Source organism: Gorilla gorilla, chromosome 8 (assembly GCF_029281585.2).
Source record: "Gorilla gorilla gorilla isolate KB3781 chromosome 8, NHGRI_mGorGor1-v2.1_pri, whole genome shotgun sequence".
Taxonomy (NCBI): Eukaryota; Metazoa; Chordata; class Mammalia; order Primates; family Hominidae; genus Gorilla; species Gorilla gorilla.
This window is the reverse complement of record NC_073232.2, coordinates 14370531-14442619: the sequence shown is the minus strand read 5'-3', so window position 1 is coordinate 14442619 and position 72089 is coordinate 14370531. Positions and strand designations below refer to the sequence as shown.

Genomic DNA, 72089 nt, shown 5'->3' with positions numbered 1-72089 from the left:
AGGCTGCAGTTGTGTAATTTTGACATTTCTTTCTCAGTGTCCACTCCTTCTCTGCTCAACCTAGCACCATGTGCATCCCACCCTCGTTCCTTCAAGACCTTTCCTGTGCCCTGATTGATTGTGCCAAGGGCCCAGTCTGGGCTGGACAGGAAGACAACAGAAGGGAGTGAGGTCAGAGGGGACCGTTGGATGGAGGGTTGGAATGTGAAAAGGGGTCACCAGCAGATTTCAACACAGGCACTTTTTGCCTGGAGCATTTAGGACCTGATGCATTCCAAATAAACAATAGGTTTTTGCTTTTGTTTTTGTTTTTTTGAGATACGGTCTCTCTCTGTTGCCCATGCTGGAGTGCAGTGGCACATTCCTAGCTCTCTGCAGCCTCAAACTCCTGGGCTCAGGCAATCCTCCCACCTAGGGCTCTTGAGTACACAGGACTGCAGGTGCACACCACCAAGCCCAGCTAGTTGTTTCTTTTTTTCTTTCTTTTTTTTTGTTTTTGAGATGGAGTCTCATTCTGTCACTCAGTCTAGAGTGCAGTGGCACAGTCTTGGCTCACTGCAACCTCCTCCTCCCAGATTCAAGTGACTCTTGTACCTCAGCCTCCTGTGCTGCTGGGATTACAGGCTGGTTAATTTTTGTATTTTTAGTAGAGATGGGGTTTTGCCATGTTGGCCAGGCTGGTCTTGAACTCCTGACCTCAGGTGATCCACCTGCCTCAGCCTCCCAAAGTTTAAAGATTACAGGTGTGAGCCACTGCACCCAGCCTTGTTTCTTTTGTTTTTTTTTTTGTAGAGATAGAGTCTTGCTATGTTTCCTTTGCTGGTCTTAAACTTCTAGGCTCAAGGGATCCTCCTGCTTTGGCCTCCCAGAATGCTGGGATTATGGACCTAAGCCACCCTGCCAGGTCCAAATTTGATGTCCAAATGCAAACAATCCCAGTGACTGAAAATAAACAAACAATGTATTTGGAAAAATTGGTATGATACACAATTTAGGATAAAATGTTTGGGAAGAAATAAGCAAAAGTTGAGGATATGTTGCTGTCATTTGTGATGTTGGCATGAATATCAAGGTGGGTCTCATTTTGAGTCCCTTTAAAAGCCACTTTGTTATTTTTATGCTTCTGATACTTAGATTCCCAGAGAAATAATCATCTACTGTATTTTAGAAAGTAGAGTGGAAATTTCTCTTAACCTACAGAGGAGAAAAAGGTCAAACTTCAGTATTTTGAGTTAAATGTACACATTCATTCAGTAAATGTGTTTGAATAACTTGCGAAAGCTCTGATGATGTGATATGAACAGGGCAGAAATGGTCTCTGTCCATGCAGAACTTACCGTTCACTGGTGAGGGGGCCGTGGGGTGAAGGGGGCCTCCAAAAGGGTATGTCGACGCTCTAACACCCAGTCATGTGAATGGGCCCTTATTTAGAAATAGGGTCTTTTCCTGGCTAGCACAGTGAAACCCCGTCTCTACTAAAAAATACAAAAAATTAGCCGGGCGTGGTGGCGGGCGCCTGCAGTCCCAGCTACGCGGGAGGCTGAGGCAGGAGAATGGCGTGAACCCGGGAGGCGGAGCTTGCAGTGAGCCGAGATCGCGCCACTGCACTCCAGCCTGGGCGACAGAGCGAGACTCCGTCTCAAAAAAAAAAAAAAAAAAAAGAAATAGGGTCTTTGCAGATGTAATTAAGGATCTCGAGGGGAGATCACCTGGATTTAGGGTGGGCCGGAAATCCACTGACTGTTGTCCTAAGAGAAGGGGACACAAACACAGAGACCCAGAGACCGCGGTCATGTGAAGACGGAGGCAGAGACTGCACGGAGGGGTCCTGGCTGCCCTGGATGATCAGAGAGATGTGGAGGGATTCTCCCTCAGGGCCCTGCCCGTTGCAGGTGGTTAATCAGGCACCAGCCGGGCAGCAGAGGGCTCCCCTGCCACCCACCAGGAATGTCAGGGGATCATTGGATGAGAGTTCAGCAGTTATCCCACCTCCTATCTAAAAACAATCATTGATCACAGGCTCCAGGGAGAGGTGATTCCCCAAACAGATAAAAAGTCTCGAGATGTGTAATCGGCTTCCAACGAAGTCTCAGAAATGGGGCGAGTAGGCTCGGGGATGGGCATTAAGAGACAAAACGGAGGAGTACGGCCTTTGAGGGCACTCCACTGGAAAAAGGAAGAAAGTCTCAGGGAGGGACACCCACCACTTCCTAAACTCAGGGCCCGGTGTTCGCCTCCCGGGGCTGAGGAGGGCACCGCGTGTGCAGGCGGCCCACCCTGAGGGAAAAAGCATGGAAGAGGGACCGGACCCCGGAAGGATGCCAATGTTTCCAGCCCCAAATCCAAAGGTCAAAGGCTGCACTCGTCCTTCCAGGGGTCCGCTTGGGTCTCTTCCAGTTGTTCTTCCCTTTCTTTCCTGCTCCAAAGCTTTTTAATAAACTTCCACCCCTGCTCTGAAATTTGCCTTGGTCTCTTTTTCTGCTGTGTGCCCCTCTGTTGAATCCTTTCTTCTGACGAGGCAAGAATTGAGGTTTTTGCAGACTTGCCAGTAACTCAGATATTTGCCACCCCTAACATTCCCACACCTGTGTCTCAGACTTCTGGCCCCCAGAACTGAGAAACGATACATTTCTGCTGTTTTACGCCACCCAGTCTTGGTACCTTGCTACATAGTTGTAGGAAACCAGCACAAGGGGGTAAAAAAGGGCCAAACATGTTACAAGTGCATGTCCTGAGGAGAAGCACCCTGGTGCCTGTGGTGTCCTCCCCGCAGAGCGACCCGCAATGAGTCCGCCCCGCTGCCCAGGTCTCCTCCCATGTCCTGGATCAACACAAATTAGGAAAATGAAATGAGTGGTTACACAGCAACTGTGTTTGGTAGAAAGACATTTGAGGAACACGGGATCCTTGGCCGGAAGAGAGTTGGGAGCCGTGCACCAGATCTTCTGAGAGCCCCTCCAGCCATGAGGACGGAGCCCGCCAGGTGTTCTGAGAGCCCCTCCAGCCGTGAGGACGGAGGCCACCAGATGTTCTGAGAGCCCCTCCAGCCGTGAGGACAGAGGCCACCAGATGTTCTGAGAGCCCCTCCAGCAGTGAGGATGGAGCCCCCAGGCCTCAGGGAGCGAAACGTGAGGCCCTGAAGCAAGAGCTGGGGAGTGGGGCCGGCCACGGGTTCATCTTGAGCCCAGCCCTGCTGACAGCTTCTGAGTAAGAACGGGAGATGGGGCCTCCTGTTCTGCGTGGCCTCTGAGGAAGTCCGAGAAGGATCTCAGCACAGGAGAAGCTGCATCCCTTGGTGTCCTTGGGGCTGTCACTCAAGACCTGCCACCCCAGGGTTGGATAGGGTGGGTGGAGATGGGAGGGGATGACCTCGGGGCCCTCCAGAGAGGGGAAGGCAGGAGGGGGCAGCCCAACCACTGCCAGGAGGGGAAGCCTCAGGACCACCCTGTGAGGCAGGAGGGCCTTCACCAGACTGACTCTGCCCTTCCCACTGAGGGGCTCAGATCGGCTTCATGAGTGGCGGTGGACAGCTGAGCCACTGAGTTCTAGAAGGCACAGGGCATTGGTGTGGCAGAGCCTCACGTGGACCCACGTGGGGAAAGAAGCAGAGGCTCTGTCACGGGGAGTTGTCGTGACCTTGAACTTGGCATCATCTTTGAAGAAGCTGAAGGGAAAGAAGGAATGACAGGTACGAGAAGGGATCAAAGTGTTTTGTGCGTGTTTGAATTGGAAACACGTGCCTGGGTTCCATGTTGGGCAGAGCCTCCTGGACATGGTTTTCTCATTTGCAAAATGGAGACAGGGACACTTCTTCCTCTGCTTTATCACGCAGTTGTGAGTCAGGGCCACTCTGGGCCTGGTGGAGTGTGGTGCAGGCGCCGTGGCAGGGGACAGCTGTGGTTGGTGGAGTGTGGTGCAGGTGCCGTGGCAGGAGACAGCTGTGGTTGGGGTAGCGCTGTGCACACGCCGTGGCAGGGGACAGCTGTGGTTGGTGGAGTGTGGTGCAGACACAGTGGCAGGGGACAGCCGTGGCTGCACCTGTGTCTTCGCAGGACAGGTCCCTGTGCGTGGGGCACTCACCTCCCGCCCATCAGGGCCCTGGGCTTCGGGGCCTGGGGCCCCAAGAAGATGGGCTCTTTTTATTTCTGTAGCTTCGGGTGGAGGCTGCCTAGTCTACCCAGGCCACTCGGCTTCCTTCTCTGGGTTTTCCATGAGGCAGAGGGGATTTCCTATCAGGAACCACCGTGGTATCTGTCAGGGCCTGTGGGGAGGGATGTTGGAAACAGAGCCCCTTATCTCTCCCAAAACACAACCCTGGTGCCTTGCTGTGGGCGGGCGCTGGAAAATAAAAAGTCTTTTTAAGCAGGTACTTTTAGACCAGAGGATTGTATTTGTGGGTGTGTTGTAATTATCACGGGGAAGTAGCTAAGGCATCTGGGGAGGAGAGGGGAGAAAGAAACAGAAGTATAGTGAAAATAGTAGCTTTGAAATGGACCACAGAGATCTCCAAGGGTTTGCCAGAATTGTGCTATGTGCCACTGATGGTGTCTGCGGGATTTCAGGGCTTGTGAGGGCAAACAGAAAAGGAGACAGCAGACCCTTCTCAGAGCCAGAGAGGCCCAGGCAGCGCTTACTGACATTATTTTGTTTTCCGTGTATACTTATTGTTATCATTTCCTTCTATATAAAGCAAAGGAAGCTGGTTTTCCATTTAGAATAATCACATAAAGTGTTCATTTAAATCACGTTCACTAAAGACAGAAACTGTAGATTTGAAACTGTTGAGTAGATAATGAATGAAAAAGTGCAAAACTGTGGCAGTGGCACAAAATGAGTGGGCCTGTGGAAACGCGATGTAATCCCAGCCTCTCATGTTCCTGGAGAAGAGGCCAAGGCCACGGCGGGGGGCTCAGCCAGGGGCCTCCAGGAGAGAAGGAGGCAGTGCAGCCAGGGTGTGAGGGGGTTGGAGGAGACGGACAGAGACATAGGCCTCAGAGGAGAATCGCCAGGGTACAGAAAGGGACCTTAACCGACCCAGACGCTCTCATGGATGGCTCTTGCCCAGCTCCAGGGGAGCCGAGGCCACAGACAGTTGCAGGTGGAGGGAGAGAGGCCCTCGGCGGCCTAGCTCTGGTCCTACAGGCCAGGCGGCCCCCCTGCGCTGGCTCCTCAACACCTCCTGGTGAGGAGGCTCCCCTGGGAGAGGACACAGCACCGCTTACCTCCCACCCCTTGATCAAGTCCTGGGGACAGCCCCCAACCCATGCCAGAGGCAAAAACCTGGCCCCAGCCACAAAACGGACTTTCTGAAGATACAGCTTCCAAATCTTGTGATTCATTTTGCTAGAGGTTTTCAAAAATTCTTTGAGGCCTCAAAACTGCTTTTGCTTATCAAGAAAAGAGCGGGGGCCATGTTTTGTCCATGACCCATAGATTTTCAGCCTACCCAAAGGGAGGCAGAGGAGCAGGGAGACTAGAAGAGGTGGGTGCCGTCTGTCCTGAGGTAAGGAAAGAAGAGAGAGCACTCAGTGGCCTTGTGGTCTAGGACAGCTGGAGAACTGAGATAAACTTAAACAAGTCCAGGAGGAATTCAGGGTAGAAGCCCAGGAAGGTCATGTGGTAAACCTGCGTGGGCTCTGCAGGGGCTTGGACTAAGTCACTTCTGGAAGCCCTTTTATGCCCTAGAAGTCTCTCTAGACAGAAGTCTCGTGTGGGGGTGCAGGAAGGCGAGTGATTTTCCCAAGGCTGGTCCTTTCTCTCTGCATCTTACTGCCCGGGTATGCTTCCTGCATACAGAGGCCAGGAGCGTAGCGGCTGAGAGGTGACTCTGGCTCTGGTGGAGCCCTCTCTGCAGAGACTGCAGCAAGGACTGGCCCCCAGGGCGGGGTGGCGGAGGCCCTGCCCAGGCCCAGGGCAGGGGGTAGCTGAGTTTAGGGGTCCCCTGGGGACCACCAGGTGATACCTGCAGAAGATCACAGAGCCTCACAGGTTGGGACTTGAACCTGGGACTTTGGTGAGGTGCACGAGCTCCCCAGAGGGGTCCAAAGGACAGATGGACAAGGGAGCAATGACTGTCCTTAGAGACTAAGGATCCTCAGATGGCAGGACTCGCTCACTGGACAGTTTTCCAGGCCTGTGCTTAGCTGAGTAAATTAACACGTCTAAGGACAGAGCATCTCTTTGTCAATGGGGCACGTGGATGAGGGGGCTACCTGAGATACGGACGTGGGACAGGGAGAGCCTGCAGGCAGCCGCGCACGCCAGTGTGCAGGGAGGTGGCATCTTGGCTTAAATATTTCAGTCCCAGCAGCTGATACCTTCTCTCATGGTGTTAGCTGAGCAGCTGAGAAACTTTTCGTAAATCCGTGTAAATTCCTTTCATTTTGGTTATGCTATTTACCATTTCCATGGACTTCAAACATTTCAGCAGTGAAACACTTAAAAAAAAATCAGGTCACATGAGAAGGACCCAGAGAGAAGTGGTTATGGGTTAGTAAAAATTCATTTTGCTAGAGGCTTTCAAAAATTCTGAGTATAAATTTATTCCTAAATTCAGATCTGGAACACGGACTTAAGATGAGCAGCCTCCCGGCCTTTCCTGGGAGAACTGCTCAGCACAGTTAAGTCAGTTAATCCCCATGACTTCACCCCATGGGTGTCGGAGCTGGATCACAGCCACTCTGAGCAGAGCACTGGGGTTGCAGCTTCTGACTGGGGGCTGATATTTGAAGCCCCCATTTGCTATCTCTGTCCACGGCACCTTGACATGTAATCCTCATGTCTCCATCCCAGTCACTTGGTAAGGGACTGGGGTGCTCAGCTGCGGAGGGTCACGGCCCATCTCTTTGAGATGTCTGCTAATGCCCTCCAAGCTTCCCAGAGTAGATTTCAAAAATACCCAGCCAGCGAGTTCAGGTCAGACCATTCCAGCCTGACCCTGAAACTCAGGGAAAACATCTCTCTGGCCATTTTTTTGTGATGCAGAAACGGAGAACAGGAGCTTATTTATTTCATGCGCGTCCGTGTAAAGAGACCACCAAACAGGCTTTGTGTGAGCAACAAGGCTGTTTATTTCACCTGGGTGCAGGCGGGCTGAGTCCTAAAAGAGAGTCAGCAAAGGGAGATGGGGTGGGGCCGTTTTATAGGATTTGGGCAGGTAAAGGAAAATTACAGTCAAAAGGGGGTTGTTCTCTGGCGGGCAGGAGTGGGGGTCACAAGGTGCTCAGTAGGGGAGCTTTTGAGCCAGTATGAGCCAGGAGAAGGAGTTTCACAAGACAATGTCATCAGTTAAAGCAGGAACAGGCCATTTTCACTTCTTTTGTGGTGGAATGTCATCAGTTAAGGCAGGAACCGGCCATCTGGATTGTACGTGCAGGTCACAGGGGATATGATGGCTTAGCTTGGGCTCAGAGGCCTGATATTCCTGTCTTCTTATAGTAATAAGAAAAATAAAATGAAATAGTGGTAAAGTGTTGGGACGACGAAAATTTTGGGGGATGGTATGGAGAGATTATGGACGATGTTACTCAGGGCTGCTTCAAGCGGGATTAGGGGCGGCGTGGGAAACTAGAGTAGCAAAGATTAAGCTGAAGGAAGATTTTGTGGTAAGGGGTGATACTGTAGGGTTGTTAGAAGAAACATTTGTCATTTAGAATGATTGGTGATGGCCTGGATACGGTTTTGGATGAATTGAAAAATGGAATAACAGAAGGAGAAAAACAGGTATAAAAGGTCTAAGAATTGGGATGACTCAGGATATCTGATTAGAGAGTGCCTAAGGAGATTCAGCATAGTCCTGCCAGCAAAGATTATTTATTTACTTTAAGAGTTAAGAGTGGCAGTTTGGGGATAGCACCAGGAGATATCAGCTGTGATGGCTTGGAGAAGCAGTGTAAACCGGCAGTGTAAACAAGAGCAGGGCATGTATGAGTAGTTGAGAATGGTGAATAGGAGTATGACTAGACAGAAGATAGTAGGGATGACAAGTATTCTGGGGCACAGTCCAAGTTGGTCTGGTGTCTGGAATGAGACTGGGGCCTAATAAAAAGGAACCTCCATACAGGAGCTCAAATGGGCTGTGCCCTGTAGCATTCTGAGGACAGGCCTGAATTCTGAGAAGGGAAAGTGGTAAAAGTATTGTCCAGTCCTTTTTAAGTTGGTGGCTGAGCTTGGTGAGGTGTGTTTTTAAAAGACTATTAGTCTGTTCTACCTTTCCTGAAGACTGAGGACCGTAAGGGATATAAAGGTTTCACTGGATACTAAGCCTGAAAAAATGCTTGGCTGATTTGACTAATAAAGGCTGGTCTGTTATCAGACTGTATAGAGGTGGGAAGGCTAAACCCAGAATTATGTCTGACAGAAGGGAAGAAATGATGGTGGCAGCCTTCTCAGACCCTGTAGGAAAGGCCTGTACCTATCCAGTGAAAGTGTCTACCTAGACCAAGAGATATGTTAGTTTTCTGACTCAGGGCATGTTGAGTAAAGCCAATTTGCCAGTCCTGGGCGGGGGCAAATCCCCCAGCTTGATGTGTAGGGAAGGGAGGGGGCCTGAATAATCCCTGAGGAGTAGTAGAATAGCAGATGGAACACTGAGAAGTTATTTCCTTGAGGATAGATTTCTACGATGGAAAGGAAATGAGAGGTTCTAAGAGGCGGGCTAGTGGCTTGTACTATAGCATAGCCTGCCTTTGCTGGTGTGTGGCGATTAGGTCTGGTGAAACTGCCATCAATAAACCAAGTGTGATCAGGGTGAGGAACAGGAAAGAAGGAAATAGGGGGAAATGGGGTGAATGTCAGGTGGATCAGAGAGATACAGTCATAGAGGTCAGGTGTGGTATCAGGAATAATGTGGGGGGCCGGATTGAAGTCCGGGCCAGGAACAATGGTAATTGTGGGAGACTTAACAAAGAGTGAGTACAGCTGAAGGAGCCGGAGAGCAGAAAGTATATGTGTCAAGTGTGAGGAAGAAAATAGATTTTGGAAGTTATGAGAACTGTAGAGAGTGAGTTGAGCACAGTTTGTGATTCTGAGGGCCTCTAAAGTATTAGGGTGGCAGCAGCCGCTGCACGCAGACATGATGGCCAGCCTAAAACAGTAAGGTCAAGTTGTTTGGACAAAAAGGCTACAGGACGCAATCCCAGTCCTTGTGTAAGAATTCCGACTGCACAGCCCTGCACTTCGGCTGTGTGTAATGTAAAGGGTTGGGATGAGTCAGGGAGAGCTAGGGTGGGGTCAGTCTCTAAAGCTGTCTTCAAGGAACAGAAAGAGGAGTGGGGAAAGGATTTAGGATCTATGGGGTCAGCTAGGTTTCCTTTTGTGAGTTTATGTAATGGTTTTGTTAGGATAGCAAAACCATGTATCTAAAGTCGAAAGTATCTAACCATGCTTAGGAAGGAAAGGAGTTGTTGTTTTGTAGAAGGGGTTGGGGTCTGAGAGATCAGCTGGACATGATCAGCAGGGAGAGCACGTGTGTTTTTATGAGAATTATGCCGAAATAGGTAACAGATGAGGAAGAAATTTGGGCTTGACTGAAGTAATGGGGGCTGTCTGTGAAGCTTTGCGGCAGTACAGCCTAGGTAATTTGCTGAGCCTGATGGGTGTCAGGGTCAGTCCAAGTGAAAGCAAAGAGAGGCTGGGATGAAGGGTGCAAAGGAATAGTAAAGAAAGCATGTTTGAGATACAGAACAGAATAATGGGTTGTAGAGGCAGGTATTGAGGATAGGAGAGTATATGGGTTTGGCACCATGGGGTGGATAGGCAAAACAATTTGGTTGATAAGGTGCAGATCCTGAACCAACTTGTAAGGCTTGTCTGGTTCTAGGACAGGTAAAATGGGGGAATTGTAATGAGAGTTTATAGGCTTTAAAAGGCCATGCTGTAGCAGGTGAGTGATAACAGGCTTTAATCCTTTTAAAGCGTGCTGTGGGATGGGATATTGTCAATGAGTGGGGTAAGGGTGATTAGGTTTTAATGAGATGGTAAGGGGTGCATGATCGGTCGTCAAGGAGGGAGTAGAGGTATCTTATACTTGTGGGTTAAGGTGGGGGGATACAAGAGGAGGACGCAAAGGAGGCTTTGGATTGGGAAGAAGGGCGGCAATGAGATGTAGCTGTAGTCCAGGAATAGTCAGGGAAGCAGATAATTTAGTTAAAGTGTCTCAGCCTAATAAGGGAACTGGGCAGGTGGGGATAACTAAAAGGAGTGCTTAAAAGAGTATTGTCTAAGTTGGCACCAGAGTTGGGGAGTTTTAAGAGGTTTAGAAGCCTGGCTGTCAATACCTACAACAGTTATGGAGGCAAGGGAAACAGGCCTTTGAAAAGAAGGTAATGTGGAGTGGGTAGCCTCCGTTTTGACTAAGAAGGGGACGGACTTACCCTCCACTTTGAGAGTTACCTAGAGTGTCTGTGATGGTCTTGTAGGCTTCTGAGGTGATCGGGCAGTGTCAGTCTTCAGCTGCTAAGCCGAGAAGATCTGAGAAGAAGTCAGTCAGACAGCCTTGGGCCAGAGTTCCAGGGACTCTGGGAGTGGTTGCCCGGTGAGTTGAACAGTCCGATTTTCAGTGGGGTCCTGCACAGATGGGATGTGGCTTAGGAGGAATCCTGGGCTGTGGGCATTCCTTGGCCTGGTGGCCAGATTTCTGGCACTTGCAGCAAGCTCCTCGGGGAGGCGGGCCTGGAGGAATGCCTGGCCACTGCGGTTTAGGTGTTTGGAAGTTCTTGTGTGCTGGAGATGTGGCTGGTGTTTGTCTCACAGTGGAGGCAAGGAATTGCAACTCAGAAATATGCCTCTTGTACACTGGAAGGCTAGGTTAATTAAGTCCTTTTGTGGGGTTTGAGGGCCGGAATTTAATTTTTGGAGCATTATTTAATGTCGGGAGCAGACTGGGTAATAAAATAAAATGTGTATTGAGAATAAGAAGGCTGGGCGCGGTGGCTCACGCCTGTAATCCCAGCACTTTGGGAGGCCGAGGCGGGCGGATCACGAGGTCAGGAGATTGAGACCATCGTGGCTAACACGGTGAAACCCTGTCTCTACTAAAAATACAAAAAAATTAGCCAGGCGTGGTGGTGGGCGCCTGTAGTCCCAGCTACTCAGAGAGGCTGAGGCAGGAGAATGGCGTGAACCCAGGAGGCGGAGCTTGCAGTGAGCCGAGACTGTGCCACTGCACTCCAGCCTGGGTGACAGAGCGAGACTCTGTCTCAAAAACAAAAGAAAAAGAGAATAAGATGGCCTTTTGACCTTTTAGGGTCTAGAGATGTAAAGTGTCTCAGGGTTGCTGCTAAAGGGGCCATGAACTGGGCTGGGTTTTTTATATTTGATGAAAAAGAGCCTAAACACTAACTGATTTGGGAGAGGTCGGATAAAGAAAAAGGAGCATTAACCTTGACTATGCCTTTAGCTCCAGCCACCTTTTTAAGAGGAAATTGCTGGGCAGGAGGGGGAGGGCTAGTCAAGGAAAGAAACTGTAAGTCGGACCAGGTGTGAGGAGGGGAGGTGATAAAAGGATTATAGGGTGGAGGAGCAGAGGCTGAGGAAGAATTGGGACCTAGCTTGCCCTGGCTAGGAGGAGGAGAGGTCAGATGGGTCTGTAGAAAAGGAAGATTAGAAAGACTCAGCAATGCTTGGGGTTGGGACTGAGGGGAGAGGCGGGAAGGAAAGAAGGAAGAGTTGGGATCAGTTGCATTGGGAACAGAGACTACGGAGGGACTGATGTGTAAAAGAATGCCTGGACGTCAGGCACCTCACACCATTTGCTCATTTTACGACAAGAATTATTTAGATTTTGTAGGATGGAAAAAATGAAAGTGCCGTTTTCCGGCTATTCAGAGCCATTGTCAAGTTTGTACTGGGGCTAAGCAGTGTTGCAGAAGAAAATAAGACACTTAGATTTTAGGTCAGGCAAGAGTTGAAGAGGTTTTAAGTTCTTAAGAACACAGGCTAAGGGAGAAGAAGGAGGAATGGAGGGTGGAAGGTTGCCTATAGTGAAGGAGGCAAATTTAAAGAAAAGGGAGAGTAGAGACACGGAGGGAAGGGGTTTGGGGGTTCTTACCCTCTAGAAAAGTGGGAAAGGGGTCAGGGCACAGAAATAAGTGGTTGGGGTGCAGAGATAAGAGGTTGGGGCACAGAGATAAGAGGTTGGGGCACAGAAATAAGGGATCGGGGCATAGAGATAAGAGGTCGGGGTGTGGAAATAAGGGATTGGGGGTTCTTGCCCCCTAGAAAAGCGGGCCTTGCCACTAAGGGTGAAGGAGAAGGGGTTGAGGGATTCTTGCCCCTCCCCCAGAAAAGTGGAGAAGGGGTAGAGACACAGAGAGAACGGGTTGAGGTTCTTGCTCCTCCCCCAGAAAAGCGGGACTTGCCGCTAAGGGTGAAGGACCAAGGCAGGCATCCCCGTGTGGTCAGACACCTCTAAAACGTGGGTGAATTATCAGAGAGGCATCCCTGCAATGATTAAACACCAAGGAAAGGCTGCCTTCCCAGTCCGTGACCAGCGCCGGAGTTTTGGGTCCACGGAAAAAACATGTCTTGTTTGTCTCTACCAGAAAATGAAAGGAATTGAAATTAAGAGAAGGAAGAGATTGAAGTGTGGCACCAGGATTGAAAGGAGAAAGAGGTTGAGGGATAGTGAGGGAGGTTGGAGAAGAGAGTAAAAAGAGGCTGCTTACTGGATTTGAAATTGGTGAGATGTTTCTTGGGCTGGTTGGTCTAGACCTGAGGTCGTAGGTGGATCTTTCTCACGGAGCAAAGAGCAGGAGGACAGGGGATTGATCTCCCAAGGGAAGTCCCCTGATCCGAGTCACGGCACCAAATTTCATGCGCATCCGTGTAAAGAGACCACCAAACAGGCTTTGTGTGAGCAACATGGCTGTTTATTTCACCTGGGTGCAGGCGGGCTGAGTCCAAAAAGAGAGTCAGCGAAGGGAGATAGGGGTGGGGCCGTTTTATAGGATTTGGGTAGGTAAAGGAAAATTACAGTCAAAGGGGGTTTGTTCTCTGGCGGGCAAGAGTGGGGGTCACAAGGTGCTCAGTAGGGGAGCTTTTGAGCCAGGATGAGTCAGGAGAAGGAATTTCACAAGACAATGCCATCAGTTAAAGCAGGAACAGGCCATTTTCACTTCTTTTGTGGTGGAATGTCATCAGTTAAGGCAGGAACTGGCCATCTGGATGTATACGTGCAGGTCACAGGGGATATGATGGCTTAGCTTGGGCTCAGAGGCCTGACAACTTATATTAATGAAAATAAAGTTAGTAAATCGAAGCAATGTAGCATCATGGGGAATGCATGGAATTAAAACTGGGAAAAATGTGTGATGATCACAGGCTCCTTCCAGCCACCGCGCTGCCAACATTTGCACCGAACACTCATGGGTCCTCCCTGGCACAGGCTTGGTGGGACCCACTCACCACTGTCCACTAACACGTGCCCTGGCTCCCAGCCACCTTAGGCACAGGCAGAGGAGGGTGTCCTGGCAGGTGGTGGCTGTCATCGTGGACACTGCAGATGGGGGTGCTAGTTTCCTGGACTGTCCCCTTGGGCTTTGTCACTGCAGCCACTGATGCAACTCTGGGCCTTCCAAGTAAGGCAGCACCAAGCAGGGCCCTAGAAGGGCCAGAGATGCTGCTGCTCTGTCACCTCCAGGGAGCTTGCTTCTCCCTTCTAGAGCAAACACACGGCTAAACCACGGAGGAGTTTCTCCCTGGAGGCTGGCGATCTGGGGCCTTGCAGATCAGCAGCGGGAGAGAGCCCAGGAGGGCCTCCGTGAGGGGGACCGTACCTGTCTGCCTGCGGCCCCGTGGTTGCCCACGCATGCTTAACTGGGATCTGAAGCAGAGTGGATCAGTAGCAGGATGGGCCAGGGGCGCTAGGCCTGGACTATCCCCCCAGTACCCTGGCTGCCTGCTTTCCCGGCTGAGAGCCCTGTCTCTGGCCCCTCTGTCCTGAGCCGTCCTGGGACTCTAGGCTTGAGTGGCATGGTAGGGCCCGGCAGTGACTCCACCCTAAGCCTCCTTCTTCTCCTCCTCTCCTCCCTTGTGGGCATGGGCCGGGCCACCTCTCCCACTCCATTGGTCTCAGCACCTGGAAGGCTTAGCATCCGGCCTGCCTGTGGGACCAGGCGGAGCTGTGTGCCGCCCCTGGCTCTGCCGCCCACCAGGCAACCTTGAGCACATCCCTGAAGCCTCAAACCTTCAATCATCATGAGGATTAAATAAAATAGTGAGTTGTGTTTAAAGTGCCTGGAAAAGTCCTCTCCTGGGACCTGGACATTGGGCCTCTGCTCCTGGTGGCCCTCACTGTGAAGGCTGCAGGAGTCTCTCCAGCCCTCCCACATCCCCTGAGGCCAGGGCCTGCTGGGGCACAAGGTCACGCCGGCCAGAGCATCCACCCCACTTTTAGAATGTGTTTTTGGCGGGGGTTGAGGGGAGCTGGATTTCCCTTCCTGTGTTTGCTTCTGACTGTGGGACTAGCTGTGTGGGGTGTAGGGTATGTGGGCAGACATGGGGTTGAGGGCAGGGCATGTGCGAGGCCTCTCCGTGCAGGACAGAGCCGGGTTGGGAGGAAGGGGACAGACTGTGGGCTGCTGGCCTCCACTTACGGTTCTTTTCCTGCACCTTGCGGAGAGCAGGAGCAGGGCTGGGTGAGACAGTGGGTGTGCATCAGCGGTGGCTCTCACTGTGTTTCTATTGAACCATGATGCTCATGCATCTGACAAAGCCTACACTGTTGTTATGCATGGGGATTAGGATGATCAGAAGCATTCTGGTGTGAGAGAGATGAGGGGGAAGGAAGAAGAGACAGAGGAAGGAGGAGGGAGGCAGTGGAGGGAGAAAGGAGGAAAAGCGACTGAGCCCCACACTGTTCATTGTGTGGCCGGGATGGCAGTGTGACCAACACTGAGCTGGAGGGAGGAACTGTGCTTGTCCCCACGTCCGAGCCACCCAGGAGCTGTTGCTAGAGATGCATTGATTCCCTCCTGGGTCTGTTTCCCCTGCCATGAAATGAAGCAAGGTTGAGTAAGATGGGGACATTCAAGGTCAGCTTATTTGCTGGTGTTCCCTGGGACATGGGATCCAGGGACAGAGGGCAGCTGGCCTCAGGCCTCAGACTGCAAGCAACGCCTGATGAGTGTTTATGTGGCCTGCTTGGCCTGCTCCTCTGTTTTGGGCCTCAGGGGATGAGGTCTTGGTGCCTCTTCTTGAGATTTGCTGCTTCTTTATTCTGTCTGGTTTGGGCCAAATTCGAGAGCTCTGATGAGTTCCTTCTGGCCTGGCTTTCCCAGTGGTGCACACCATGGTGACAACCCAGCCAACTTTCAGGACTTGGAGTGCTTACCCATTGCTGCACAACAGACTACATGAAAATTGAGGCTTCAAAGCACAATAAACAGGCATTCCCCCACATTTCTCTGGGGGCTGCTCAGCTGGATGGCTGTCTCAGCATCTCCCGTGAGGCTGCAGCCAGAGAGCAGCAGGTGGGGCTGCATCATCTGAAGGCTCGACTGGGGCTCCCTCCTGCAGCAGGCAGTGGGTGCTGGCTGTCTGCGGGAGGCCTCAGTTTTTCCTGTCTTGGACCTCTCTGCAGGGGAGCTCAAGTGTCCTTATGAATACTGGCTTCCTCCAGAGCAGGAGGTCCTGGACACGGTAAGCAGAGGCAGAAGTGTCTCTTATGGTGTAGCCTCCAAAGTCACATTCTATCCCTTTTATCTTACTCTGTTGGCCTTGCTCTAAGTTACTGGCCCTGACGCCTTGTGGGAAGGGTGTGAATCCTGGGAGGTGAGGTCCTCTGAAGCCTCCTGGAAGGCTGGCTCCTGGAATGCTGGGTCTGAGAGGCTCTGAGTCCCTGAGCAGCTTGTTCGCTGAGCCATGGACTCTGGCTCATGCAGAGCTGAAATCAGTCAGTCTTTACAGCTCACTCAGCAAACAAGTTTGAACACATTCTGTGTCACGCAAAGTGGTAGTTTAGGGGGACACACAGACCAATAGACTTGGAGACTTGCAGAGAGGGCAACACCCAACCTGGGAAGTGTTTGATGTTGGGGGCAGGAACCTAAGACCAGAGCATGGGGTGGGGCCCAGCAAGTAAAGAATGGGCTTCCCCAGGGACTCAGGGAAGGCTGCCTGGGAAAGGGAAGGCTCAGCTGCATGTGGAGGGGTACAGGGGATCCCGGCAGAAGGTGTTGGGGAGGGGGAGGCACAGCCCTGCAGGCAGGGGGACCACAGTGAGCAAAGGCACAGCCGGCCTGGCTGGTCAGAAGATTCAAGGTGCTGGGCACTGCCGGAGTTAGGGTGTCATTTCTCCAGTATGCCCAGATTCCAGAACCTTCCAAAACAACGAAAAATTTCTCCTGCTTTGTAAAAATCCTGTTAAGTCAATGGTTAACTTGTTTGTTACTGCAACCAAGAAGCTCATTAGAAAGTTCTGGAGAGACTCAGACCTGGAGGACCTGGGTGTAATGTTGGGCCAGCCAGAATGAAAGAAATAGTTTCCATCATGGAAAAGATTGTCTCATGCTCCTTCGCTGCAGGCGAACATAGCTTCGTGGCTTTCGGGCCCCCTCCCCACTTGCTCTCAGCTAGGGTGTGCATGCATGTGTATTTATAGGCCCATGTGTCATTTTCCTTTGTTTTGGAAGAGTGTACTACCCACAGGGATCAGCAGAGGCTGCAAAGAACCCGAGGGACTCACGGGCCTGCTGGGGCTGGAAAGTTTAAGGCTGCTTTGAGCTTTCGGTTCCATCTGCCACCCCATAAAATGCACATCTATGCGCATTTGATGGATGGAAAATAACACACCATCTATTCATTTGTACGCGTGGTATGTGAGCTGCCGAGGCCTCTCCCTGTGGTCTGTCTGGTTCAGGGCTGCCTGTCTTGGATTATATATTCCTAGTGGGCAGAGACATTCTGCTAATCCTACCCCTCCTGCCCGGTGCACAGAGAGGCACGCATGAGGTTTTGCAATGTGATAGAAAACAGGAGAGGCCTGCAGGCTACGTCAGCCCCATTGATGTCTTGTTCCCCTTTATCAGAGTTGCCCTGGGAGGCCCTGGCCCTCCCGGCCTCCCCCTCCCCCTCCCCTCCTTGACAGTCCCTCCTGGCTTCTTTCCTTCCCTCCCCCCACCTTGGGTAGGGAGCAGAGGGCTGAGCTCACACCTGGAAATCGCCCAAGACAAAGAGAACCTGCCTGAGTCTGCCTAAGGGGTGGGGACAGCGAGGCCTGTGATTGTAGTTGGCAAAGGTAAGTGATGTCAGACAGCAGACGTTTCTCCAGCCCTGCAGCAGTTTCCAGGCATGGAGGGAGGCCTGGCGCCAACTTCTCAAGTCACGTTCTTCAGTGAACAGTTGTGGTTTGAACTGTGGAGAGTGGGGCCTGCAGGGGAGAGAGAAATGCACCAGCCAAAGGCTGCAGCCCGACCCTCCTGATCTCATCGCTCAGCCCTGCTGGGGAGGAGTCTGGGGCTGCAGCTCTGGGCGACTTCAGAGTGGACTGAGAGAGGAGAGGGCTGTGTTTCTGACTGCAGCAGGCAGCCTGCTTCCTCTCTGCCATGAGGCCGGGAAGAGGAGATACAAAGACAAGGGGAATCTGTCCCCAGGTTGGTTGACTCTGGGTTACCTGGAGCAGAGCCCAGGGACACCCACAGACTTGCCTGGGGGAGGATGGCGAGGCTGTAAGTTCCCTCATCTCCCAGATCAGGGTGCTGCTGCTGAAGGCTGTGATTTAGGAAAACACCAGTCCTTGCCTTTTACCTGGTTCTTTTGCAACCCGGCTCCCCACCCACCCCAGTGAAAGGTTCACCTGCACAGGCTAGGGCGGCCTGGGGTTGGGCCCTGAGGCTCCTGGGCCTCTGGATGTCGAATTTTCCTAAGTAGTTATTGTCTGAGAGTGAGAGGTTGCAGCCCAGACCTCCAGATGAGAACAGCCTGGGCCGCTTTGCTCAGCATTTAAATTCAGCATTTGTAGAATGTGCATGGTTTCATTCCAGTTTTGATCTCCATAGATATGACTTGAAGGAAGTGTACTAATGCCATCTATTTTTCTGGGTCTGGATATTTTTTTATTGACTTTATGTTTTAAAGAAGTTTTATGTTCATAGTTCACTTGAGCGCTAAGTACAGAGTTCTCAAGCCTCCTCCGCCATCAACATCCCCACCAGATGGTGCGTTTGTCACAATCGGTGAAGCTACACGGACACTTCATTGTCACCCAGAGTCTACAGTTTACCTGAAGGCTCGTTCTTGGTGTTGTACATTGTGTGGGTTTGGACAAATGTATAATGACATAGCTCCACCATGATAGCATCATACTGATCATACTGAATTGTGTCACTGCCCTAGAAATCCTCTGCACTCTGCCTACTGATCCCTTTCTTCCCCCAACCCCTGGCGACCACTGATCTTTGCACTGTCTCCATAGTTTTGCCTTTATCAGAATGTCCCGTAGTTGGAGTCTTATAGGAAGTAAGCTTTTCAGATGGGCTTCTTTCACTTAGTCATATGCATTCAGTGTTCTGTGTCTTCGCACAGCTTGATAGCCCATTTCTTTTCAGCGCTGAATCGTATTCCATTGTCTGCATGTTCCACAGTTCGTTCATCCATTCACTACTGTCTTAGTCTGTTCGTGCTGCTACAATGAAACATTGGAGACTGGGTAATTTATAAAGAAAAAAAATTCATGTCTCATAGTTCTGGAGGCAGGAAAGTCCAAAATGAAGTTGTTGGCAGATTTGGTGTCTGGGGAGGGCTGCTGTCTTGTTTTCCAAGATGGTGCCTTGTTGCTGCGTCCTCTGGGGGAGGTGGACACTTTGTCCTCACATGGCAGAAGAAATGGAAAGGAAAGAACCTTCTCACTCTCCCCAGCCTTTTTATAAGGGCTCTAATCCCACCTGTGAGGGCTCTGGCCTCATCACTTAATCACCTCCTAAAGGCCCCACTTCTTACTACTATCACATTGACCATTAAGTTTCAACATATAAATTTTCATGGACACATTCAGACCATACATAGCACCTGCTGAAGAACATCTTGGTTCCTTCTAAGTTTTGGCAATTATGAATAAAGCTGCTATAAACATCTGTGAGCAGGTTTCTGTGTGGATATAAGTTTTCAACTCATTTGGGCAAATACCAAGGAGCAAGATTGCTGGATTGTAGGGTAAGAGCATGTTTAGTTTTTTAAAGAAGCTGCCAAACTGGCTTCCATTTTGCATTCCTACCAGCAGTGAATGAGCGTTCCTGTTGTTCCACATCCTTGCCAGCAGCTGATGTTGTCAGTGTTTTGGAACTTGACATTCTAATTGGTGTGTAGTGCGATCTCGTTGTCGTTTTAATTTGCAATTCCCTAATGACATATGATGTAGAACATCTTTTCATTTGCCTATTTGCCATCCGTATATCTTCTTCTTTTTTTTTTTTTGGTTTGTTTTGAGACAGAGTTTCACTTTGTCACCTAGGTTAGAGAGCAGTAGTGCAATCTCAGCTCACTGCCACCCGTGCCTCAGCCTTCCAAGTAGCCGGGATTAGAGGCCTGTGCCACCATGCCTGGCTAATTTTTGTATTTTTAGCAAAGAAGGGGTTTCATCATGTTGGCCAGGCTGGTCTCAAACTCCTGGCCTCAAGTGATCCACTGCCTTGGCCTCCCAAAGTATTGGGATTACAGGCGTGAGCCACTGCACCAAGCCTGTATATCATCTTTGGTGAGATGTCTGTTCAGGTCTTTTGTTCGTTTATTAATTGGGTCATTTTCTTATTGTTGAGTTTTAAGAGTTCTTTGCATATTGTGGATAACTGCCCTTCATCTGGTGTGTCTTTTGCAAATATTTTCTTATAATCCGTGGCTTGTGTTCTCATTCTCTTGAAGTAACTTCTTTTTTATACTTTCCTGAATTTTCCTAATTTTCCATGATAAAAATGTATAATTTTAGCATCAGAAGAAATACGTTTAAAGCTCTAATATTTTACTAAATCGATATTTTATCATTATCTAATTTTTGCTTTAGAAAGATCACTTGGCTGCTATATGGAGGATGGATTGAAGAATGGTGAGAGTTTGGGGACCCATTAGCGGCTAATGCTGTACTTCAGGCAAGAGCTTTCTGCAGCTAATAGTGTTTGGAACAATGAAGGCAGTGGGAAGTGGTAGAATTCTGAATGCATCACGGAGCTGACACAGCCTATGGATGGAGTGATCAGGGAGCATGAGTAAAGTAGAGGAATCAAGAATGGGTGGAGAGTGGCGCCATTTACTAAGATGTGGAAGACTGGGGGTGCAGAGGATTCAGGATGGAAAAGCTAGAGTCCTCTCGGGTTCTGTTAAGCATGAAGCACATCAGACTTGAAGAGGACATGTCAAGTAGGATCTGGGTAGCAAGTCAGGAGCTCAGAGGGGTGGTCAGAACTGGAGATGTAAATTTGGAAGTTGTCAGGTGTTGGTGGTTAAAGCCATGGGATGGATCAAACTCCCCAGTAGATAAAACAAGATGTCTGGGAACTAAGCCATGGCTTTCCAACATTTAGAGGTCTGGAAGAACAGAGGTCCAAAGGGAGAAGAGGCGAGGGCGGTAGGAGATGAGGAGAGTGTGCTGGTACCCAACAGTGGAGGAGGTGTTCCAGGTGCTGCCGAAGTTGAATCTGATGAATTACCCCTGGAAGCTGCCGGCTGCTGGAGATGGGAGCTGGGGTTAAGGGTGGTTAGAGGAAGGTGGGGGTGAGGGTGGCCTAGAGGAAGCTGGGGAGTCAGCGTGCAAAGAGAGCAGGGATGTCTGGGCAGGAGTGCAGTCGTGTGAGCTGATGACGGAGGGGGGAGGGGGTGCAGGTTTAGGAGGCCGACCCTGGATAGTGGTACTTGGGGGAGAATTGGAGGTGGGGAGCGTGCATGGTAAAGAGCTGCTTTGCCCTGGGAGGGCACCACTGAGCCCAGCATTTAGAGCATGGCCTGGGAGTTTGGGGTAGGGTAGAATGGGGCAGGGGGGCCACATCTCAGGCTGGAGGGAGGGCAGGCTGGACAGGAGAGGAAAAGCCGGTGCCTGGTGGGACAAGGTGAAGGAGGGAAGGAAGAACAACAAATACAGGGGTACTCAGATGCATTTAATCTCAGCTTTGCCACAAGCCAGCTGCCTGATCTTGGGCAATTCACTTGATGTTTGTAGATTTCAGGTTCCTCAGCTGGCAAAGGGGATCAGACTAAGTGATCCATGTGGGTTTCCAGGTCTAACCTCATAGATCTGTCCCTGCTTGTCCTGCCCAGTGAAAGAGGAAAACAAATGGCTATCCACCCGCCCCCAGCAGCAGCTGTTGAGGAATCTCGATTCTATGGGAGATTATCAGATTCCTCTGAATCTAGCTAATTTTGCCTTACTTTCTGGTCTACTCAACAGCAAACATTTCCAGGTATTGCAATGCTATCTCCTTTCTTAGAAGACGGTAATGCAGCTAGTGCACTGGCCGTTGGTGAAATTCTCAGGGCCAGGCTGGGTGGATTGCTTCCTGGGGGGCCGAGGAGCTTCCTCAGTGTCTTCTCATTGCCTCAGCTCACACGGAGTGTGGCAGCCACGTTTGTGTGGCAGAGAAAAAGGTGTTGGCAAAGGAAACAAATCATGGTAGAGAGATATAAGGAGGAGAGGAGAGGGAGGAAAGGGGCTGTATTAATGAAGGCAGAATCCAGATTAGCCTAATATGACTGCCAAGTTGTAATGGAGATAACAGCAAGTGTGAAATTCAGGCAAAAGGTCTGCATTTCTGTGAGACAGTAGATAGCAAATGCAGTATTTTGAAAAGCAAAGGCTGAGGGTTTGGGGGGAGTTAAGAGGCTGAGGAGCTGGAAGCATTATAGATAACTGGAATTCCATAAGTTTTTTTCTTCCTTTTCGTTTTTTAAAGCGGTGGTTTCTTCACGTGTCGCCCAGGCTTAGTGTAGTGCTAGTCACAGGCAGGGTCATGGCTCACTGCAGCCTCAAACTCCTGGGCTCAAGTGATCCTCCCATCTCAAGTCTCCCGAGTAGCTGGGGCTACATGTGCCACCACACTTTTTAACTTCTGCCTTTTTAGTAAAGAATCTCCAATATACACACAAATGTGTGTAAAGAGTATGGTGAATTTCCTGTGTGTCTGATCCAGCTTCAGTGATTCCCAACTTATGGCCAATCTTGTTTCATTTTTGTCCCAACCATTCTCCTGCCTCGTAATTTCAAAGAAAATCCCAATTGTCATTCAATTTTACCCATAAACATTTCAGTAAATGCCTCTATGACTCTAATCACAGTGCTATTGTTAAACACAAAAATCTAACGGTAACTACTTGACTTTAAACATACACTCAGTGCTGGATATTTTATTTAAAAAGTTTGATTTAGCTCTAAATGAGGGCGATGCATTGCAATTGTCTCTTAAGTCATAGATTCCCCTCCATCTCTCATTTTTCCGGTTTCTATTTCATTGAAGAAATTCTACTTGTCTTAGTTTCCTGGAGATCAGATTCACGTGTGACCTTGGCAGGCCTTAGCTGGGATGCGGGTCCCTCGGGAGGTAGTGGCTTGTGTGTTCTGTGCCTTTGATGATCCTTCAATGCATCAGGGCTATGAGATGGCGACACTCTACCATTCCTTCATTTATTAGCTGGGCTGCTGCTCCACAGACAATCTCCCCTTTGTTAGCTATTTGGTTGCTCTGATAGTCTGTAGATGAAATAGGAGGATAAATGCCTGATTCTTTTCCTTTATTTACAGTTTTCAAAGCCCTACATTGGTTCCCTGAGATACTCCAAAGGAAATCAAAGTTTTTATTTTGTGAAGAATCATTATGTAGCTATGGGCTTAAATGTGTCTGATGTTTCAATCCATGGTAGTTATTATCCTAATGAGCTCTAATTGTTTCAAGCACTTTTAAATTAATGCCCCACTCGTCATGAGACACCTGTGCGTCTCTGTACAGGACCGTGTCATTCCAGGCTTAGGAAAGGCACCTGCTTTCACTCAAGTCTGCATTCATCCGTCTCACAAGCAGCCCATCTTCTAAGAAAACAGGCACATTTCTTGACTGAACAGGTCTTAGAAGAGAGAAGTATTCTGAAGCTAAGGCTATGTGGTATCAGATTGAAAGTACAAAAGCATACTTGATACTTTTATATTATTCCAAAGAAACATATTCAGCACGGTCGAATGTGTCACAAGTGTGACTTAGCAGACCAGCGAGAAGTGTGAAAAGTTGATGTTTTTGACTCTTCTTTATATAACAAATGTGATGTCAGTGCACGGAGAACCCACAGGAACAAAGTGAATCCGTGTTCCCCGGCAGGTTCCCTGGAGTCCTGTCAGGACACACAAGAGGATCTCAACTTGGCATCCACTGGGTGGTCTGGGGAATATCCCTGAAGTTCCAAAGTCATGTGGATGTGGATGTACATACATTTTCCTGGGGAGAGGGCCCAGAGCTTTCATCAGAACCTCAAATATGCATGCTGTAAGCGTAAGTACCACTGGACTCGAATAACCGTCCCTCCGGGAGAAGTCTTTGGTCTTGCAGTTGGTCCTGGGGATTGCTGAGTGCAGACAAAATGAAAACTTCTCTGGGTCTAGGGAGATTTATTCTTGAGGACATTCCTCGCACCAGAATTAGATTCCGTGGACAAAGGGGTATTACTCTTTCATCAGTGTTCTCTCATGCCAATTTTAGAAAGCCCATTTGGGCCAGGCACAATGGCTCATGCCTGTAATCTCAGCACTTTGGGAGGCAGAGGTGGGCTTATCACCTAAGGTCAGGAGTTCAAGACCAGCCTGGCCAACATGGTGAAACCCTGTCTCTACTGAAAATACAAAATTACCCAGGCGTGGTGGCACGCGCCTGTAATTTCAGCTACTTGGGAGGCTGAGGCAGGAGCATCAGTTGAACCCAGGAGGCAGAGGTTGCAGTGAGCTGAGTTTGCGCCATTGCACTGCAGCCTGGTAAACAAAAGCAAAACTCCGTCTCAAAAAAAAAAAAAAAAAGCCCATCTGAAGGCTGAGATATCATCTACTTTGAACCCCTAGGACTCCTAAGTGTATACTTCTTAGCCAGTTTCAGCTCTAGCGACAGGCAGGAATTTCAAGTGAGGAATATGATGAAGACAAACTGTAACATTGCCACTTTAGGTCTTTCTGCCTCTGTCATCAACATTTACAGATGGGGGCCTTAACTAGGCATTTTCTGATGCTTGTAAAATTAATTACTAGCATTATAGCCATATATATTTGAAACAAATATCATGCTGTCTGCATACTGAGAAAAGCATTAAATACAAAGTAGACCCAGCTACCACAAAAGTCGCTGAATGCATCTGATGGGTCAGTTGTGTCCTAATAGATCCCAGGGTGATTTACCTGTGATCCACGGATGGCTAATAAGATGACCTGGTTTCCCTTACCACTGTGTGTACACACATCCTGAGATGGACCATGAAGTTTAAGAAGATTTTCAGGGCAGAGACTATTCTTTGCTGAAAATATGTAAGCACACCCACTGGAGAAAGGTAAAAAGGCAGGGAAATTAGACTCTCTTCAGCTCTGACTTGGAACAGGTTAAGGCAAAAACTAGGAATCTGGTGGATACATGTTGACTTATTATATATCAGTTACCCAAAGGGGGCTGATATATAATAGATGAGTGAATACTCAATGCTGATCCAAGGAATTCACAGCACTGGAATTGCTAGGAGGGATGCTTGTGAACAGAAACAATCAGCCCTCTACCCCGACATCCCACAATCTGGATTCAGTAACATGGTGTATATGGGGTTGCAGCGGGTATGTTAGGGGGTGAGGCCCAGTTACTTTTTTTTTAAAGCACCTCTAGTGATTGTGATATCCAAAGAAGTTTGAGAACTAATGTGCTAAATGACTGAATGCTCTCAAACACAGGTGCTATTTCTCAAGAACATTCATTTAATATATTTACTTAGATGCTGGGTCTTATTTTTACCTTTGAGGGAACCAAAAGAAGATACAGTTTTAAATAAAACATAATTCCATTAACAACACTTGAACTATTACTTGCTTCTTAAACTTCAGAAGCTGATCAAGGTAACTCTGGAATAACTATTCTATACAACACCTCTGGAAATGATTAGAAATCTTGCTTTCTGGTGTTGCAGATCACAATCCTTGGTGTAATATACACTTAGGAATGTGAATTTCCAAAGACAAGAACCTGAGGTACTTACATTAAAATCTGAAATTAATCAGGATCCTTTGCCACTACCCTTACTATCCTATCCAGAAAGTAACAGGTGTTCAGTTATTTTCAATACAATTGCTGTGTCTGATTACACCATGTTCTTAAAAGATTTCCTAACACAAGACTTATCTACCTTTCGCTGATTCATCAATGAATTTCAAAGGTTGAACTACAATTTTTACTAACTTTTATGAGGCTTACCACTACCTCCTTTGCCACACCAGCATATTTTGCCAAATGCCCCCAATATAGCCACCAGGCAAGAAACCTTTAGGGTGATTATGTGTGTGCTTTTTTTTTTTTAATAGTATCATTCATTTGTACAGAGAAATCATTTGGATGGATCTATTTACAGTCTTTTCTGATTATCATTTCCACTGGCCAAATATATTTCACAGAATAGTCAACACTGACTTGAATTGATCACCATTATAATCGGGCTTTTACTCCTCCTCCCCCTTCAAAGATGATGATCCCATTTTAACAGAAACATTTTGTAATAAAAGATTCACCAGTCTTTTTCCATCTTATGAATAAATCCACCAAAATTTATCTAATATGGTCAAATTTTTAACACATTTCATTGTTTCTTTTCAAACTCATTATTTGCAGGTATTGCAAACCAAGGCAAATAAGTCCACATCCCCTCGAGCCTTCTACAACTTACTACACGCCCTCAAGTTGAGCTTCTCCTATCTCCTTTCACACTTGTGAAATGTCTGGCACAACCAGACATTTTACTTGAAGACAAAACTACTCTCTTTTCCTCTCTTTTTCTTTTAACTCACTACCAATCACCTTCCCTCTTGCATTTCAGACAACACTAAAACTTTCAACAAAATCTTTGAAGTGGTTTTCTTTCAGTAGTCTAGAATACATCAAGCCATTTCATGGGTCTTTACCCTGAAATGCTATACTTTAAAAATGGCAGTTTTCTTAATTGGCTCAAAAACAGTATGGCTTGGTTTCACTTGGTAAAATTAATGTGATTTAAAAATATATATATATATATACACACACACACACATACACACACATTTTTAATCAGGAAGAAAAATACTTTAAAGACATGCCAATTTGAAAAGGCATCAAAGTAAAAAAATAAAAGCAAATGCTAAAAACTACTTTACAATAAAAAAATTAAATAATCGGCAGGTTAAATGAATGTAAAATGAGGAATGTACAGTGAAAAACAAACTAATATAAAGCATTCCAGTTGATAAAAACCTCCTCAGGCTTATGGTTTGTTTTCCAAGGAAATTATGTTTCAATGTAAAGTTTGAAATACTCCAGACATACATTCCATGTAGGTTTTGGGTGCCAATGTTAAAATTTCAAATTTTGCATGCAAGGCTTAGCAAAGACACACTGGCAGAATTCCAGCATTTGCAAAATTCTAAGTTTTGGTGAATATTGTAAATATTACAATTGGTATTAGAAAGCCATGATGAATCCAGAATCAAGAGAAAACCCATTTCATAAATATTTTGTTTGATTAAAAAATACCAGGCTTACCATGTTCTAAATAATTCAAAATATCTTTAAAAAAAAAAAGGACTGCAATTTAACAGTAATCTGTATATCTTTAGCTGCCATTAAAAAAAGAAAAAAGAACAACCAAAAACAATGAAAATGTTACAACTGGTATAAAGTAACCCTATGATGCTCCCGTTATGAGAAAACAAAACTGTACACATTTATAAACAAACAGTCTCTCCCATCAGTTAACACACAGAGCCTTCTCTACACCAAAGTCTCTTTCCGTTTGCCACCAGACAGGGCTTTGTCCCTCGCTCTTCGGATGCCGGGCTGTGTCTGGTGTGTCTTTAAGCTCTTGCTGTCCTCTGCCATCTGCATGCCAGAGCCACATCTGTAAGCGTTTTCATCAACTTCTACCTGAGTAACACTGGAAACTGTGGATGCCCTCCTCTGGGCTGTGAGTTTCCTCGCAGAGGGGTGGTTCCCCTCACACTCTTCGTGCAGCTCCGGCAGGCCCTGCAGCTCAGGCGGACTGCCTGCCGACTGGAAGGGGGCAATGGCCGCTCGAATACAGTTGAACCACTGCTGCTTGTGGAACACGTCATTGGCTTGCAGAGTGTGAGACTGACCTGGAGAGGGGTCATGGAAGCGAATTCTAAAGATATTTTTAGCTGAAAAAAAAATTGGAAAAAAAAAAAAAAGAAATCAGGCTAAAAAAAGGTTTATTCTAGACAAAGTGGTCATACAATCTTAACGTGACTGTCAATTTATGGCAATTTATTTATGTCAGTGTGAATACATTAAGCCTATGCATTATTTCTTAGATACACCTGCGGGTGTTCGAGCTGGGAAGGCCTGGACAACTCAATGGATGTAACAAGTATAGGACAATGGAGCCATTTCATCTCTAGAATTCTTAAAGGCAAAACTAAATTCACTTCAGTTCTGAGCTTCTATTTCTTTAAATTATTTAAGGCCTGCATTTTACCTTTCTCTGAGTTGCTGAAAGCTCCTCGAAAGGAGCCTCCCATTCTCACATCTCCATCCTGCAGGTCTTCGAGGACCAGCTCCTGGACTGGGATTGGCTGCCGGTAAACCTGGTAAGAGTGCCGTTCGTTCCGTGTGACGGGCCGAGTCAGAACCAAGATGTCTTGAAACAGGAAAATGTAAAGTTTCTGGAGAAATGGGAAACAAACTCTAAATATGAAACTTGTGTTTTTAAGTGACTGAAATATACTGCTAAAATAACTCGACATTATTAATTTCATCAGATTTATTTTTCGAAGATCTCTCTAAGTGACAAATCTAGTAATCCACAAAGATGGCAATTTCAAGGCTAAGCATGTTCTATTTGGAAAGTTTTTCCAATCTCAGAATAAATAAAACGTTTCTTATTGGTATGTAATATCAGATTAAGCAGCAGCTAAGTGAATGCTCTGCATCACAAAGACCTATTAGTAGTAACATGACTTGAAACACTAGTGTTGTATACCACAGTTTTCTAACACGAAGAAGGGATTAAAAAGCAAGCTGGTAAAATGTTAATGGTTCTATTTTGTCCCACACAAATTTATACCTTTATAAATTTTCCCCTCATGAGGGAAAAATCAGAGATGTCAGATTTCAAATTTTTTTAAACAAAACTCCAACTTATAAATTGGGCTTCTGAAAATGCATGATGAAACAAAAATACCATTCCATGACTGCACTTGGTTCTAGCAGGTACTTTTATAATTAGCATTTAAAAAATACATTTGCATTCATTCAGTCTGCTTCAGAAATTTGTTATGTAGTGCTTTGAAAAACCACTTTCATAAGCATAAGATAAACTCTTAGAAGTTTTTTTTGAAGGATGCTTTTTTATTAAGCATTATGGAACTAATACTGTATTTAGACAGGAACCCCTGGCCAAACAAGTTGATATATGCTTCGAAACTAAAAAATAAAGTATTACTGATTCTCCACTGAGACATTTAAGGTATCTTCTTTATTCTGTAGTCACAGAAACCAAATGTTGGCTTTATCAAGCTGGTAATATAAAATTAAAACTGGAAACCTTCTTTTACTATGTCATGACTTTCCCTTTACAAGCCTGCTTCACAACAAACGTGTAAAAGTTAAAGAGGCAGGAGGGAAGGCTGCTCTGCCATGGCAGCAAAAGTCACCTACATGTCCACTCTTGCTCCGCAGCTCCCCATGGCACAGCAGCACTTTGCTCGCTTCGATTCTGGGGTCCCTCTGCTTTTCATCCAGGTACTCCAGCTTGTCGATGTAATACTGGCACTCAGATTCACCTTTCTTCAAGTTGATATCAGAGAGGACTCCCTGTATTATCAATATCTGAAAATGATAAATAAAATTGACAGAGCAGCTTCAGTTTATTAACTCATTCTGCTTCCTGCAGAGCAAAAATGTCATATGGAATGGAAGAACTTTAAAGCTTGAAGGGACTCTAGAAATCAGTTAATTCTGCCAGTCTGTTCATTTTATAGATCAAGAAACAGTCCTAGCCAAATTGAGTGATTTGTTCAAAGGTGACAAGGTGAGATCAGATGAGAATCCTGTCCCTTAAGATACAAAATGTGCGAAGTCCAGCATACACAGCTCCTTACTGCTTAGTGCACAGCGTACTAACGCACTGGGTACTTAAAACAACAAAACAATTCACTATGCTGATGTGAATCAGCATCTTCAGAAGATAACGTTCTAAAGCAGCCTAATGTATAAACTTAAAAAACAAAACAATCACTTAAGGGACTACTTACAGCATCCTCCAGAAGCTGAACATCAGGGTGCTCTTTTGGAGTGTGTTTAAGAATTTCTTTTAACAGTAAAGGGTATTTGACTAGGCGACTTCGAGGGATATCTAGGAAACTCCAAAGATCTAGTTTTCGACTGAAGGGAGACTCGAGACATCGCTGGAGGAAGTCTTGGACTCTTGGATCCTGTTTCTTTTGATCAAGAAGAGCTTTGGCTGCCAGCTGGTTACTACAGTAACCTCTGTAGGCATTCAAGCGCGGTAACTGAAGAGTAATAAAAGAAAAGGTATGATGTGTTTCTGTTATGACCGAGTGCATTAACAAGCCTGCAAACATGAAACACAAAATGTACAGCTATTCTTGAGAGTTTTAACAAGCTGTGGACATTTTCTGGCAGATAATAATGGAAGCTGAATAGCATTTTAGCAATCATCAAAATGCTCTTCAAATTTTCATAATTTGGCTAAATCCAAGTGAAGATTCATGACTTCTACTCCCCTCCAACCTCAGACACTGGCAGTCTGTGCTCCCAGGACACTCGAGTGTCCTCCATTTGCCACCAGCCCTGAGACTGTTTATGTGCTTGGCTATTCCTTCACTAGGCTATAAAGGCAGAGACTGCCTTTCATCACTGACTCCCAGCGACTCCTCCTCAAACAGTGCCCAGCATCTGGCATGCGCTTAAACATACGTGACAGAATGCAACGGATAATCACACATGATGTGGGAATTCTATCCAAGCAGGAACGTATTTGTAACACAAATGAACCTATAGCATTAATGAAGGTGTTTTTTTTTTTTTTAAACAGACTGTAACTTCTTATGTCACTGTAAATTTGTTCAGTTTTAACGCCTTATGTGTTTGTAGAACAGAGTTGTGGGATCAAATCTGTCTCATATTCATCAGAAACTGCAACATGGCACATCTGTAAGAAACTGTATCTGGGGTCAACAACTCACTACATACCCAGCTCACGAGAATGTGACCAATCTGCTCCACTGTTCCATCAGGCTTGGTTGCTTCTCCTATTCTTGTCAACAAATCTGAAGTGATAAAAAAGCATAAACACCATTAACAGGTTTATTTAAAAAATAGGTCAGCACTACATTAGAAGTTTAGACTGAAAATTACATGCACTGCTGCTCTTTAGATTTAATGACAATTAAGTGGCACATCTAACCTTCATGCAGAGGTATGTAAGAGTCCAGATCACCAAATATATGTGTGAGTTCCTCTTCTGACATGATGGACAACTTTAACATGGGGTCATGGTAGGCCTGTCAGAGGGGAGAAATGTGTCACAGAGAGATCATGTGAGGAAAACATGAGGGATCTATACTTGGAAACAAAGAGAATTAATTACATAAAAGCTAGCGTGGATTCTGTTTGCTACACATAAAATAAATTAGTATGTATTAATCCCCAAATAAACTCTCTTACTAATACTTGTATTTGAGGATGTGTCTAGACCTCATCTAAAAAAAACGTATTCACCAGTAGATATTTTCTATTCTTCTACTTCTAAAGGTTAAGAAAACTATCCTTTAGATTTTGTGAAATGTAATTTTTAAAAACTAGGGCATCTGATAAAAAGTTATTTACTGACCTTTCTTGCAAGTTTGAGATCCTCAATTAAATCCTGTTCACCTCGGGACATTTCATATATTGCCTAAAAACATCCAGCAAACATCAGAGGTCATTCCTTCGAGAAAGGAAAATTATATACAACTGATAATTACATTATTTGATGTTTTGAACGGCATTTTAAAAAGTAACTCAGTCTGAAAATTGTAACTCAGAATGGAATCTCAAATAAAAGGTTGCCGTATGTTTGGTAATTTTACCCTATTAGAGTTGTTTAATTTGACCACCACCCATCATTAGGTTTTATTCACCATGTATTAGGAATTGTTGCTCAAACACAAAAATCCAAGTTAATTTTGCCATCGGCATCAATTTGCTGTTCTTTTGGGAAAACATGTACACTGAGTGCCAGCATACCTCCTGCCGTCTGATCTCCCTGGTGGTGAGAGACTCCTTCATGGTGATGTCCAGCATCTCTGACCACAGTGCACTGCTCCTTCTCTTGGCGGGTGTTGGGACTGTTGACCTGCTAGAAAACTTCTGGGCAGAGGCTGGGGATCTGTGGTCACCACGAAGGGTAAATGACTTAAAAAAGAAAAGGTGAACAAAAGAGAAAATAAGATTTGGAAGAAACAGAATTATTCCCATTTTCTTTTTTTTTTAAAGTGAAGAAAGACAAAGTTCTGAGAATTTCTCAATGCAGAAAACAATAATTTATCCAAGTTTCCACCTACCAATCTTAAATATTTATCAGCTAAAATTACATTTTTGGGAATAAAAACTAGCCAAGACTATGCATTGATATAAGATGCAAATTAATATAATGAGGCTACACATTGTTCTGGAACAATATTCCTTACTAGCATATTCCAAAAAGAAAACTATGTTTAAGTATAATAATGCAAACTTGTTTGTACAGCTCAAAGACAACTACAAATTCCAGGCTTCTATAAAGTCCGCTGACTACATTACTCTTCCTCCTCTCTTTTTACCTGTATTGTTTGACCAAAACGTCTGACAGCTCCATTTCTTACAGGAGAGATTAAATTTGCCAAGGACGTGACACGAGCCAGAGGTCGAACTCTTTTATTGCTTGGCTCCTATAAAAACAAACCAGATGACACTAAATATATGTCTAGGTGCAATGATTTCATACAAACTTGGAGAGAGTAAAGCCCTCTCACAAAACAATTTTTGTACATTATAAAATACAGAAACATGAAAATAAGAGTTGTTCTTCATTGTCAAAACAATAAGAACTCTATTGAGTAGCAGTAACTTTTCAAAAAATAAGTGTATAAGAAAGGCCAGTCAAATATTTCCAATAGGGGAAAAAATAAAAATTCAAACAAGGAAATTACATCCTAAAATCTAATGAACTTTTTAGTTTAATGCAGGGAATAACTTTTTTTTTTTTTTAAAAAAAAAAGCCTTATTGTTATGAAAATTTTCGAACATACATGAAAGTGGAGAATGGCATAATGGATCCCATGTGTCTATCCAGCGGCCTCCACAGTGTCTGGTATAACAATTTGTTTCATTTTTGTCCCTACTTAAATGTTTTAAAGCAAATCTCAGACATTGTATCATTTCATTCTTAACTACTTCCGTTAGAAAATACAACCTTTCAATCAACATGTCTGACACTGGAATGGGCTGAAAAATACTGAAGCCAAGGCAGGGAGGAGTTAAAAGAGCACCCAGGCTCTGAAATCTGACTGGGCACAAATCCCGGCTCTACCACTTGCTAGGGCACACCCTTGGCATCAGTTTTCTCATCTATAAAATGGGGCTAAAAGTAGCACTTCTCTTATGAAGTTGTTGTGAAGATTAAATGAATAATAGGGCTTGAAACAGTGCCTGGCACATACTAAGTTTGAGCTATTACTAACAGACTTTAGGAATACTTCCATTTACTACATAAACACTGGGATTCATAAATAAATTAGATCCTCTCTCTAACAGTAATTTATTAACTTAAAGGAAAGGTATATACAAATCGAGAAGAAATAGTTATGATTCTACATGTTATTGCTTTTAAATAATAATATAGCAAACACATCACTTAATTCAAGGATTTTGAAACTTTACAAAGATTGCATTATTCTAATTTTATCGCTAGAAAAATGGAGGCATACCAGTAGGTGACTCACACAGTTACTGAAATGAAGAATGCCAGATCATAAAACTAGCAGGTCTATTCTTTATGTCTATGGAGCATAACTATTTGTATTTTGTGCTTCTGACAGTTGTGGCATACTTGACAAAATAATTCTGAAGAGAATCCAGGAGGATATATAATTTAAAATTATATTAAAATTATCACTGAAAAATAAGACATCATTTAAAAATAACAGAAGAAGCAACTTTTTCTAAAAATTCTTTGACATGACTAAAGTAATATAAAAAGGAAGGGGTGTAGAAAATGAGTAAAAATAATGCCTTTAAACAACTGAAGACTATATTGACCATTTTTGGTTTGGGTAAAAAAAAATTTTTTTTAATTAATTATTTAAGAATAAACTGACAGGAAAAGTTAACATTATTTGGAAAGAAATGTAAATAATTTGAATATCCAAAGAAACAATTAGACTCATTAAAGCTCCTAAATGTATACATATGTATCAGAAAGGAATGTGAACTATTAAGAAAACTCGGTAGATAATGAAAGAGAATTTGGAAATCTGAAGGCTTTAAGAGGCAGAGTTGTAGATCAACCCCTCATACCAAATAATCAACTCCAAAGTAAAACTTTGAATATAAACGAACTGCAAAAGAAACCTTAACGATATGTAATAAGATGGCACACGCTGTGCTTCTGAGGACATGTGTGGATGCCTCCCCCACGTACATCTGTGCTGACTGACTGACACACGCGTGTGCAGGGGCCAGCACAGGCATTCTTTTCCATTTAGTAAAGACAGCACAAAGAGTCTCCTGTTGGACTGAAGATAGAATTACCTCACAGAGTAAGAAATGCCATTTCACTGGAACAAAGCAGTTGTCAGAAAGTTCTGTTCCGCTTTTTGGGAACAGAGGTTAACTCCTCTTCCTTGTTTCATGCATAACAAATTTGACTTCCCAGAAAATATAATATTTAATTTCAACTTAAAAGGTCTTTGGAAAGGTGCTTTTCCCAGTGAATACGAAAGGAAAATTTCGTTAGCAGGAAATAAATTTTTGATATCTATTTTATCACATAAAATCAAATTAATGATAAAAATTTATTATCTTTATAGGACCAGTTACTGTACAACTACTAACTTCCTGGTAACTCAAAATTATGTGATATTTTAAAACTACAGAATTTAGATTTAGATAAGTGAATGTAAATATATCTAAAGCATACTTCTGAAACGAACACGGGTTTTGTTGATGTGGTCTCTTTAGGGTGGCAGCATATTATGCCAAGTGGTATTTGGTGGTTAAATATGTTCCACAGTCCTTTAAAAATCCAACTATAATCTCACTTCTCCACAAAGGAAATGCTGCTTTTCAGAGTTTATCAAATCTAGGATGTCTTGGGAAGTATGATGCTTACTCAGGAAATACAGGTTGGGAGAGGGAGAGAAAGAAGGAGGGCACTTTGCACTTTTTCACATGCTTTTGGGGACTGAATGGTGGATAACTTTCCTGCCTCACTCAAAGGACATACATGAAGAATGTTTGGCAAATACAAAACAAACTTTTAGTATATATATTTTAAAAGTATGAACAATTTTAATGACTAAAATAACGAAAAGTGTGATTATGAAATGTAAAGGTATAATGCTGCTACTAATTTCAGGATACATATACTATTTGAAAACAGACTCATACATGAAACTTCTGTGGAAAAGTGACATGGTTTAGGCATTCACAGGCCACCTAAAAGATTGGGACAAAAATTTGTGTCTTTCGGAATACACGTTAGAAATTGGCCCACGTGAGCCGAAACCAAAAGCAGTTTTCTTTAGAGGTCCACATGAACTATCTTAATAATCTTGATTTGACTATTAAGAACCTAAATATTTACAGTCACAAAACAGATTCCTAATACAATATTTAGATAGGCCAGACACAGCATTTGGAGGTGATGAAGGGTGAGTGGAATAGGTGCTTTCTATCTCACCACCACCAAATGGAAGGCACCCATAGTTCCACTGCTAGGATTGTTTTTTTACTTTGGAGTCCTGGAAACATGTTATGGCAAATTCAAGAAGCTTAAAGAACAGATACGAGTACTGGAACCATACTATCCTCAAAAAAAAAAAAAAAAAAAAAAAAAAAAAAAATCCAAAAATCCATGGGAATAAACAAAAAATGCCAACAAGCTTTACATGCTCAATGAATTTTCTGCTGCAGGGAACCTTTCACCAGGGCTAAAGTTCACTTGGAGGGAAAAAAAGTCCAACACTCTCTAACATAAGTTTATGTTGTTAATTTAGGTTAATTTTTAATCAGACTAGGTTAGCTAGGCAGTCACATGCATTATTATAGGCAATCTGCCCACAGATCAGGGTATTAATTAATGTTAGTAATCCACTTGTAGTTAGATTTTATGCCTTAAAAATTTCTCGACATCTATAAACAGAAAATTGTTGAGAATAAGTTAAAGTATTTTTCAGGTTATGCCTTACACCTAACTGCAACGACATGGAAAAATCCTGTTGAGAAGTCAGCATTCTGTAGAAAGGCTTTTTCTTCTAATGATGCCAGTTAGAGAACACATTTTAGGAGGGTCTCTTCTATAACCAATCATATCAAGACACTGAATAAAAAAAATAGTATGCACCTGGGTCTATTCCTTTGGGTTATAATAGTTAAATAATCTTCTCTCCTACTTAGCAAAAACTTTAAAATCAAAAGAAAATAAAAGTTATTTTTAAAAAGATAAAAACGAGTTATGATCACATGGGATGAATTCCTTTTCTAGAAATACTCAAATTATTTAGAGCTGTGTCACTAGATCTAAAACCCTGACAACATTCCTAGTGCTTGTAACTTAGAAATAAAGGTAAGGCAGAAACACAGCCCATGCTGATACTAAACAAAGGCCAGTTTCTATGGGCCCAACAGATGATAAGCTGCAGGATTCACACTAGTGACTGTGGATGACTGCTCTACTCAAAGGAAATGCTTATACATTTTGAGAAAACCGACACATAGGCAAAGACCAAAAACCAAGAACAAAAACCAAAGCCAAACCACACCAAATAAAAGTGTACTTCCTGAAGACGGCAGCTATTTTAACTACCAAAAGGTGTGTGTATGTGTACACATGACAAGCAACTTTGCTGGGGTATTCAGTAAGCTTTACATATTTAAAATGCACAATTAGATAAGTTTTGACGTGTGTACAGAGACCGAAACCACTACCACAGTCAAGAGATACACAGTTAACTGAATGCAGGAACACTATTCCTAGCATACAAGTGACAATGTAGTATATATTAAAGTATATAGTATAAACAGAATATCACACAATGTTAAATCAAGATTACGTAAAATGGCATAAAGTAATTTGATTTATATTGATAAATGTTCATAAAGACTAAAAAAAGACTTCAGACAAAGCAAGGAGGGTAAAAATAATGAGTCACTGGTTTAAATATTCTAACATGCCTCTTTCCTTCTGAAGAAAAAAGTGGAATACAATGAACTCATCAGATGGAAGAAAAATGCACACCAGGTCAGACTAAACTTTAGTTGCAATTTGTTCACTAGCATTGATTTACAAGAACGGGATTCTTTTCCTCTTGCTCCATTAAGGTAGTTTCTTAGACTGGATGATATAAATTCAAGTTAAAAAAACAATTATATTAAGCATCAGAAATGTGACAAACGTAACCCGAGTAACATATACATTTAAAATCTTTTCCTTTTGTATAAAAGCTGTGTACACTCAAGCTATGCTATGTATAAACTATTTAAACTTAGACCACAGTCCCTAAACACATTTCAAGCTTGCACATAAATCAGGAACATACATTGTAATAATAAGATCAAAAGTTTAAAATTATACTGTTAATACCTTGTTAAAAATCTTAAAAGCTCCGTGGAGTTAGAAAACATTCCTTTTGCCTAACGTTTCTCTTAAAGTCTTACCTCTTGTTCTCTGAAGGACTGGTTATTGACATCTAGGACTCGTATGGTCCTTTTAATAGGTAGGAGACCTCCAGTCTCATCATGTGCCACCATGCTTCCCAAGCACTCCCGCAAACCTTTCCAATCAATCCACACCGAGTCAGCGCTGTTGCGACGCTACGCAGAGGCACACGGGCTTTTCTTCCCAGAGCTCGGCCACCCTCGGCAGCCACGTGCCCATGCCTCTGGCCGCGGTGGAGCAGAGGCTTCTGAGAGCCGCAGGCAGCAAGCACGGACCCCAGGGCTCGGGGGCGGGGCCACAGCCAACCGGGCCCTGGGGGCGGAGTCCACCACCACGTGACTTCAGTTAACTGAGAGCTGGGCACACCTAGGCCTCTCAGCTTTCGCCCAGGAGGAGAGTGAAGCTGGGTTCAAGTAGGACAGAAACTTCTCTTCCTGATTTAAAATGCATTCCCGAAGTAAAACAAATTGTTACGTTATCTACTCTGGTGCTTAGTCACAGACAGGCAGACTTTTCCCATAAAACCCTATTGCATAGGAATAAGTTCAGTATGGACAACTTGACAACTCAAATAAGGAAATAGAAATTCTTCTTCGATAGGGCTGAATCAACGTATATAATGAAGAAAAGCCTAATTTTCCAGGAAACCTGCCTTTATTTTACAGAAGTGCAAGCATATTCACAATTATAAAATAGATTATCTAAGTCTTTAAATAGTTCCCACTTTTTCTTAAGACTAGCAGGGTAAATACAACAGGTGCACTTCTGTTACCTCTCTTCCAGAAGAAAATCTCCCATGAGGTTACGGGTAAACTGGGCTACTTCAGATTTCAAAATTCAGTATTTCTTAGAGGTAGATATTTTTTCTGGATCTTTTTAAAAACTTGATTATCTGTGTACTAGATATTTTATAACAAAGGTGATTTCTGTTCTCTATATTGTATACATAGTATGTAATTGTGTATATATTATATATAAGTGTATATAATATAACAGGGTCCTTCTCTAAACTGAATTAACTGATCTTGATATAGCTCGAACAGGGTCAAAAGACTGCTTAAAAAGTCTTGCGTTTTACAGGTGAAGAAATGAGGCTAACAGAGGTGAAGTGACAATAATGACAGTGACCAGTGACAGTCTCCAAATTTCTAGCCTAAGTCTTTTCCTCTATGGAACAACACTACTTTTGTTGGCTTGGCAGGCCTGCTGTGAAGCAGATTTCCTTTTAAACACAAAATTCGTTATTCTATTTGGAATGGTAAAATTTTACACTATAAACTACTATAATATGATGGTAGTACGTTGGAAAAATATTTCTATTCTGAGGATTTATAGAATCAGAGAAATCTATTATATAAAAGTCACTATTCTAGATACTTGGGTAATAAAAAATAGGCTTCATATCTGCCACAGAGACCACTGTGTAAAGGCAGGCCACATGAAGAGACAACAGAAGATAGCTTTTGCAAATTCAAAACCAAGGTGTGTAGCTAATAAGTGCTACAGGAAGGAGTTCTGGAAGAGAAACCACTTCAGGTAGTTTTCTAAGCTAAGACACGGCTGGGAACAATGCCAGGAAGAGGTTTAAGATGGTATGTCTGTGCGGCCTTGAATGTAATATTTTTCATAGATTTGAACAAGAGAAAGTTTCAAGGAGGACAAGGGAGTGAGCCCACACTGTGAGGTCACGGGCTGTGCGTAAAGATGGAACAGATGGATGTACTCAATAGGTGAGAGAGATAATGAGAGCTATGTTGTAATAAGATATATGTGACTGGTGTTTAAGATGGTTGAAAGATGACTGAAAACATCATGCAAAAATCACAGTCGGGCAACAAGAACTTTGCCTAAAGTAGGACCAGTAGGGAAGAAGGAAAAGGATATAAGCAAGAAGTCACAGACGCCTACAATTCTTTAAATAGGAGGGGTAACTGTTAGTGCAAATCAAGAAGTAAGAAGGAACAAGCTTTGAAAGAAAATTCTAAGTTACATTTTAGATATACTGAGTGTGAGGCGGTGGAAGAACATGCAAATGAAAATATTCTGCTGGTAGTTGGAAATGTTGGACAAAAACCTGAAAAAGAGGCTGGAGGCTAGATTTAGACTGGAGAGTCAGATACAGAGATAAAAATCGAAGCTATGGGAGTTAATGAGATGCCTGGGAGAGAACATTTGGACAAAAAGAACACGGTCCAAGGATCTAACTTTGGAGGAAAGCCAAGGGAAGGAGAATTCTGCAAAAGGAATAGTTAGAAGGAAAGAAACAAAGCAAAAGCCAAGGGAAGAAAAAAAATGTTAATTACAGCAAAGAGGTTAAGGAGGGTATGAAAAAAGCCACGGATTTAGTGATTACAAGTTTAATGAGGATCTCAAGTGTGGTATTTCAGTGGAGTAAAGACAGAGGCAAATTACAGGGGTTGAAGAGTGAATACAGAAGAATAGTCGGTGCAGACTATTTATAAAGACAAATATCTATAAAAAGTAATTGCCTAAGGTTTGCAGGAGAGTTGCCACTTCTTGCAGGAAGGACCACCACTGCCCTTCTGTAGCTATGTGTGTTTTATACACGAGATGTGGTAATAATTCATCTTTCTGCTTTGAGTTTATTTTTTAAAGTAATGGAGATTGGCTCTGTTTCATCATCTACTCTATTGTCCAGTCTGTCCTGGGCAGTATGTGTGATGTGGTTGGCCTTAAGAGTGGATGACTGTAGAAGATATTTCCATATAGCATGAAAGTAGAAGCACCTGAGCAATTGTGGACTCCTAATTTTACTCTTAATTTTAAGAACAGTGATCTACCTACATTCTCAGAACTAGTATGAACAGCCTAGGCTAGACCCCAGCAGTCGGGTTCAGTTAGCTTCATCAGTTAAATATGGCGTAAGTAAGGCCAATACTTTACGGCCACATAGTTTCTAAGGGAATAAAGGATTACGTGCAGTGGGAGTTAGGAAAGCAGCAGCTGGGAGTTCTCCTGGGATTCTTACCCGATGTCTTTCTTGAAACTGTTTTTCCACTTAGTTCCAACAGAAATGAGCCAAGATAATGAGAAGGGGTATCTTTCATTCTCTCCTTCAGCTGGGGACCCAAGAGGTAAAGGTAGAAGTCTTTATATGTAAAAACAGAAATAGAAAACAAATAGGGTATACTGATGACAGCCATGTTCACAAAAGCCCCAGCTCACCAACACTAAAATCTTAGTTTCATTTTGAATGTGCAGGTTTGGGGTCTAAATGTAGACAGCATCTAAAAAAGGAATGATGAACATGCGGAAGTTCAACTGGACTCAAGAATCTTGAGTCTTGTCACAATGCTGCATAAAACCAGAGGACTAAACAGGCCCTCTGAGATCATTCACCCATCCTCTTCAGTTTTCGCATAAGGAAACTTAATGGGTGGTGGTGAAAAATAGAAGAAAAATTTAAGGTCTTACTTTGTGCTAGAGTTCTATATGTTATCTTATTTAATCAACTCTATGAAGTACTTATTATCTCAATTACTTTGTGCTAGAGCTTTATACATGTTATCTTAATCAACTCTATGAAGTACTTATTATCTCAATTTTAGAGATGGAGGAAACTAGGACTGACCAAGTTTAAGAAACTTGTCCAAAGGTACCTTGTTAATCAGTGGCTTAACAGACCTGATGACTCTGGTCTGCTCAGCTGTTGTGACACTGTCCAGATTAAGATAACCCATGTAAAACCTTTAGCACATGTTCTGAGACACACTAGGTGCTCAGTATATGTTAGCTGACCTAAGTTAACAGTAGACCTAAGTTTAAAACCAAAGTCTCCTGAGTCCCAGGCTAGTAGTATTCACTAAATTGCCAATACTTTTATAGAGGAGGAAACCATAAAAACGGTTGAGAGATTAGCTGCCTTATAGCCTTTTTATAACAAGACATGGGGTAGGTAAAAAGATAATAAAATAGTTCCAGTTGTGTAAGTTTAGAAGAATTTTCTTTCTTTCTTTTTTTTTTTTTTTAAACACAGGGTCTTGCTCTGTTGTCTAGGCTGGAGTGCCATGGCACAATCTCAGCTCACTGCAACCTCTGCCTCCTGGGTTCAAGTGATTCTCATGCCTCAGCCTCCCGAGTGTGCCATCATGCCTGGCTAATTTTTGTAATGTTAGTAGAGAAGGGGTTTCACCATGTTGGCCAGGCTGGTCTCGAATTCCTGGTCTCAAGTGATCCGCCTGCCTCGGCCTCCCAAAGTGCTGGAATTACAGGTATAAGCCACCCTGCCTGGCCAACAGCAACTATTTGTATAACTTTCTACAAACGGCGTAACTGAGGCACAAATTGGTTAGCGTCTTTTCTTTCTATAGAACATCTAGAATTTATAAACGTAACTGAGTTATGTAAAGGTAAAGAGAAAGATAATGTTTCTCTTATGTATAGAAAAGGAGTGTTAGGTTACTTGTTCTCCCCCTTTCAAGTGAAAAACTGCTTGGAATTTAGAAATAAATTAGAGCTTAGGAATAATCATTACTTTTTTTGGTCTAGGCATTATTATCTACTTTTACCTGGAACAATAACAAGCAATTGGAAATTAGACTAGGGAAGCCATACTACAGGCAAAGAGAAAACAAAATCTAAGCTCTCTGCTGCCCTCTACACGAGATATTGTGAAATGCAATTGTCAACCTGTTTTTCAACTTTGTAATTATATTTGTAAGGACATTACATAGATGACTACATAAACAATCTCTTAATTTGTGGAAAAATACGACCAGTAAAATCTGTATTTTCAGTCTTTGTACAGCCTTCATGTCTTATATTACTAAATTAAACATATATTTTAAAATGATACAAGTATATGAAAAAGATTCCACAATTCACAAGAAATATTTTAAGAACTTTTTCTAAATATAAGAAAACTACATTCCATTTTAAAACTCTAGAATTCAAGATTACAAGCATATACTCTGTATCTCACTAAAAATAGGTTAGTTAAAAATAAAATTTGAAATCTTACTAAAAAGGAAGTATTAATTGAAAAGTGGAACTTTTGAAAAACCATAGTTCCAAAATATCTAGTAATAACTTAAAAACAAAAAGAGTTACATTTGAACTGGATAAGTATGAAAGAAATTAGTAATGAAGTTATATGTGATTTGAGTCTCCAAGTTTAGTACTAAGAATTTGGTTTGGGGAAAAAACATCAGTTTAGACCAATTAAGTATCTTTAGACACACTTTAAACAAAATAGTCTCATAGGCTAATAAGTTTGGTATTGTCAAAACAGTGGCTCTTTGGTGCGATTACAACACAAATAGCCAATCAAATGGGGTATCAGCACTGTTAGTGGTGACTTTTTATCTCAGGTAACGAATAACTTTCAGTATAACGTAAGACCACTTATTCTTCTGTAACAAGCTGTTGAATGGGATTCCTCCCATTTTTCCCTGAACTTCAGCTTAAGGCCCCAAACTAAAGACAAAAGGATATTGTGTCTTGTGCCCAGCCTCCTGTTTTCTCAGCCCAATTTGACATTGCCATAGCAACTGGCTCCCCACAGGAGTGACCCCACAGTCCCTTGCCTCAGCTGCACTGTGTATCTCTTGCCTTCCACCCTGGGCTTCTTGGATGCTGCTGTGTGGCACATGTGCACGTGTAGCCACGGGTGTGTGGGATGGACACCCGAAAGGCCACTTGTTGACTAACGGAGCACAGAAGCTGCAGGATAAAAGCTCCCCTCTTCAGTCCGTTGAGAGGAGAAGTCTGTGGTGTGTTTTACACAGCTCTTCAGAGGGTTCCAGAGAGATCTACCCCACTGCCCACAGTAGTGACAGCTTAATTAGACACTGCACGGGCCTCCTCTCTTTCACTTCTCCAGCTTGTTCCCTGGGATCATACCTCAAGAAAGACGCCTGTCAATGAGTCCTCGTTTTAGGCTCTGATTTCTGGAGGGAGAACCCAGGCTAAAATATGGACACTGAGATTGGTCCTAGAGATCAGAAACACAGGATGGGACTCTGAAACAGACTCACTCACTAGTAAAATGGTGATAAGGACTACAGGTATGAATAGGGATGAGACACAGAGTAGTGAGGCAATGCCTTACATAGTAGTGGTGGCAAATGAACAAGAGAGGGGCAGTGGTAATTGTAATGATTGTAGTGTTTACTGGCTTTGGTTAATTGCTTTAAAAGATTGGAAAAAGCAGCTGACAGAACTTTCATAATGTTCTCAGCACCATGGTGGGAATAGCTAAGTGGGAGTCCCTGAAATTTCACCCCTTACACCTGGGCCAAGATGGTAAGTCAGAAGCAGTATTGCACACCAGGAGAAAATGCAGAGATCAGCCATCACAGTTACGGACTGCACAAGTGATAGTCTCCACTAGATCCTCATTCTGTTTATCTGAGTGCCTCTTACAATAATGAGGTGGACTGTGGTAAATGACAGTGGACCACTGTAAACTTAAGTGGTAGTTCCAACCTCAACTGTTGTGCAAGATGTAGAGTCTACTGGAGCAGACCAACAAATTATCTAGCATTTGTTACATGGTTATGGTTGTGGTTACTGATCTGGCCTATGTGTTCTTTTCAATCCTCATTAGTAAGAAGGGTCAAAAGTAGTTTGCTTTTAGGTGGGAAGGACAGCAGCCTGTGATTGCTCACGTCCTGAAGCCGTTCACTTTGTTTTCTGTCACAAAGTCAGCAAGGACCGGGTATTTCACAGAACATCATACAGGCCCACTGTATTAATAACATTATACCAAAAAGACCTGGTGAATAGGAAGTGGAAAGTATTTTGGATATCCCAGTAAATCAAACGCATGCCACAAAAATTCAGAGGTTGCCATGTTGGAAAAGTTTTAATAGATCCAACGGCCTGAGGCTTTCTGGGATCTCCTCTCTACAGGAAAGGACAGGTGTTGCACCTTGCATCTTCTAGGCACAGTGCTAGCAGGACTCTTCATCTTTTGGAGGGAGTATCTGTTATATTTGAGAATGTTGCTGTGATAGTTTTGAGTAGGTCCCAGAGCAACAGAGGTCTCTGTAGCAGGTCCTCCAGGCTGTGGTGCAAACTGCCCTGCTGTTCAGGCCATATGACCTGGTATATCACATCAAGGTTGGGTATTTATGGTAGACAAAGATGCTGTGTGATGCTCTGGCAAGGCCAGGAAGAGAACTGCAATGCAGAGCCTTAGGGCTCCAGAGCAAAGCTCTGCTTTCCACAGCAGAAAATGACTCCGGTTTGAAAAGCAGCCCCAGGTGTGGGGCAGACCTAGTTAGAGTGAGGCCCTGGCTACGGGACATCATTTAACTGTGCGATCAGAGGTGCCCAAAACAAACAGGGTCACATCAACTGAGTCAGAAGGTTGGGAGGTACAGCAGCAATCTGTTATACAAAGGAAATGGTCCATTTGTGATTGGCTTAAGGAAGACCAAAGGGCATCAGTATATAACATGAACAGATGGCCCAGACTGCCATGTAACCTAGTACATTACACTGGTACTTCTCTTTCAACTCTTCATCTAGGGGTGGAGTAGGTCTCTAAAACCACTAAGAGAAAAATTTGGCCCTCATTCACACATGAATTAGCTTCATATGTTGGTATGAGCAGAAAATGGACCACTATTGCACTGCATCCCATTCAGGGGTAATCCTAAAGAGAGCGGCAAAGGAGAACACTCCAGTGTCAGTAATGCACTTGGTTGTTCACTCTGTGTGAAGGGAGAAATGGCATGACATACAGATATACACAGGCTCCTGAGCAGTGGCAAATGGGTTGGCTGATTGGTCAGGAGCTTGGAAGGAACCAAGATTGAAAAGGTAGAAATCAATTTTGGAGAAGAGGCATATGGATGGGCCTATGAGAATGGCCACAAAGTGGAAGGACCCTTGTCTCTCATGTTAATGCTTACTGAAGACTCTAAGGTGCTAGTGATTTACGCTGTGGATTCCAGTGCTGGTGCAATAGACCCATGAGCACAGGAGCCATGACGGCAGGCATGAAGGTTCAGTGTGCTCCAGCAGCAGGGGCGCTCTTTTACCAAGGCTGGTTTAGTCACTGCCACTGGTGAATGCCTAACCTGCCAGCAGCTGAGAAATGGTGTTGGTCTATAGTTTTCTTTTCTTGTAGTGTTGACTTTAGTTATCAGGATAATACTGATCTCTTAGAATGGCTTAGAAAGTATTCCATTTTCTTTGATTTTCTGAAAGAGTATGAGAAGGATTAATGTTAATTCTTTTCTAAATGTTTGGTAGAATTTACCAGTAAAGCCATCTTATTCAGAGCTTTTCTTTGTTGAGAGGTTTTTGATTACAGAGTCAATCTTTTTACTAGTTATAGGTTTAGTCAGATTTTCTCTCCATGATTCAGGCTTGGTAGATTGTGTGTTTCTAGGAATTTGTCCATTTCATCTAGATTATCCATTTGTTGGCATACAATTATTCACAGTACTTTTATTAATATTACCCTTTTTATTTCCATACAATATGGTAGTAATAGCCCCACTTTCATTCTCATTTTACTAATTTGAGTCTTCTCTCTTTTTTTCTTAGTCTACCTAAAGGTTTGTTAATTTTGTTAATCTTTCCAAAGAACCAAATTTTGGTTTTACTCTATTGTTTTTTGATTCTATATTTTATTTATCTCCACCGTTCTTAATGAATTTCCTTCCATTTGCCAGCTTTGGGTTAAGACTGCTTTTCTTTTTATTACCTCCTTAAGGAATAAAGTTGGGATACTGATTTGAGATATTTCTTACTTTCTAATGTAAAGTGTTTACACCTGTAAGTTTCTCTCTCAGCAATGCTTTTGTTGCATTCCATAAGTTTTAGCATGTTGTGTTTTCATTTCCATTTGAAGGTATTTTCTAATTTCCTTTGTGATTTGTTTTGACTCATTGATTGTTTAATAATGTGTTGTTTAATTTCCACATACTTATAAATTTTTTAGATTTCCTTTTGTTACTGTTTTTTAGTTTCACTCTGTGTGTTAAAAAAAAATGGTCTGTATGATTTCAGTCTTTATAAATGTATTAAGACGTGTTTTGCAGCCTGACATACCGTCTATCCTGGAATGTTCTACATGCACTTGAGAAAAATGTATAATCTACTGTTGTTGGGTGAAGGGATCTGTATGTCTGTTAGGTCCATTTGGTCTGAGTGCTGTTTAAGTCTTCTACTTCCTTATTGATTTCCTGTCAGGTTATCTATCCCAATAGTTGGTTAAAAAAAAAATACTAGGGAAAATACAGAGTTGAAAAGGGTACTCGGGTATGAATATTATCATAAACCGATAGAAAAGTATCAATTTGGCAAACATTTTGGAAGGCAAATAGACAATATTAACAAAACTAAAACTTGCAACCCACTTCTAAACATCTATAATAGAGACACAAACATGGTCCCTCCTTGGGCACAAGAAGGTAAAGTACAGCACTGTTTTTAATATGAAAAAAATTAGAAATATACAAAAATAGCCATTCTTAAAAGACTGGTTAAATAGATTATGGTACTTTAACACACTATGGAATACAATACAGCAACCAAGAAGAATTAGGGAGCCTGCTTTATATGTACCAATAAAACATAAATTAAAAAAAGCAAGCTATAGCATATATACAGGATAATCATATATCTGTAGTCATTACACATATACTGTATGAAAATAGATAAATAAAAAGAAAACAACCTGGACAAACATCAAATAATAACTGGATACTTCAGAGGCTGAAGGCAGTAAAAGAGGTCTTTAAAAAAACGGTTTCAATTTTTTGCCAGAACAATGTATTCATGTATTAAAAAGGAGACATAAGTATTTAAATACATTGCAGTCTAGGAATGATTAAGCTTAAAGATAAGTAGCTCTGTATTGCTCAATGGCTTCTCAGAGCACTAATCAGCAATAATTGTTTTGTATTTAACTTTTATATTTTTGGCCAAGAACACCATTTTCTTATATCAACACCTGAACCAGCAGTTGGCTTTCTTTTTTGGACCTCTGTCACAGCAAAACAATGTTTTATTATCTTATAAGGCAACCAGTAGAAATCATAGCTAAATCAAAGTGCAGGTGGAGGGCAACAGTAAGCTAGGTAAGTCACTAGGTTTCACATGCCAGCTAGCTTCACACTATTCAAATCTGTGCTTTGCAACATGATCAAATTACCTGTCATGGTTCTAAGAGGTTGTTTCTCAAAAGTGGTATTTGGAATGTTAAATCAGAAACTGCCAAGACATTATTATAATTATAAACAATCACAATGCTTTTAAAATTATTTATCATTTATATGTTATTTATTAGGACTAAAACACTTATTATTATGTTTAATCTAAAAATGGCAGAGTATACCAATACTCAAAATATAACCCCCAGGCTGGGCGCAGTGGCTCGCACCTGTTATCTCAGCACTTTGGGAGGCTGAGGCAGGTGGATCACGTGAGGTCAGGAGTTCGATACCACTCTGACCACCAGAGTGAAACCCTGTCTACTAAAAACACAAAATTAACCCGGCTACTTGGGAGACTGAGGCAGGAAAATCACTTGAACCTGGGAGGCAGAGGCTGCAGTGAGCAGTGAACCGAGATTGAGCCATTGCACTCCAGCCTGGGCAACAAGAGCAAAACTCCACATTAAAAAAAAAAAATATATATATATATATATATATACACACACACACACACACACACACAACACACACACACACACACACACACCTCCTTTTAACTTCTAGGAAAATGGAAAACTGAGATCCTAAATTTGAAGTTTCAGAAAAAGAACATACTTTAAAACATTTCTTTAGAAGTGTTCTAGTTTGTGTTATAATCATTAACTATCAGAGTTAAAGAAATTAAGTCACAAAAATATGCTCAGTATACTCATGCCAGTGTTATTTCACATTAACAAAGTCAACAGTCACTTTTGACTCTTCCTATCAAAATAAAAAGGAAAGATTGTAGTTGCTAACATACATAGCTGAGAAACACATTTGGAAAACTAATACTGTGTTCTTTTAAAAATGAATAATTGTATATATAATACAGAAGTAACTCAGCATAGTAAGACAAGGTTGAAATTTTACCTAGAAAAAATCTGATAAACAATCACAGCTTCAAGACAAAATAGCTAATGATCCATAACACGAAAATTCAATTGACATCAGAATTAAATTCTTCATATAAGATATCCAAAGTCCAAATACGTAATACAATGATCATGTTATATGCTTATGTAAGTTCAAGGTCTTATGTCATTCATTTGACCTGTATTATTAATATTTCATTCATTAATTCAATATTTACAGAGTATCTATTTTATCTATCTATCTATCTATCTATCTATCTATCTATCTATCTATCTATCTATCTATCTATCTCAGGCACGAAGGCATATAAAGTAGAATGGCTCCTAGCAACAGGCATCAAATAATTGTACTAACAGATTATGTTTAGCTTATTACATAAAAACTGTTGTATTTAGATGTAAGTCAAAGCAAAAATCAGGGGGAGGGAGGAATAACTTTAAGAATGTCACATTCTAGTTTTTAACTCTAGCTATACATGAGAATCACCTGGTATCTTTAAAAAATAAAAAGAAAAATCAAATGTTCCTAGGTCCCAATGTCACTTATCCTCATTTCCTCCCCTATTCCTCCATTCATATATGGAATTGGTCTGGAATAGGTCCCGTAGCACACTTCTCCTGCTACACAAGCCACCCTCAGGTGACTCTGATCTGCAGCCAGGGTTGAGTATCTCTGTTTTAGCCAATCATTATTTTCAAAGTATAAATACAGCTTAATGCTACTGGGATCATCAGAACTTCAAGCCTTTTGTTTGATTCACTATTTGTTACTGAGCAGGCTTTTCTATAGCTCTGAAAAAGTAAAAGTTAACTCTGTAGAAAACTCACGGCAATGCAAATAAATTTTGTAGGTAGAGATGCAGATGAGGGTATTAATATTTTATATATAATTTGGTAATCTCAGTCCACCATTCTTTCCTTCAGTGACTAGTGTATGTCAGTGTTTCCTAGTCCTTTGATCAGCTTTTCTATAATGTTGGTTAACTCATTAATAAGTTAATTCTTTGACAGGTCTTTACTTTTAAAGAAAAAAAAAAAAAAACAGAGCAACTAGCATAACCAAAAGAAAAAAAAAAAGAAAACCCACAAATAAAATCCACAACAAAGAGAAAGATTCCCCTTAAACCTCAAAATATGAGCAGAGTGACAAACCAGACAGTTATGAGACCCACAAAGTATCAGCATTTGTGTATGATGAGGCAGAGGGAAGGCACGGGGTTTTTCTGATGGCCCTGGGAACAGGAGAATCCCTTCAACCTCCCCTGAAGCCTCAATGGCATACTGGTCTCAGAATAGCAGCCTCATCTGGGAAAGGCTCTGAAGGATCTTGTTCTCAGGCTGAGAACAAGAACAATGCCATGCAAATAGGTGCTGGAGCAGTCTGGGCCATGTAAACTCTTGAAACTGATACTTCTTTTAGAAAAACTCCTAGGAGTAGACTCAAGACTGAGAAGAACAGGGCAACAGAAGCAAAGACAAGAAAAGTTCCAGATAAAAGAGAAAGGGAGCAGAAAAGATCTCAGAAAGGATGAAACCATACTTTGAAAAATCACCTTGTGAACACAACACAAGAGGGAGCTCTAGAGTTACGAAGCTGAAAAGGCTATCCTGGCCTATTCCTTTCACCATACAGGAAACTTACTGCACTGAAAAATGAGCGACAGAAGTATTAAGAATTCCACTTAAAACTATTATAAGGAAACAGAGACTGGAGTAGAATCATGTCTCTACAGCGTGAAGTAAATTAAGAAAATTACAGAAGCTCTAAAGAAACATAAGACTCAGAAATTAGGTGACTGGAGAAGGAATTGAAATGAGAGGTGATAGAACTAAGAATTAAAAATAAAAAAAATTATTTCAGAATGAAAAGTACATGCTTAATGCATTAGGGAAAAAAGGAGGATGGCTTTAAAAATAAAAAGATAAAAAGTTTTGAGAAAAAGTAATAAATAGAAAAGATTTTAAAAGATGAAGATCCAACATAATATAAAGGGTACAGAGGGGAAACAAAATACAATAAATACCAAAAGGTATAATTCAAGAAAAAAAAAGTTCCTAAAACAAAAGATGACCTGAAACTACACATTTATTATGACTTTGAACAGACATAGTTTATGCCAGAACACAATGGAGTAAAATATTAAATACACTCAATGAAAGAAAAGGTGAGCCATGGGTTTCATATCCATCCAAATGAACCTTCAAGTATAAAGGTTGCAAACAAACTGAAAAGAACATGCAACATGCAAGTACTTGGGGAATACCATGAACACTGCTTGAGAATCTACTCAACTCCAGGGCAGGGGTCAGCAAACTTTTTCTGTGAAGGGCCAGAGAGTCAATACTTTTGGCTTTACAGGTCCTATGGTTCCTGTCACAACTGCTCAGCCCAGATACTGCAGTGTTTACGAAGGCAGCTATAAACAAAACATAGAGAGATCAGTCACATATGGCTTGTGGGTCATGGTTGCTGACCCCTGTACTAGAGAATGAGCTTCAGAAACCAAAACAAACAAACAAAAAAACTAGAAAGGGCTCAACATGAGGACTGGGCTGAGAATTAAATATATATTTACCAGTAGAACTAAGACTACCTGATGGTTATCAGGGTCTACAGTATAGCTTGTAATGGCTAAAAGCTCTGACAAACTATTTTTAAAAATGGGAGGAAAGTCGTGAATGTACATGAAAAGTAAAATAAGCTCACTTACTGCCTTAAATGCATTAACTACAAGTCAAGCAATAGTATTTCAAATCAGAAGAGAAAGAGGGTAGGGAGAAGTGCTAGTTAACTAAATGCTCATAGGAATTAACCCATTTATAGTAGCCCAAAAGGCATTACATAAGGTATCAGTATAAAGAACCATTAGAACAAAAACACAAACCTACCTAAATATCAAAAGATATACCAAAGCCAAGAGCAAACATACAAACAAAACATTAAGAAAGACAGTAGGCTACATACAGTTCATCCAAGAAAGTGGAATACTATATATATATAGTTGCTTACATATTTTAAAAGTGGAAGGATAAACCATAAAATTAAAAAAAAAAGATTTCATCTGAAAGAGTGAGTAGGGTAGAAGAGTCAGGAACAGGAACAAGAATCCTCTGTAGAATGACTTCAAAATTCTACATAATTCTGTCACACAATTATAAGATAAATTTAAAAAGCAGTAATTCTTAAACAATAAAAATTTTTTTAAAAACCAAATGAGCTGTTGGTGTAATTACACACAGAAGTGAGTGTAATAATTTAAAAACACAGTAATTTGACTGTACATCCCTACTATGTTATAACCTATAGGTTTAAACAAAGCTGAAAAATGCAAGAAAACATAAAACGTTTTCAGTAATCATTAATAATAATGCAAGCTGTTGTCTTTGAACTGTAGCATAAATCAAATGCATAATTAAATCAGTGTCTCTGGACTTTTGGTGAAGTTGAAGGAACTCTACATAGTAAGACTGATAAGATTAAGTTAAATCCCTTTATCTTTGAATTTGAAATTTCAATATAAATTCATATTTTGTTTTGTTTTTTTAAAATTATATTTATCTCCTAGCTCTATTCATTAAAAAGGCCTATCAACAATGACCAATCCAGTAGAAGGGAGTATTCCCAATGCCCAGATTTTAGCCTCTACCATTTCCCAAAGCAACCAGACTCCTTTTAGAAATGACTGATTCCAGGCATAGAGCAAAAAAATAGGACCTGCAATAATTTGTCATCCTAGAAGACAAGGAGGCTATTAAGCCACTACATGTGAGATAAAGGTCATGTCAAAAGGACACAGGAACCATCCTGAAACAGCATCCAACAGCCAAAGACAGATATGTGAGGCATCAGTAAGAATAACTGAAATGAGGCCAGGCGCGGTGGCTCATGCCTGTAATCCCAGCACTTTGGGAGGCTGAGGTAGGAGCACTGCTTGAGGCTAGGAATTTGAGGCCTTCCTGGCCAACATAGTGAGACCCTGTCTTTTCTACAAAACAAAATTTAAAAAAAACTGAATCCATGTAAAACAAGTATTTATATGCATGAGTTCATAATACTAAGAAGAAAAAAAAAATCATTACTTTCAGAGAATGCTAATGAATAGAATTCGTTATTGTTGAAAACTGACAAAGGAAAAGAATCAAGCACTTGTTCTGCTTTTATTATAAATCAGAACTTCAGAGTAATCAAATGGCCGACAAGGTGAATTTTCTCTTTACAGATGTATTCCAGTCAATAAACAGAGGTCTGATAAAGACATGTCATCACTTTGCAACCACCAAGAAAAAAATGCATGTAGGCAATGAGCATCCATTTTGAGAGCATCACAGAAAGGCATTACATACTTTTTGAGGTAAGTACATGGCCCAAAAAACCCACACTGGATCAGCTCTCTAGATCTAATTACCAACTTGTCAGAAATACAGGGAATAGAGGAACATAGTCAATGATACCATGGGGATGCAATCATAAATATTCAGGCTATAAAAAGATCTATAGGAAAATCCTGCATGACATGTTTCTTCAACAACAAAAAATTCCAAGAAAATAGTTAGAGGGGAAACCAATGAACTAAAAGAGACTTAAGAGATATAGTTAATCATAATGTATGTGTCTTATTTGGACTACAAACAGGCAAAATGAACCCCAAACCAAAAAAAACCTAAACAAACAAAAAACCCCACAAAAACACACAAACAAGATCAAGAAAATGCATGAATTCTGAACTGAATCTGATATTAAGGAATTATTTGTACTGTTTTGTAGAAAGTGTATTTTATTATGTTTTTGAAAAGTTCTTATCTAAGGTCCGGCATGGTGACTCACACCTGTAATCCCAGCACTTTGTGGGGCCGAGTCTGGAATTCAAGACCAGCCTGGACAACATGGCAAAACCCCGTCTCTACTAAAAATACAAAAATTAGCCGGGCATGGTGGCACACACCTGTAATCTCAGCTACTCAGGAGGCTGAGGCAAGAGAATCGCTTGAACCCAGGAGGCGGAGATTGCAGGGGGCCAAGATTGCGCCACTGCACTCCAGCCTGGGAGACAGAGCGAGACTCCGCCTCAAAAAAAAAAAAAAAAAAGTTTTTATCTAAGACAATAAAGATAGTAAATGGAATATTTACAGATGAAAGGACATGACATCTAGGATTTACTTCAAAATAATTCATATATTGATAATTGCTAAAGCTTAGTTGAAGACCACGTATTTTACTGTGGCAAACTACAAATACTATTTCTGTATTTGATTTGATTTGAAACATACCTAAAAATAATCAAGGTTGTCACTTCATACTTTTTTCTTTTTTTGAATACGAGATATTTTAAATGCAACTAAAACTGTTTTGCAAAATGCCTAAAACTTAAAACACATAATTCTTCTATGAAGACACTGTGTACTAAAAATAAGAAAAAAATTGACTTGCTGGATTTGTTAAAATGTTGATGAGCAGATTATAAAAATTTAATTTTTAGAAAATATCTTGTCTTTAAAAAGAAACAGCAGCTGCTGCTGTTAAACATAATATGAAACATTTTTAAAAATCACATTTAAAAATGTACAACTCTTTTATAACCTTAAAAAAAGACTCTCCAAAACCAAGATGCTACAGTAAAATTTACTAACTGGCAAAAATGATGTTAGTAATTCCAAAGATACTAGGTTTTTGGACCTAAGTACAATTTCATATAAGAAAACTTCAAGTATTTTAAAGTGTGTGCTGAGTGTTAGTTTATTCTATGTCACATACTTGAAGCCTTGAAGCCCATGGGCCACATATGACTTACAGATAAGTTATTTTGCTTGCATGTATTTTTTAAGAAAAACTGACTCAACATTTAAAATTCAGGAGATTTCACATAAAAATCCAGGTTTTGACAGTCCTACATGTGACAGTGGGCTAGAACCTGGGGCTCTCCTTTTCACCACCGGCCCTCTCTTACCTCGTTCCTTCACACAGATTACAGCCTGTCTCCTTAGGCATTTGTGTTTGTGATCAGTAGTTATAGCCTAACATTTTGAGAGTGGTTTCTCCCTCATTCTTAACAAAGAAGTAGAATAGCAAAAAAGACGGTGTCTATGAACTAATATTATTCACTTTTGCACTTACAAAATGCAAAAAACAAAAAAACAAAAAAGCCCAAACCAGCATTCGTTATTCTTGCAGCACAGAAATAAAATGCTATCTGCGTATTTTTAAATGCTTTTCTTTAACAGGGCAGCAGGGCTTACCTTCAGATCAAGGCTGCTAAGGCTTACAACATCATCATCTTTCTCTCTGCGTTTTCTTTTCTAAAAGAAAAATAGAGATTTCATTCTCATATAAAAGGAATGCATATTACCTCACAAAACAAAGACTCTATAAAACTAGAAAAATCAATTTAAAAAAGTTAAGCCTTTGGCTATAGTCACAAGAAAATTACTTTGAGGCCAGGCACGGTGGCTCACGTCTCTAATTTCAGCACTTTAGGAGGCTGAGGAGGGCGGATCGTCTGAGGTCAGGAGTTCGAGACCAGCCTGGCCAACGTGGTGAAACCCCGTCTCTACTAAAAATACAAAAAAAAAAAAAAATTAGCTGCGCGTGGTGACACATGCCTGTAGTCCCAGCTACTCAAGAGGCTGAGGCAGGAGAATCGTTTGAACCTGGGAGGCAGAGGCTGCAGTGAGCCGAGATTGCGCCACTGCACTCCAGCCTGGGTGACAGAGCAAGATTCCCTCTCAAAAAAAAAAAAAAAGAAAATTATTTTGAGGAGAGACGCTCACGAATTGTCTTTGGAATAGATACTATCTGAACAGTCTCCCCTGACTAAGTCATCACTGCTGTGAAGTGGCTACCCTATTAAAATACTACTTAAGTTTTTCAGAACAGAACTCTTATGTAAATCAAGGGCTGTCTGTACTTGTTAGAGAAAAAGTAAAAATTTTTTAAATATAAAATCAGCTAGTGTTTTTTTTTTTAAAAGGAACACATTATTTATCTTGGGGGCAAGGTCTTCACTAGAAAAAAAAAAATCCTTTTCTCATGGCCCAAAGTAATTAAGATTTGTTGCCTGAGGCAGGATTGATTAACTAGAAGGTGAACAGCCATGTCCCTGGAGTACTTTCCACTTACCATTTATCACTTTCATTCAGCCCTTCTGGCACCAGTAGTGGCAAAACTGTGTACATATCTACCATTTCTGGTACCTAATCAATAGTGAATAAGCACCCATGGGTAACACTTGATTTTCCCACATCTCAAAATAACTTTTCAGGTTACCTACACAGCTTAGTTCTTGGGAACTCTTAAAAAGTGACTAGTTAGGGTTCCCGTCAACTTCCTGGCCCCACAGTGAGGAGAAACTGCTGGGAATTGAATCAAAATTGAACAAGATAGGGCCAATAGAGAAGAAAAAAAAAAAAAAAAAAAAAGGAACGGCAAAGTCCAGATAGAAGTGGAGAAAGTAACAGAGCCAGGCGGTCTCAGAAAGCAAGCTACCATAAAAAACAACACGAAGGAGGCTTGTGAAGTCAGAAAAGCTATCTGAACCAAGATTTTGTGTACAAGTTGAAAACTAAATTCACACTAAAATGAACAGAAAATTCTCAAAGTCAAATTCTACACAATATCATTCTATGAAAAAAGAAAACAAGGAACAGAATCTATCCCCTAGGAAATGACTGCACACCAGGAGGAAATGCTCAAAGCAGCAGAGCAAAATTATAACACACTGTTGTGAATTGAGCTAAAAGACATTAGGAAAATGATCTAAGACATGAAAGAACAATATATATCAGAATGGAGGTGTTGGAACTCAAGAAATATTTTGCTGATCCCAAGGTCATACCCAGAAGATACAGAAAATTATGAATAATATGATCCCAGGTTTGAAAAGCCAACTAACCATAAATCCTGCTTGTGTATTTATCTGTGAGCCTCTTTGTGTATATTAATGATATGAGCAAAATATAGAAGGATACATATGGTACTGTTGACATGGTTAGAGCAGAGCCTGGGAATGGACTAATATGGAGAAGGAGAAGAAGTGGGGAGGAAACTGCCTAGCAAAATTAGACTGTACTAAGGGGAAAAAAGCACATACATGATCATACTTACGCATTTATATGAAATTATATTTTGAATCACTTTTGCTATTTTTCCTAGATAAGCATAAGAATCATGATCTATTTGTACATACTTTATATATGTATTATGAGCTAATAAGTTTTAAGTACAAAAAGAATCAATTTTCTGTTATCACTTCACACAAAATCAAATGCCTCTGTAAAGTCCTGCTATAAAAATAATAGAGTCCCTCTATGCTGAGATGATTAATAGCAGAAAATCATTCATTATATATATTAAATATATATACACAATGTGCAATCAAGCATTTTTATATTTTCAACCAAGAAAAAAAGGCAGTAGAGGATGTATACAAATAATTTCATGTTTCATAATATATTATCAGATTTAACATTGAAAGGAATAAGAGAAAGGATGGCATAGAGTTAAAGATTAATAGATGTGAGTACTTTGCAAAATATGTTTTATATTTACTTGAAACAAAAAGTTATTACAGCTTGTTAACAGAAAAGGACTAAATTAGGCTGCCAAAGATGGTTACAGGAATTCTGTTCCTCAAGACACTCAGAAGTAAGGACCACTGATCTGCGTAACAGACTGAAAGAAACCAGGGAATTAATTCTATCTAATGTCTTGAAATAAAAACCCAGGTATCTACTCACCAAAGTGAAGTCCCAGTTGGGGCCAGGTGTTAAGAATGTGAAGGAGCTGCCTCTCCGAAGGGAACATCTATTAATGGAAAATTCAAACAATAAATAAAGAGATTGACTTTAGCATAATAGAGCATCAAACAGATAAAAAGCTATACTTTTCATACTTTCAAAACTGTTTAAAGTGGCCTGATTTGTCATTCAATCTTAGTTATATGAGAGATGGTCTATATATATATAAAAAACAAACAAACAGGGTATAGGTTTTGGTCATTCTCAGCATCTTTAGAGTGAAAAGGCCTATATAAAATTAGTGAACAGATTATTTTAAAAAGTAATTCGCCAAACCCAACAGAGTTTACCTTAGGAACATACATATAGTTCAAAAACATGAAATATATTAATAGGTTAAATAAAAAACAGCAAACAAACTTCCTAAGTGCAAAAAATTTAGCAACATATTCACGTATAGTATTTTAAAAAACAAAAATAAAAGGATACTCTTAACAAAACCTAACTTCACATTATCTGCATTTCATGTAAATCCCTAATTTTTTAAAACTGCAATTTAACAAACAAAATACAAAGCTATGAATAACTACATTTGAGACAAAGATCTCAAGATTAAAATGTGATTAGAATTTTGTTCTTTACTATTAAGTGAAAGATTTTTCTGTTTCTTTTCCATTCAATGTAAACACATAAAGCAAGAAAGTCTTATGACAAAACCTGTCTTCACCTTTCTAAAATATAAGCCGCCATATGTTTATAAAGTATAAACCTCTGTGTTTATAAAATATGTAGAAATTACAAAAACATAGCTAGCACAAGAGATAAAGGCAGTTTATAAAGTATATTTATTATTAATTACTTCAGATGTAAACAAATGTAGAATGAACACATTATTTTTTTACTTGTGGAAATAAATGAAGATCAACCAAAAGAGAAAAGCAAAGGGTATTTATTCAGTGCTTGCTACAACAAGGGAGTCATCTATTGTCATTTGCATCTTGACAGAGACTAAAAGACAGGTAGACGAGTGTGAAGTTTCATAATGGAAAAAAGAGAAGGCTCAGGTATGGCCTGATGGAGGCTGTTGGCCTGTGGAGCTGTAGGCAGGCTAACTAGAAGTGGAGGCATCCTACTGTGATTGGTTAGGGGTATATCTGGCTTTCACAGGTTGGTTATGAATTGGAAGTGTGACAAAAATTAGGAAGCTGGCAGTTATTAATGAAGTCCTGGACATTTTAGGTCAATTGTTATGGTAGTTATTTGGCTTCTTGGACTGTGAAGTCATTGTCTATTTATACATGTGATCCTTAAGCTTCATAGTCTTTGTTCATCAAGTTATAGAAACACCACTGATGAGTGTCTTTCCTGCAAAAATGTACAAGCTTAAACCAAATCAAGGGCTTCTGGAGTTTTCTAAGCTAAATATGAAGGAGAAATTTTGTTGTTGTTGTTTTTGTTTCTTTCCGACAAGGAACACAAAGGAAACTGGCTATAAGGTAAAAGAGGAGGTCTGGAAAGCTTCACAGATGAATTAATACTTAAGTAATACAAAGTATTACTGAATCTGAAAGAAAAATAGCAATTAACAAAGCATTAAGGTGGAGTGAAATGAGTTACATTCTGGAAACTGCAAGTAGTTCCTCACATTTGAGTAAAGAAATAAGGAAGGGCTAAAGCATCATGAAAGGCCTCACTTACTGCACTCAGAGAGAATGGCCTTGATCTTGAGTATGTGTGGCAGCCATTGAATCTTAAGTAACGTGAACAATGGATTGTAAGAAGGCAAGACTGCTCAGTTGGGAGGCAGCTCTAATATTGCTTACAAAAGATGATTGGGGCTCTGGCAGCAGTAACAAGATTAGACAGGAGAAGCTGATTTGAGAGACAGTTCGATGTCAAAATTGCCAGGAAAGACTTTCCCCTTTTCCTCCCTAAACCTGTTCAGTTATTACCAAGGTTCTTGACCTGGGGAAAATATGATGCCACTAACAGAAATTAGATGCAAAGATCTTAAGATATTTAAAACAAACATTTCCTAAATAATTATTTGGAGAAGATCAAAACACAGTAAGACTACTCATGGAGCTCAAACTATTTTTGACGGCCTCTTTAGTGGCGCAAAACAATCTAAGAAGCTGATTATTCCATCTTTTCTTGCTACTGCAGAAAAGTCAAGCATCAACAAAGAAAATGGTATTTTTTTCTTGAGAAAACCCTGGAACAAAGTATTTAAACAAAAAAAGTCATCTGAAATAAATTATAATTTGTATCAAGAAATACATAGGATGACTATCATAAACAAATGGTAAAATATTATGGGAAAGACAGGACCTCTCTGTCATGAGTCCACAGATCACACTTAAAAATACTGCTCTAGGAATTAATACTCTTAGTGTATTAAGTGCTACTGTATGCTACATGGTTAGCAGGAGCCATCAGTGGGCACTGGCTTAAGAAAAAACAATTATGATTTCTCAGGTTATTTTAAATCTAATACAAATCTACATTACAAAGTGGCATTAACTGTGGCACTTAAAATATTCAGTAAATACTTCCTTTCAGGTTTAAGTATTACGGAGCATTACAAAACCAAAGCTACTAATTTCTTTATTCCCTAGAAATGACCACACTAACCTCAGAATGCATTTGCCATCTAAAAGCTGGAAAGAAAAATGGTTCTTAAGAATTTTTAAAAGGCTAACTGGAAAAATATTTCCAATCATATGATAAAATTCTTTCCAGCAGTATCTGTAACCAGCTTTACAGTAATGCTATTTTTTCCCACTTCAATCACAAGATTCTATTTATTTTGAATACCCATGGAAAAAAGGAACCCAAAAAACAAACTGTGCCCACAAAGTATGTGAGACAGTGCCAACTTTCACAAATCTTGGAAAGACATATACTCATTTTTTCACAAGGGTCAGACTCAAAATGTAATAGCTATTTTAAATCCTTGTGGGGAAAAAAATGATTTCATAAAACATTAAGATTGCAAGTTGTTTTTCCAGAAGATACACAGAATAACCTCCTAAAAAGGAGGGCTTAAAGGATGAAATGTAGAGCAAAAAGTGGCAGTCCACCTTTTCAAGAATTTTTGTCCATATATCCAATGTATTTTTCTATATATCCAAATAATTACAACATTTAAGGAATAAAATAAACTAATACATTAAGGAATTAGCTTAGTGTATTAAATTAAGTTCCCGATTTGACTCCTGTAGATTTTCCTTGGCCTTTAATGTATTTCCTTTCATATCATTTGGTATGTTTTTGAACAATGTATTTACACTAAATTAGGTTTAGTCTAAAGAAATCATAATTAAAATGAAAAAGCTGCTGTTCAAAAGAAAAGCATCTTGTTAATTCATTCTTAAGCCAAATTGTGTTTTCAGAGTTTCTGATTTGTGTCACCACCTCCTCCATCATGCCAGATAAGACCTGACCTGAAATTATAAATATTTTCAAAAAACATATTGAAAATTACTATTACCAACAGGAAAAAAGCATTCTTAAAAGCATAATTTACCCTCAAGATGCATTCACCATAAAAAATGGATGTAGAATGAAAACAGTTTCAGAAAAAGATTTTAAAAAGGATAATGTTATCATTTATTGGGTGCCTACTATGTGACAAGCACTGTACATATACTCTTATCCTAAAAATAACATTTTTTCCCATTAAATAAAAAATGTAATCTGTAAATGCCAAACATATAAAAAGAATTATACCATACATGTAAAAAGAATGGTATAATTTATCCTCTGCAATTAACACTTTTTACATTTGGGGTGTGCCAAGCAACTGAGGTTCTCAATTTCTTTGCAAATCAGGCAAAAACAAACTAAATTATTATAGAAACAATTCATTTATTTGGGTCAAATATCTGATGTAGTAGACATCCACTACTGTTTTGGCTGTTCAGCATCTTTGCTATTAAGGAGTTGTCTCTTCTTCCACTTCTGACAATCATGTAGACTATGTCTCCTATCATACTAGGGTTTTCTCATCTGCATGAGAGTCTCAACTAATACATACATCTTGGAATATCTTGTCTAGAACACAGTTGAGCATCTAGAAACCAGCAAACACCACCCCCAAAGCACCCCAGACATCCTAATGTCCTGCATTAATTCTCAGGCCTTGCCCACAGCAGCAAATTCAGGGAAGAGGGAACAGGGGATAATGACAACAGCAAGTAACAGAATGAAAGAGAAATTCTGAAGGCTTCCATCATTAACAATCCAGTACTCTTCGGAAACAGTGTGGCAATTCCTTAAGATGTTAGTGGTAAGTTTACCGTAGGACCTGATAATTCCACCCCCAAGAATTTACCCAAGAGGAGTGAAAACGTATGTCTACACAAAGACTTTTTTTTTTTTTTTTTGAGACGGAATTTTGCTCTGTCACCCAGGCTGGAGTGCAGTGGTACGATCTTGGCTCACTACAACCTCTGCCTCCTGGGTTCAAGCGATTCTCCTGCCTCAATCTCCCGAGTAGCTAGGATTACAGGGGCACGCCACCACGCCCAGCTAAATTTTATATTTTTAGTAGAGACAGGCCATGTTGACCAGGCTGGACTCGAACTGCTGACCTCAGATGATCCACCCGCCTCGGCCTCCCAAAGTGCTGGGATTATAGGCGTGAGCCACCGCGCCCAGCCCACACTAAGACTTACATGCAAATGTTCATAGCAGCATTATCCATAAAAGCACCAAACTGGAAACAAATCAAATGTACAACAGCTGGTAAATGGAGTTGACAAAATGTAGTATATTCATATAATGGAATATGGTTTGGCAATAAAATGAAATACTGATGTAAGTGAAAGAAGGCAGAAGCAGAAAGACTACACATTGTATGATTCCACTTGTATGTCCTGAAAATAGAAATTTATAGAGCTAGAAAGCAGATCAGTGGCTGCCTAGGGCTGGGGTGGGAGCAGGGATATTTGGGGTGATGAAATGTTCTAACAATGGATTGTGGTAATGACTGCACAACTCTATACATTTACTGATAATTACTGAATTGTTCACCTACAAAGGGTGAATGTTATGATATACAAATCATATCTCAATAAACTATTTAAAAACGTAGTCAACTTATTTGGGAGCACATGGCCTTACAAGCTTCTGTGAGCATGCCTTTTATTTTTGGCAACTACTGATACTAATAATAAAGATCCTGGGTTGTCAAGAATTGGTTTAAGACTATACCTTTAACTCTGGATAGCCACTGTACAAATCCATCAATTAATTTTACTGGAAAAACAAAATTCAAAGAGTAAGCCTTATCACTGTTGGTAGATCATAGGTCATACTATTATTTTTCTACCAATGGACAGCATTATTTCAAATCTGCAAAAAAGGAAAATATAAAATCCTTAAAAGGATCAGTATGTATTTATATTTCTGCCATATGGGTGATATGTAAAGTTCTATGGCTTTCCCTAAGGCCCCAAAAGACAGAAATAAAATTATTTAAACATTACTTGTGTCCAATTTTCAGGACCTTAGACATAGGTACTATGAAGTGAGATTTAGAGACTAAGTAACTTGCCCAAGGTCCTTAAGAGCCAGAATTTGAACCTAGGAAGTCTGACTGCTTTTAATGCCTAAAATCTTTAAACATTACTCTTTGTCTATGGGTTCTAGTCTAAAAGAATGTTAAAAGAATATACATTCTCAAAGGAGAAGACAGAAAATAATTAGGTAAATCAAAGCTGAGGCCAGAACAGACTTGGTATCAAAAAAACTAGGCTAGAAAAGCAGTCCTCGTTCTGAGCTCTCAATCGTGTAGTATAACCTAGGGTTCTTTAGAAAGACCCTTGCTGGCCAGGCACAGTGACTCATACTTGCAATCCCAGCACTTTGGGAGGTCAAGGTGGGCGGATCACGAGGTCAGGAGATCAAAACCATCCTGGCCAACATGGTGAAACCCTGTCTCTACTAAAAATACAAAAATTAGCTGGGCGTGGTAGCGCTCGCCTGTAATCCCAGTTACTCGGGAGGCTGAGGAAGGAGGATCACTTGAACCAGGGAGTTGGAGGCTGCAGTGAGCCGAGATCGCGCCACTGCCCTCCAGCCTGGCGACAGAGCAAGACTCCATCTCAAAAAAAAAAATAAATAAATAAAATAAAATAAAAAAGAAAGACCTTTGCCTACTACCCAGAACTGGGAGGTGAGGAGAAAGAAGTTAAGAGCCCTGTCATATTGTAGGCAATATCTACATAGAAAACATAACTGCTGCCCCAGAGAAACTTGCACAGGTGTATAGAGGAGATGTATCAACAAACAACCTAAAATCCCAAATACATCTTATACAACATACCAAATAAATTCCACCTGAGTTATAAAAATTGTATAATATCTCACTGTACAGAATATCATAATGTATTTAGCTTCCTCCTCCTGTTTTTTCTAACCTTTCTACTACACAAATGTGCTAGGATATACTTTCTTGTACATACATCCATGTATACTTGCCCATTACTTTAAGATAAATTTCTGTGGGTAGAACTGCTTGGTTTAAATATTTGCGTTAAAATTTTGTTTTATTTGCTATATTTCCCTTCAAATACACATAATGGGGATACCAGAAAGAGAGGAAAAGAGAAAAGACCAGAAAAAAAACTTCAGAGAAACAATGGCTGAAGCTTCTCCAAATTTATTGAAAAACAACCACCTACACATTCGGAAAAAGCTCAATAAACTTCAAGTAAGAGAAACACGAAGATATCCACAGACAGACACATCATAGTAAAAATGGTAAAAGTTAAAGATAAGAAAATCTTAAAAGCAACAAGAGAAAAAAAGACTTGTTATTTACAAGGAACCCCAAAAAGATTCTGACTTCTTAACAGAAACAATGGAAGACAGAAGCAGTGTGATAACACATTCAAAGTGCTCAAAGAAAAAGAAAATTTCAGCAAAGAATCCTATACTATCAAAATTATCTTTCGAGAATGAAGGAGAAACAAAGACATTCCCATAAAAACAACAACAACAACAACAAAACAAAGAAAAAAACAAACAGAATTTGTTGGTGGCAGACTTGCCTTACAAGAAATACCATAAGAAGAATTTCAGGCTGAAAGCAAGTGACCACAGACGGTAATCTGAGTTCACATACAAAACCCAAAAAAGCCTAGTAAAAGCAGTGTCAATGAAAAAAATAAGTAAAGAAATTCAAATGCTATAAATTAGAAAATTCTCACTTAATGCAAAAGAAAGCAATAAAGGAGGAATAGAGAAACAAAAGACATATATAACACAACAAAATGGCAGACATAAATCCAACTATATCAATAAATAACGTTAAATGTGATTGGAGTAAACAACCCAATCAAAAGAAATGGACAGCCAGACAGGATCAAAACCAACCAACCAACCAACCAACCAACCAACCAACCAACCAACCAAGATCCAACTATATGCTGTCCACAGGAGACACACTTTAGTTTCACAGATATAAACAGCTTGAAAATAAAGGGATAAACATGTATCATGCAAACAGCAAGCCAAAAGAAAGCTAGAGTAGCTATATTAACATCAAACAAAACGGCCCTTCAAAGAAAAAAATGTTACCAAAGAGGGATATTTTATAGTGATAAAAGGATTGATCCATCAGGAAGATACAATTACAAACATATGTGCATATAAAAACAGCACAATCTCAATAAATGTAAAAGGATAGAAATAATACATAATACAAAGTGTATTTTCCAGCTGCAATGTAATGAAATTAGAAAAAATTTGTGAAAGTCACAATTATGTGGAAATTAAACAATGCATTCCTAAATAACTAATGGCTCAAGGAAGTCAAAAAGAAATCAGAATTTGAGATTAATGATAGTGAAGACACAATATATCAAAATTTATGAGATGCAGCTAAAGCAATGCTCAGAGGGAAATTTATAGCTGTATCCCTATATTAAGAAAAAGATCTCAAATCAGTAACTTAATCTATAATCATGACACTGGAAACAAAAAGGGCCAACTAAACCTAAAGCAAGCAGACTAATCTGAGCAGATTACTCAGATTACTGAGCAGGAAGAAGGAAACAATAAGGATTAAAGTGAAAATAAAATAAAGAATAGAAGAACAAAGAAAATTAATGAAGCCAAAATCACATTCTTTGGAAAGATCAAGATTGACAAGACTGTAGCTAGATTGACCATCATCATAAAAAGAAAGAAGACACAAATTACAAGAATCAGAAATAAAAGAGGGGACATTACTATTGACATTACATGAAAAGGATTATAAAGAAATACTATGAACAAGGAAGGGTACACCAACAAATTAGATAACTTTGATGAAACAAATTCCTAAAGAGATACAACCTACTGAAACTGACTTAATAAGAAACAAACTATCAGAAGACACCTACAATAAGAGATGAGATTGAATTAATAATAATAATAAACTATCCACAGAGAAAAGTCTAGGCCTAGGTGGCTTTACACTGAATTCTACCAAACATTGAAAGAATACCAATTCTTCACAAACTCTTTCAAAAAAAACAAAACAGTAGGGAATACTTCTCAACTGATTTTATGAGGCCAGTATTATCCCAATACCAAAACCAGACAAGCATAGTACAAGATAATAAAACTACAGATCAATATCTCATGAATATATATACAAAAATATTCAACAAAATATTAACAAAATGGATCCAACAATATATTAAAAAAAGCTATACATAATGACCAAGCAGGACTTATACCAGGAAGGCAAAGTTGGTTTAACATCCCAAAAAATCAATTAATGTAATACATCAATAATAACAACAACCACATGATCATTTCAATAGACAAAAGAAAAAAAACCCTAAAACCTTTCATGATAAAAACCACTCAAAAACTAGTAACAGAATGGAACTTCCTCAACCTGATAAAGGACATCTACAAAGCTTACAACTAACACCAAACTTAATGGTGAAAGATTGTATGCTTTCCCCTTAAGATCAGAAACAAGACAAGAATTTCCCATCTCTCCACTTCTGTTCAGCGTTGTACAGGAGGCCCTACCCAGGGCAATTAGGAAAGAGAAAAAAGTAAAGGGCATCCAGAGATTGGAAAAAGAAGTAAAACTATTTTTATTTGCTGATGACATGACCCTGTACACAGAAAGTCCTAAAGAAACCACTAAAAAACTATTAGAACTAATGAGCTCAGCAAGGTAGCAGGATCCAAGATCAATATACAAAAATCAATTGTATGTATTCCTATACAATTGAAATTATTAAACTGAAAATAAAGTGATACAAAGCGGGGCAGGGAAGTGCTGGGTAGAGGAGAGCGTGGTGCCTTGCTAGGGCTCCATCCCCAGGCCTGGGGATCACCTAAGTGAGGATAGGCATTTCTGTTTTCCTACCCAAATGTTGCATTTCCCAAGACCACCCTGGTCCACCACACCCCCATCCTGTGCCTATAAAAGCATGCCCCCACCTGTGCCTATAAAAACCCCCCGAGACCCTAGCAGGCAGACACACAGGTGGCTGGATGTCAAGAGGAACACATCGACATGGGAGTACACCAGCACGCTGGCAGGCCATCGATTCGCAGAATGACGCAGAGCTTGGCCAGGGAGATTGGAGGAGAATCGGGCAACCTGACACCAGGGCAAAACCATTTCCCTTCTGGCTCCCCCATCTGCTGAGAGCTACTTCCACTCTATAAAAGCTTGCAATCATTATCCAAGCCAACGTGTCATCTGATTGTTCCAGTACATCAAGGCAAGAACCCTGGGATACAGAAGGCCCCCTGTCCTTGAAATAAGGCAGGGGTCTAACTGAGCTGACGAATACAAGCCGCCTACGGATGGCTAAACTAAGAGTACCCTGTAACACAAGCCCACTGAGGCTTCAGCTGTAAACATTCACCCATAGACATGGCCATGGGGTTGGAGCCCCACAGCCTGCCTATCTATATGTTCCCCTAGAGGTTTGAACAGCAGGGCACCGAAGAAGCGAGCACACCTCCAGTGCACGCCCTGCGAGGGGGAAAAGGGAACTTTTCCCATTTCAAAAGAAATGAATCCATTTACAACTGCATCAAAAAGAACAAAATACTTAGGAATAAATTTAGCAAAACATGCAGAACTATACTCTGAAAACTACAAAACACTGTTGAAAATAATTAAAGATCTAAATAATTGGAAAAACATCCCTTGTCCATGGATCAGACTACTTAACTCTCTGTAGAGGGCAATACTCCTGAAAATGATCTACAAGATTTAATGCAATCTCTATCAGAATCCCTGTGGACTCCTTTGTAAAAATCGATTAAGCTGATTCTAAAATTCACATAGAATTGCAGGAGACCCAGGATAGCCACAACAATCTTGGAAAAAAAAGAACAAAGTAGGAGGACTCACATATCCCAATTTCAAAACTTACTATACAAAGCAACGGTAATCAAAACACCATGGTAATGGCATAGGGCTATTACATATAGATCAAGAGAATAAAAGTCAAAGTCTAAAAATGAACTCTCATGCTTAAGGTCAACTGATTTTTGACAAGGGTGCTAAGACTACTCAGTGGGAGAAAGGACAGTCTTCAAAAAATGGTGCTGGGTACCTGGATAGACACATGAAAAAGAATTAAGTTGGACCGTCATCTCACATTATATACAAAAACTAACTCAAAATGGATTAAAGACCTAAATGTAAAAGCTAAAATGATAAAATTCTCAGAAGAAAGCACTGGGGAAAGGATTCATAACAACGGATTTAGCAGTGATTTCTTGGATGTGACACCAAAACACAGGCAACAAAAGCAAAAATAGACAAGTAGGACTACAAACTAAAACATTTTGTGCTTCGAAGAACATCATGAAAGTGAAGAGACAAACCACAGAATAAGAGAAAATATTTGCAAATAATCTATCTGATAAGGGACTTGTATCCAGAATAAAGAACTCTTAACAACTCAATAAAAAAGAAATTTAAAAATGAACAGGGCCAGGTGCAGTGGCTCACACCTGTAATCCCAGCACTTTGGGAGGCCGAGGCGGGCAAATCACAAGGTCAGGAGTTCAAGACCAGCCTGGCCAACATGGTGAAACCCTGTCTCTACTAAAAATACAAAAAATTAGCCACACGTGGTGACACATGCCTGTAGTTCCAGCTACTTGGTAGGCTGAGGCAGGAGAATCACTTGAACCTGGGAGGCGGAGGTTGCAGTGAGCCGAGATCACGCCACTGTACTCCAGCCCCGGTGACAGACTGAGACTCCGTCTCAAAAGAAAAAAAAAAAAAAAAAAAAGAGCAAAGGATGGCCCACCAAAAATGGCCACACACATTACATAAATCCATTTATATGCAATGTCCAGAACAGAGAAATTCCTACAGACCGACAGATTAGGTTTTGGGGCAGAAGGGGTAGGAGGGGAACAATAGCTAAAGGGTACAAATGCTCTTTCTGAGGTGATGAAAATGTTCTAAGTAGTACGATTTAAGTGGGAAAATTGTACTGTACGTATTTGTCTTTCAAATTAGTTTATACTGAGTTTTGCCTGCAGAACGTTTTTCAATAGTCACATAATCATACACACAAATCTTTTTCCTTATGATTTCTGAATCTGATACAGTGCTTAGTTGCTTCTTGCCTCACAATTAATACTATCTTGTAATATTTTACGTATTCTTGTAGATGATCTTACATCTTTTCTGGAAAAGGAATATGTTATTTAATTCTCCATTTTCCCTCCATGGTTCTTCTGTGTCTCACTCTCCTCATGCTGCCTGTGTTACTACGCTTTTCTCACAATGTATCATTTCCCACCTCACACAAAAAATAGAGGCCTGGTGGGAAAGTCCTCAAATTCCTGCTCACAACACACCCCATTCTTCAAAACTATATATCATCCATAGCTTCTTGTTAGGCTAAATCCTCTACCTTGAATTTGGATTCTGTCCTTTTCTGCCTTCTTGGATCCTTGTTCAACCATTTTTCTCCTCTACTGTCTGTTCAACCTCTCCCTCTATTTGTTAACTCAGCACAGCACATCAAGGGAATTTATTCTTTCTTAAGAGTCTATCCCACAAAATTGTGTTATTTCTCTCTATTCTTTCTTGTCTTCCTGTTGCAGTGAAACTTCTCTTCACCAATCCCATTGCCAGCTATCAGATTCGAACAATCATTTTTTCATTTAGACTACTGCAGACTGATTTCCTACCAATCCATCAGCTAAACTTGGAAATTTTAATTTGGTATACACAGCTGGGTCCACAAATCTCCTGAAATGTTTATGTATATGTGCACATTTTTGGGGAATAGTTTTCATAAAATATGAAGAGTGAGATGACTCCAAAATGTTGCTTATTTTTCTCATGGAAGACAAACTGATCTTTTAAAATGCAAATATGTCATGCCATTGGCTCATTTAAAGTCTTTCAGTATTTCCCCATTACCATGAAGATAAAACCCAAACTCTGTCAAGGCATACAAGGTCTCTTCATGATGTGGCGCTTACCTCTTTAGCATCATCTCTCATGACTACCTCCTCCTTCTCCCCCTATTGGTCTCCTCTCCTCTATACAAACAGCACTGTTAATATAGTAATAAAATAGAATATATACCCAGAACTCATCAGACTCATTTGCTTCAGGGCCTTTCTACATGCTTCTCTGCCTGAAATCATCCATTTACATCCGCTCTCTAAACTGGTCCTTAAAGACTCAGGGATTACAATAGGAAATCATTTCCTATTCTCTCCAGTCAGGATTAAGTGTTCCTTTTAATCTATGGCATTCTGTGTATACCACTATAATAACTTTTATCACACATTATAATAATTATTAACCTACTTATCTTTCTTCCCCACTAGATTATAAATCTTAAATAGTAACAACAGTATTTTTCCATTTCCATATTCCTAGTGTTGGCACTCACATTATTTTCTGAACAAATCGCACATTCTCTTCTCAACCTGTTGCAAAACACTCTAAGTTCGATATTGTAACCATTCTTGGAAACCATCTAAGATCAATACTCTCTTCTCATTACCAAATTTAATTTTCATTCCTCATCTAGCTTAATCCTCATCTTATTTTACTTAATCCTCATTTTATTTGACCTATCAATAACATCTGACATAGCTCGCCACGTCCTCTTCTTGAAATTCTTTCTTCATTTGGCCTCCTGGATACTGTTCTCACTTGGTTCCCTTCCTCCTAATTCACTAGCTATCCCCTGAGCTTCGCTTTGTGAAATTTCACTGAGCCAAACACGAGTCATACACTCTCATTTCAATGTATACTTCCACAAAAAGTAAAAAGAAAAAACACGAAAATGGTTGTGATGAACTCTCTAATAGGCATCTCATAACATATCCCGAAGTCAACTTATCCCTTAGTCTTTTCTTTCTCAGGACATGGAAGCCCATTCTCGTGGTGCTCACCATGACAGTTTCGGTCTGAGCAAAGGCATTTGGGAACGCCAGCCTACAGCCAGTTGGGTGTGCAGAACAAAACCATTGTGGTTTTTCCTAAGTCTCCCCTGAGAAACAGTCAGGAGGCGAGGAGACTCAATAAACCCGCCCCTTTGCCACAGGCAGGGAAAATCGCAGTTTGGGGTCTCAGGACCGACCTCGGTCCAAGGCCAGGCACACTGTCACTCCAGCCTGTGCCACCCTCACTTCCAGCGGCCTCGGTCTCCCCCCCCCCCAACCCCGCGGTCACCTCCCCCACCCCCCACTCACCTCCCAGCGGCCCTCGCCTCCCCCTGGCCCTCACCAACACCCCCACTCGCTGCCCCCCACATCCAACTCCCGGCCAGCCCTCCCCTCCCCCCGGCCCTTGCCTCTCCAACACTCACCTCCCGTTCGGCCCTCCGCTCCCCCACACTCACCTCCCGTTCGGCCCTCCCCTCCCCCACACTCACCTCCCGTCCAGCTCCGGCCCGGAGGTGTCGGCCGAAGGCCCCGTCGCTCCCTCCGTGCTGAGCCCAGAGGCCCGGCGGCTTCGCCTCCGCGGCCGAGGCTGCTTCTGAGCCGCCAGCTCGGGCTCCATGGCACGGAGGAGGGGGTGGGGCGGTGGCCGGGTGCCCGGGAGACCGGCAGGGACGGGCACGATGCCCGCCAGCCTCTGCCAGGCAGAAAGCGCCTGTCAGCGGACTGCAGCCGCCACCGCCGTCATCCGGGGATTTGAAAATGGCGGCTGAGCAGCGATCAACCAATCAGTGAGCGCGCAGCGGTTCCTAGGAGACTTGGAGTCCCGCCCCTCCGCCGCTCCCGGGATCTACTTGCCTAGGAAAGAACCTAGGAAAATTTGCCCTTAACTCCTGAGCTCATCCCTGAGTCCCGAAGGCCCGGTACCTCCTTCATTGTTCATTAGGACTTTCACTACAGGCCAAGGCAAATGGACTGAAAGCATTTTAATTCATCAGATCTTTCTTAGCATTTGGGGAGAAGAGAGGTCCAAACTAATGACCTGTAAACAAGGCTTGTTTATTGGCCATATTCACATTGAATTATTGTGCACGTGGCCAATATGAGATATATTTCCAGTTACCAAAGGTTATGCAAGTGTGTTCCCGGGACTGTCTCTAGGGAACCAGCAAAATCTAATTATGAGCCCTTATGTCTTCCAATAAGCATGACACAGTCTCTCCCTAGCAAAACAGAATGAAATGACTTCATCCTTTGCTTGTAAAAGTCAGCAAAAGACATAATATAAAATAAAAGACCGCTTCAAGTAAAAAAAATTGTTAAACAAATTACACTTTCTTTGATTTTAAATATTGCTTTATATGTGTCAAAGTCTTTAAAAATAGCTTCTCCTGACCGGGCGCTGTGGCTCACGCCTGTAATCCCAGCACTTTGGGAGGCTGAGGCAGGTGGATCACGAGATCAGGAGATCAAGACCATCCTGGCCAACATGGTGAAACCCCGTCGCTACTAAAATACAAAAATTAGCTGGGCAGAGTGGCGCATGCCTGTAATCCCAGCTACTCAGGAGGCTGAGGCAGGAGAATTAGTTGAACCAGAGAGTCGGAGCTTGCATTGAGCCAAGATCGTGCCACTGCACTCCAGCCCAGTGACAGAGCGAGACTCCGTCTCCAAAAAAAAAAAACAAAAAAACCCAAAAAAAACCTTCTCCTTTGCCAGTATATTTCCACTTATGGAAATTTATCCTAAAAAATAGAATTATATAAACATGAAGCTATTAATGACATTGTTTATAATAGAA

General features: G+C 41.4%; 1 protein-coding gene across 2 annotated transcripts; it reads right to left on the bottom strand.

Annotated features, from left to right (window-relative positions):
• Positions 1-25478: 25478 nt before the first annotated feature.
• On the bottom strand, positions 25479-71265 carry NET1 (neuroepithelial cell transforming 1). Of its 2 annotated transcripts, XM_031015289.3 has the most exons (12): positions 70783-71265; positions 56888-56954; positions 54392-54451; positions 32015-32122; positions 31440-31607; positions 31045-31107; positions 30619-30715; positions 30405-30481; positions 29444-29701; positions 28848-29018; positions 27667-27853; positions 25479-27349 (listed from the first exon to the last, which is right to left on the bottom strand). In XM_031015289.3, exons 1-12 carry the CDS (start codon positions 70908-70910, stop codon positions 26943-26945), a joined length of 1791 nt encoding a protein of 596 aa, XP_030871149.1. In that variant the 5' UTR covers positions 70911-71265; the 3' UTR covers positions 25479-26942. The 2 variants fall into 2 exon arrangements, with proteins under 2 accessions (XP_030871149.1, XP_004049059.1); XM_004049011.5 differs by lacking the exons at positions 54392-54451; positions 56888-56954; positions 70783-71265 and adding an exon at positions 37110-37611.
• Between the last annotated feature and the right edge of the window lie 824 nt (positions 71266-72089).

Excerpts from the sequence above, each read along its gene's own strand:
- NET1 (XM_031015289.3), bottom strand. The coding sequence starts at position 70,910 with ATGGAGCCCGAGCTGGCGGCTCAGAAGCAGCCTCGGCCGCGGAGGCGA. Across the intron at positions 30,716-31,044 it reads ATCTCAAACTTGCAAGAAAG|GCCTACCATGACCCCATGTT; the intron begins GTCAGTAAATAA and ends CCCCTCTGACAG. Across the intron at positions 27,350-27,666 it reads TTTCAGCAACTCAGAGAAAG|CTAAAAATATCTTTAGAATT; the intron begins GTAAAATGCAGG and ends TTTTTTTTTCAG.